Below are 72,089 nucleotides of genomic sequence, written 5' to 3' on the forward strand. Positions count from 1 at the left end.
GATAAGTCTGACGAGAATGAGGCGCGTTGCAAAGGAAAACGATTCTACTGTCGAAGCAGAAAGCCTTTGTCAGTCGACATCAAGCTGGTCGAAGATGGATTTCCTCAATATTCAGATGGAAGTGACGAATGTCCAGCTAAAAGCAAGCGAAGCGCGATTTTCTCAAATCAAAATAAAATGATGGCTAACCTATTTTCAAAGTTTTCTTCTGGGTAATGGGGTTGTTGGCGGTTATCGGCAATTGATCAGTTGTCGTCATTATGATAAAAGACAATATTAGAAAAAAGAGTTAGGACACCAAGTTGGCCCAGAGTACTTATATATTTCTGCTTAGTTTAGCTTTTGCAGATTTTCTCATGGGTATTTACCTTATTGCAATAAGCGTGAAAGCACTGCAGTTTTCCGGTGATTATTGTATGTATGACCTAGGTTGGAGAACCAGTGCTACTTGTTCCATTCTAGGGAGTTTGTGTGTGACGGCTACAATGGCTTCTTCGGGTACTATGGCTGTGATGACAGGATTTAGACTTATTACCGTAAAAAATCCTTTCTATACAAAAACATTTAAGCTACGAAACATTTACATATCTCGCGTGAGCGTTTTTTTTTTCTATTATTTTCGCTATTTTGCCCTTGATTAATTACAAATCGGGTTATTTTGTTTCCCATGTTTGGTTTCCATCTAGATTTTTTTAAACCAACCAAGTCCTTAAACAAGACTTGTTACATTTAGCCGAAAAATTAAAACCAAACATGAAGTCATCACTTTCTTGGTACGATGTCTCACAAATTTTAAAAGATGAGTTGCCGAACCTACCAATCAAAGGAGAATTCGGTTATTATGGAGAAACTTCTGTTTGCATGCCTAGGTTATTCGCGTCTACAAAGGACTCTTCCTGGCAATATTCGGTATTTCTGATTAGTATGAATTGTTTGCTCTTTGTGTTCATGGTTTATGCATACATTGTAATATACAAGAAAAGTAGCAAAATGTCGAAAGCAAAAAATAAGCAATCCGAGCCCAAGTTGCAAAAACGTATTTATCGATTGCTTTTAACTGTCTTTTTCTGCTGGGTTCCGATATGCATTCTAAGCTATTTCTCGCTGGCAGGTATTGAACTTTTCAAAGACGTTTACCTTGTGAGTAGCGGTATTTTGGTTCCCATTAACAGCGCTTTAAATTCACTTCTATATTCCACATTGCTAGAAAAATCTAAAAAACGAATTATAAAATTGAAAAACCTATTTCACAAGAAAATATAATTCTGTTAATTGGGATAAAACGCAGCTGTACACCCCACATCTAAAAATATTATCTTCTAACAACTATTTTAAAGTGTCTTTTACAGTTTATGTGGCGTAAGATTGTAAATATACAGTTGCATATATACTTACTCTCGCTAAACTCTGTAATAGCTTGGCACTGTAAAGAACAAAGTGGTTTTAGCCAAAAATGGTCTCGTTGGACGCAAAAAAGCAGGTAGTTTATATCAATTTATTTTACGTTTAATTTTTTTTTTACGTTTAATTTCATTATGAGCGGGTCCTATATTTTCGCTATAAAATAGTGTGACGTTAATTATTTGAAGCTCTCTACGCCTACCTAGCGAGAGTAATATCTAGCAATATATCTCCCTTTTGTAATGTTCGTCAATATGCTATTGATGTAAACCAAATCGAATGTAAACCATAAATATAATACTACGAATTATTTGTTTGTTTTTCAGGCGTGAGGAACCCAACAATAGTATTAATATGGCAAATTAAAACAACCAAAAGTCGTATTATAAGAAAACTGTTGGTTATACTTAATTAGAATTTAGATAAAAAAAAATGATCAAAAAGGTTGTAGATTTTTTTGTCAAGGGTTGGAGGTGCATTGTTTCAAAGAAATTTAAAAAAAAAATTGAAAATATTGAAAACCGTTAAACAAATAAACCAAAGTGTAGTATAGAATATTACAAAATTTAACTTGGTAAATAACCCTATTTATAATGACCCAATATTTGAACCACCCATACAAATAAGGCCCTGAAAAATACCCCCTGACAAAATATACGACAACCGCAACCCCTTAAAACGATGCAGGATTTATTTTGCAACAATTGGAACAGAAATTACTCGCAATACATTACCTACGATCTATTACACAAGAAAATAGATAAGCTTTACTCTATAAGTTGCACAAAAATATGTGAGCCACCCGTGGTGGGTCGCATCGCGCAGGCTACAATATAATTTGTGTTTAACGCGGTTTGACTCACCGGTGTATAAACGATTGAACTGTTTGAAAGAACTCCTCAAAGCGAAGAAAACATGTCGACGAAATTGCGCGGGGAAGCTCTGGCGGCAGCTAGCGGTAAAGAAAGTTAAAAGTAATCGCACCACAAAAAAACAACGAAAATTCGGGATTGCAGCGAACGTGTTTATTTTGGCTGTTGAATGGGCTGTACAGAATCGGCGGGAGAATACCGAGGCAAATTGTAATGAACAAACTAGGTGTTAGTCGTGACAGATTTGTTTTCTGAATGTTTTAAATTTGTGCTGTTGCTAACTGCAACATGCGTGAATGCTGCAATCGTGACAAATTTAGCTTATATTTTTGCCAAATAAAATTAGATTTAATAAATTATAAGCAAACAAAATCTACTGAATGTGAAATTTTAAGTTAGCAAACTCTACTGAATAGAAATGTTCGTTGTGCCAGGTTATCCATATTTGAAAAACGGGTTATATATGTAACGTATATTTAACGTGGTTTGACGTGCTTTGAAAGCTCTGTTAGCCTACAGGCCAAACCAGCCTAATCCAAAAAGTGACCACGTTATTCTTTTATTATTCTTTATATTCACCTGGCAAAATTATTCTTTATAATCACCTGGCGCTGGTAAGACAAACCACCTAGAAAAACCTTAGCCTACCTAGAAAAATCAGTATTGCGCAGAAAACGCCTGAACAAGGATGAAACGTAAACTTATAAAAACGCCCTTTTTGTTTCCGTCGTTGGTATACTACCGTAGTTGATTTTACAAAGTGACTTGTGAAATGGACAAAAGTTTAGCTGAGAAGAACAACGAACGCCATAACTTTGGAAAATCGAAATAAATTTTTAATAACGTTAATCAAAAAACTTAAAACTTTGCAAATTAACGTTAAATACGGATTTTATGATATTACTGTGACACCCGCTTTGGATAAGAATAACAAGTTATCACATTTCACACCACAACAAGTGTCCCAAGACTTGTCAGATTCCATGTAAGAGGACCCTAGCGTAATAAACATGATTCGTTTAACCAGCTGGAAAACAGAAAATTTTTGCCTTTGATAATGTACAACACACAGCAGTGGTTCCCAACCTTTTTTGTCCTGTGCACCCTTTTTTATTCTTTTTCTCAGCTCAAAAATGCATCACTAACACATATGACACAAATCCCCGCTACAAATTACAAAATTCATCCCCCAGTGGAAAATTTCCCCTGGTTGGTAACCATTGAGTCGTACATGATTTCCGTTCAGTATAACAAAAGCTTCGCAATTTGATAATTATAAAGGACTTAGCACTTTTACGTTTTGCACCTAAACAGTAACTGTGTAAGGTAGTTTATTACCCACATAATGATTTGTTTTTTTACAAACATTACAGAAAGAAACGTATTAAAATTTACTGTGTAAACAAATCTTAATGTAAATAACCACAGCCAAGCCGGGGACGCAAAAACAGCCTCAGAGCAGCCTTGAAACCTACTCATGCGCAAAAAAAAAACATTTAAAAAAAGTAACCAAAATATTTTTTTAATACATATATAACTATTTTTTTCAAATGCTAACGTATACTTTTTAACAGTTAAAAAGAAACATAAATACATCTTCTGTCATAATCACCCCAACTGGAAAAAATAACACTAATAAGCTTTTTATGGCAGTAAGAATGGCTGGTGGCCGTTGGCCCATTATCAAGCTAAAGCACTAAGGATTTAGCAAATCCACGCGCACTTTTATAAATTACAAAGCTGAGTTTTGTAAGTTGTTGTCTAGTGAAAATAAAAATTTCCCCCAGCTACATTAAAGTGTGATTGTTAAAAACTGTCAAAACAATCCCTGGCCCTTCCATTTTTCACCGATCGCTTGGTAGTGGGTTCCCCTGGTTGAAAACCCTGTTTGGCGTCTGTAACTATAATTACTCATTACGTCTTACCTTATGCATTGCCAGGGTTGTAATCAAGTTATTTTGAAATAACTAAAGTTCAAGCCAAGCCGTTTTAAAAAATAACAAGTCAAGTCCCAGTAAAGTCATTATTAGAGCCAATTACTAATATCAAAAACAAATAATAAACCCTTAAAATTGGTTGTCGTCCGTTTTGGAGCAATATGTAAACTAACAAAAGTCCCAGTCAAGTCCTTTGCCCCATTGCCAAGCTCGAAAATAGGGACGCATTTCAATGGAACTAAACAATTATATAGAGTCCGAATTTCGGCACGATATGTTTAAAGAACAAAAAATATTTCAACACAGCGCAAGTATTGGAGTGGAAAAAGTAGATTTGTAGTCTTGTTTGTAATGGATAAATGAGTTCGTTGCTTCCTGTCATGGAGCGTGTGCGTAGGCTTGCAACAGGAAGGAACTCAAATCAACTGGCAATTTGCATTTTACAGCGCTTTTCCTCACCTCTGAGTCACTATTGTAAGGTAAAGTGCCCCAGTATAACCTCATGTAGTTGCGACTTGGACTACATAAGAATAGATTACGGTAATTCCACCAATGGTTCAAAGTGCAAAGCTAATTAGGTGAATGTCTCCGTTTAATCATAATTTAATTACAATAAAATCCATGCTTGTAGACGCAGGCCTTTTCTGTAAGGCTTCTACTAAAGAATTCCGCAGTTTGGTTCCCGTTTTGAGTGGTTGGACCATGAGCGTGGTTTATATTTTTATCGAAGTTTATATTTTCCATGTTAACCAAACTAAATACATTATGTTAGGTGGTTTACATCTACAATAGTTGCAGATCGGTTTTGAGGGTTTTGGGGCAAATAGACAGGTGTCCCCAATCGTCCTACACCCTCTCCCTACTGTTATAAGCGTTATTTCTTTATTCTGGTGGTTTTAGTACTCATTCCGACCGGTTTGCGTATTTTTTAGTTATGTCGTGGACATAATCGCGTGTTTAGTTTAATTTGTCGTTGGTCCAAATACTATAGTATAATAGATAATTTTTCTTTAGATATTGTTGCTTTGTAAGTTTTATTTTGTGTTCTCATTTTTTACTATACCTTGAAACGATTATGTACAGCAAAGTTACAACTTAAATGCTACAACTTATTAGGGTGTCTGATAATAACGAATCCTATCTTATAACCTGTGTAAAAACGGACAATTTTTGGGTTTCCGCTTGTGATAATTACGAATTCCTAAAACGATATGAGATGCTTTGTTACAACTGAAAACAAAAAGAAATATGCAGCTTTCCAGTTAAATATACAGTGTAATCTTATTTAAAATCAAATTACACTATCATTATATATATATATCTTGATCAATTGTGGGAGTGAGGTCATAGTTTTATCCGTTTAAAAGGCGACAATTGAAATCCTCCATTTTTAGAGGATAAATATACATAAAAGTGTTTTAAACCACTGATCTAAACAACAGCATAATAAATACCTTTCAACGCGTAATTCGTTCAATCAATATGGCATAACAGGAAACAAGACACGCGCATCGACAATCCACATATGTTACGTGGATTTTCATTCCTGATGAGTTCTTGTTGCGTATTTTGCCATTCGAATTATTTTAAGTGATGTTACAGCATTGCGCAACTAAAGAACATGACAAATCCACCTATCACGCATATGTGTGTGACTGTAATTTATTTTAGGTGTCAAAAGATCTATATAAATGCTCAGAAAGACAAGGCTAAACTCAGTGTTTTTTACGTTGGTTGGGAATTTTTCCGTAAACTACCGAGATTTATTTTGTTTTAAAGAAGAAAAAATCCACGTAAGTCAAACAATGTCACCCAGAAATGACATTTCAACATTTGGACTGCAAAATAACCAGACTGACGCTAACATATGTGGACTTGTTTGAACCAATGATTCCGAACAAACAAGCTAAAAATAGTTCATACGCAGAAGGAACGTATAATGTGTGGGCGTTTTAACAACTATAACAAGCTAAACATCGCTACTGGGGCTCGTATTTATTTGCGGTTCAATACGAGGCAGGGTTTATTTGAAACAAAAACATAAGCAATAGACAAGAATTCAACAGACATTTACAACATGGCGGAAATGCGGTGAACTAAAAATGCGCCGGGTTCTACTTTTCTTGGTGGTCTGCCAGTTTGCATGTAGCGGTAAGACTTTCTTTATCTATTACCTCATTGTTTCTTTAAGGAGTCGAACTCTTTGACGATTCCTGTTTGAGTGCGGTTGGGGTTCAAGGATTTTTTTCGAAATCCTTTTCGATTCAAAGCAAGTCAAAAGTTCCGGTTAAAACCGATTTATAAGTTCCAGTTCAGATACAATGTTGCGTGGACAAATGTAGAGAAAAACTATAGAATTATCACTCGTATTTAATTTAATTTTTGTGATCTATTATTAAGACATGCCGGAATGAACCGCTTTTTTCAAGGTTCCGGTTCGGTTAAGGTTCATGTTCTTTCAAAATATTCTATTCAGCTCCTTAAAGTCGTAAGAAAAAACGTTACGGTTTGGAAAAAAATAACTCAAAACGGTTTATAAAGTTCCGGTTCGACTCCCTGGTTTATTTATACTCCTAAAACAGCAAATATTTTCGTTTTTCTACGTATATTCTTTTTTTCCTGAACAGCAGACGCCACAGTATGCAAGGGGAACTACTTTGTCCTCTCAAACAGCAAAGCAACAAACCAGGCATTTGCCAAGGCCGCTTGTAAGCAAAGTGGCGGAGTGTTGGCAAGGGTCCCCAATAATATAACGCAATACCAAATTGCCAGTCAAGTAGCAGCTAAGTTGGGTAACGGGTGGACGGCCGATTACCCAGTTTGTAAGTACATATAGTTAGACATACTTTTATATCTCTCGGCAACGAATGTGATTCATAAATATGGTCTTCGTGTTTGTTCAAGATGCCTATATCGGCGGCGAACGTGTCGGGGATTCATTTCAGTGGCAAGATGGATTAACATTTTCGACTTTGTCAGGTGAGGCAAAAAAAAAAAGAAAAATGAAAGAAAGTTTGGTCGTTGTTCTTATCGTTTTAAAAATACATTTACCATTTGATACTTTTTTTAAAATAGCTACATTTTTAGGGTTTTATTTCCAAACTTATATGGTTTTATGTTTTTATATTATTGATTTTATTAATTACACAATGTACGATTAACCAAAGCAAAGCTAAGAGAATCCATTAATTTGCCGAAAAATATAACTGGCTTCCTGGTTTAGGTTTGTTTAAAGTTTAGATTTTTTTGACCGACCATTAAAAAAATAAATAAACAATTGGACAGTACAACAAACTGCCTGATTTATTTTGGCATAAATTAAACTGTTTTTACTGGGTAAAAAAGAATTATGAGGATAGTAGCACACCTTCGAGGAGGTGAACTCTGAAACGTGGAAAAGGTAAAATTAATTAAATAGCGCCCTGATGAGGTGTTCAATGTAAAGGGTAAAAAAGCTTAGATTATAGGTGGAATAAATAGAACAGCAATTCGGACAAGGTGGTATGTGAAGGGTGAAAAACTGATTTTCAACCCTTTAGATTAGAATAAACACTTCTTTCTCCGCGGTGTTCTTAATCGTCGGGCCGCGATAAATTTTAGTTTTTTATATTAATGGAGTGGTGAATTTTTTTATCTTAAAATTTAGCAAATTTATTGATCAATTTGTCTTCCCACTTAAAAATACTGCTTTAATTGTGGTGTTTCGCATTAGGATTATGCTAACATAATTATTTATGCTAAAATGTCTGGATTCCAAATCAACGTTTCTAGATTACCTAATACCTATATAGTAACTCTGTATAACACTATACTCATTTTAGCAGTTGTTCATTAATGACTTGCCGTATACTCAACAAGTTGGCTTCTAGCAATTAGGTTTTGTACAATGTTGGCTAGTATAGAGGGTCTTTCATATAATTAATACCGCCCCATATTATTGATGAACGGCTAATGCTATGCTCATGCCAGGAGATTTTTTTAACTGTGACCGTGGGGCCCTTTGGGGCACGTAAACTACTTTTAGGGGGTCATAAGTTTACGGGCAATATTAGCTAAGCATTTTATTACGGCATTTCAGTTTAAATGCGAAACAAACTATTGTGTGACGCCCACGCTCATTTTTGAAACCACTAAAAAGCGCATTGCGGCGTATTTCACTACCGCGGAAAACCGTCTTAAAACAAATAATATTTTCCAGGTAGTAGTTGGTCGACCCCAGGCTACAATGGCTGGAAATCTGGAAGCGGACCGTCGGGGTCGGGGACATGTTTGGTGTTTAGTGGCACTCGCTCCGTATCCAAACCGTACACTTACACATGGAAGTGGCAAAACGCCCACTGTTCTGGAAACTTTCACTACGTCTGTCAACATCAAGGTACAACTGCTGTGTGTTTTAGATTTTCCTCGCGGTATATGGCTGTGTATTTTGTTCAGAGGCATTGCACGTTGAAAATATGATTCTTGAAACTCTCACCGTACGTCTATGACCATAAGGTCTACGAAGTAAACAGTTCTCGATTTTCGTAAAAACGGTTTAGATCTTTTGCTTTTTTTGAAAGTTGTTTTCGATGCAAGATATAGCAAAACTCTCATTGCAATGTGTTATTTTCAAAAATCGTATTTTTAAGTTTGTTTTAGGACAGGTTTCTCCAACAAGACCTTCGATACTTTTGATGGACCACGAGCATATATTATTTTAATTATTTCCCAATTATAGTAGAATTAGTGGTTTTAATACAACTTCATAGCTCTCACCTTTATTAGTGAATTGTTGTATATACAACATACCTAATGACTGATGGAGGAAATACAGGACTTGAAAGCGGGGCTCGCTGAAGTTCGCTGCTCGACTTTTTTCTAGGCCGGCGTCGGGGTGGAAGACGAGTTGTATTAAATTGACTTCGCAGCCCCAGTTACCTCCACTCACCAACTTAGCTCCGCAATTTGCGTTATGTTTCTTAATTTACCTCGACCCACAAACCTAGCTAGGTAATTTGTAGTTATGTTGGTTAATTTACGTACACCCACCAACCTTGCTCAGCAATTTACAATTATAATTTACCTAAAGCAATACGTTCCGAACTGTATCGATCAGTAAGTGGACCTTTTTAAAATAACGTTGCTTTTTTCTATGAATTCAAGTTTAATGACTAACGATAATAGCAACAAAAGTAAAAGGTACATCAGTAGTTCAGGCCTTTATTAAGCAATTTGGCACTTTGGAGGAGGTAGTTACGGGTATAGTCGTTAAATGGCAATATAATGCATTGATAGGCGTAGAAAGCAAGATAAACGCGATTGTTTAAAGCAGTGATTCTCAAATTGTGTGCCTGGAGAGACTCTTAAGTGTGCCGTGGAATTTTTTTGTAATTTCATAAAGTTACTTCCTTGTGTTATAAATTGGCATAAGGTAATCATGCGAAAATGAATGCGCTCTATCTGTTATAAAACGGAATGTAATCTGACATTTACCTATTGGCTTTTTCGTGTCTTGGGTGATCAAGATGTCATATCGTTGTTTTATAGGAACGATGCCGCCAAAAGTTTTTGGCTTAAAGCGAATTTAGCATCACTGATACAACCGACAACCAAAAAACAACAGTTTGCGCCCGGAAAACAAGTTGACCAACAGCCGCAGTAAAGCATCTTATCGTTAAAGTAACTAATTAGGCTACTTTTGCTTGCAGCTGATCGAGTTCTGACGTTCGTGAACCCTGTGAAAGCAGTGAGGGTTGAAAGCAGCGTGTCATTCACCGGGACAATCTCCCAGGTTTACCTGGAACCTCTTAACGTCGCCGTGATTGGCAACAACTTTGCCGAAACGCTATTGAGTGCCTTCACGGGATCGACTATTACGTACCGGATTGACGCAGCCAAAGCTTTCCATAACGGCACGTACAAGTTCAAGGCTACGAACGTTTCAGGAACTTGCTCAGTTGAAGCTAGCGTGCAACTTACCGTCGGTAAGCCGGTTTTGTTCTTTTCCGCAAAGTTTTCAACGAATAAGCTGTGGCTGCCAGGCATCGTATCAATTGCAAAAAACTTTCATCCGGGCAATATTTTTTATTACATGTACAACGTCTCGATATCATATACAGGAAATCTTCTTCTGGGTCATTTTTGTTTAATTTTCGCCTAGCAGTTTGCGTTGTGGCGAAAAAACGGTTAACGTTTCATTTTTATTTGTACTTTCTCGAGCACAATGGTTGGAGGATGAAGTAGGAAGTATAGCAAGAATTTCAAAGCCCATTGAGAAGTGGGTAGCATGTTTAACCTTTCGAATAACTCAACAAATTGAATAAAAAATTATTCGAAACGTTCAAAATGTTACCTACTTCTGCATGGGCTTTGAAATTCCTGAAGTTTTCGTTTTGAACTAAATCTAGCGTTATGTAAGTGAATAACATTTTATTCTATAGCTTTAAATTACCTCCAGAAGTTGATTCGAATTATTGAAACCGATGAAACGTTTTTACACTTTAGGCTATTTTCTATAGCATGCTGATGAACCAAATTAAGGATAATCAACCAATAAATATTTCTCTTAATAAATGTTACATATTTTATACTTATTATGCAGTCCAACCATGAATGGAATGTTCCTTTACAAATTTACTTTTTATCATCTTGCAGTTTATCTATACCGGTCAATAGAAACCTTCGGTTAAAATTTTCCAAATACGTTAATGTAGTTCTTAAATACTGTTGAACAAATCATAAAAATACTATTAAATAAGTTTCAAATATTTCGTGCCTTGTGTACAATCAAATCCATGTTAGAAAACCAAATTAATTCAGAAACCCATGAGATGGTTTGTTATAGGTTTTCTAATATTATATTTTGTAGTTTGTTTAAACCCGACAATTAGTAAAAAGTTACATTTTTTTATAATTATTTCCTACTTTTCAGTTCAACCAAATCTGATATTATCCAGCAGTGAAATCACCGCGAATTATCGGGCATCGACAAGCGTTACTTGCACCAGCCACACAATTCCAAAAAGTCAGAACGTTAATTGGAAAAGGTTCGTAAAACGATAAAGGTATCTTATGAAAATAAAAAAACTCAGTTGTTGACATGTAGCGCCGTTTTTGATACACATTTAGTGTTCACGTGACCGCGAGCTATAACTTCTGTGTTTTGTACTGAGGAACTAGAATGAAAACTATCTGCAGATTGCGTAACACAAGATTGTATAGCAAGGATGAGCAAACTTTAAATTATCACGCGTAGTGCTGTTATAATTGTTCACATGGCCGTTACATCGCTATTAGTCTTACAGTTAGAGTGTTCTACCTAACAGTTAGAACAGTTAGAGTTAAACTACGTACAATATTCTACTTAACCTGATACAACGCCAGGTGTTCCAGTAGACTAGTTTTAATCAATTACAAAAATGTAGGCGAAGCAAATATATTAAAACGTTATGTTGTTTACTTATAAATAAACAAACTAGAATGGTGTGGTACAATTCTTTGGTGAAGTATTTATAACAGTGATTTTATTTTGTGTCACAACAGATTCCCTTGTGTGCCGCGAAAGTTTTATTTAATGTTGGAAATAACCTTTTTCGTGTAACAAATGGGGCATGTATAGATTTGCATACGTGAGTTGAATGAATACCTTTATTAAATAACTGAATTAATATAATAATATTTACAAAACCACTTGCCGTGCATTAAGGACGATTGCCAAGTTACGATATTGTAGTTTGTTGAAAGCGTGCCACAAATACTTTTTGATTTTTGGTGTGTGCTAACAACAAGTCAAAAGGCTTTATAAACTACTAATTTAACACTATATTGCAAAACTGTATCCTTTGTTTTGTTCTAACACAAAACAAAATATTCGTTATGAATATCTAAAAACGTAAAGAAAAAAACCAAAGGCCTGCAAATGTTTGTATGCGAAGTTCTCATTTAAGAATATATTAAAAACTTATGTCATTGATGTGCAGAAATGGCGCTGTAATTACAAGCAACTCGGGACTCCGCTACTATCAAGTTCATCATTTTAATGCCACGAAAAAGCCCGAAGCAACGCTTTACTTCAAAAACACCGAAGTGATTTTGTCGGGAAAGTATTATTGTGAGGAAAATCACCTCGGAATTATAACGTCTAAGGAATTCACATTGCAAGGTACCTTTGATAGTTATTTTTGGGTTGCATGAAAAGCGACATGGTAAGTATTTGGAAAACCCAACAAATATAGTTTCGAAGTCAAAGTTACAAAATACAATACTAAAGTTTCAAATGTGTGTTTTTAAACAGTTAAACTCATTTGGTAAATATGGTTCCAAAATGTGTAGCACAACCCCAGAATTTTATATTTATTCAATAAATATATTAGTATATAGAAAACTTTAGTTTACCACCTAACGTTTGCAGTTATACTTATAATATAGTTTTGTGTAAAGTTTGCATCTAAATAATTATTATTATGTTTAATTATCAGTTGCCGCAAATATCTCCTTGTCACCAACTCAGTGGAAAGTGCCAACGTTTCCCGAAAAATTCTCTGTGGACTGTCTGTCGAACGGATGGCCTGCCCCTACAGCAAGTTGGACTAAGTACGTACTACACCTTTAGATTCGTTTTTTATATGTCGCCACTTGCGGAACAACGATTTAGTTGTTGAATACTTTCTGGAATAACCACATTAAGACTTAAAAGAAATATTGTATAAATTAAACGATACATAACGCACGTAAATATATCAATAACACACTGCAATTGCGCATTGACTTGCTTACAAGGAACACCTAAAATTTTTACCTAAGCGCCAAAATTTCCTTTGTATTCAGAAGTATAATATGTCAAATGATTTTCGAATACCTTTTTGAGGGCTATTACCCACAGGTTAGAAACCTGGGCTTTTCTCTAATTTTAACTAAACCATTGTCGTATATTACCGATATCAGCTTATCGAAAGGGTAGCGATACTGTCACTTGGCATCCCGTTTGCAGACTTAAACAACTAGATAATTCTAGTTTTCTAATTCAATGAATTAGAGCAAAATACGACTAATTCTAATTCTAATCCTAATTCTAATCTAATTTGTGAATTGCTTGTTTGCTCGAATTCTAGTTTAAATCTAATTCGGAATGTCAATTAAAACTGTTGGGTTTGAACGGCTTGTATGTAATTTCTAATGTCTTAAAAGCATAAAACGGCATAATATTAACACAGTCCTATTTACCATACACGCTCTTACAAGAATAAATTGAGATTAAATACAAAATAATGAAATGTGATTCTAGTTGAAATTTGATTTTTTAGACATTCCGCAATTCTTACTCAAATCTAATTGGAAAAAATTAAAAACGATCTAATTCTAATTGTAATCTAATTTGAAAAAAAAACTGAAATGCTCTAATTTCAATAAAAATCTAGTTGTCCAAGTCTGCCGGTATGTGTTTCGAATCATATTTAGTGTTTGACCAGGATAACTTCCATAAAGGCGTACCCTTTAGGCAATAATATGCAAGTGCGTTTTAGTGTAAAGCGTTTTAGTGTAAAAATTATTTCAAAGCACCTTGCCTATTTTATCCAGAAACTCAATTTCCGTTGGAACGTCGACGACTGAAGCCGTTTACCAAGTGAGTTCATTGGACGGGAACTTTCGTAGAAGGGCCACTCTACACATTGACGCGAAAGGCCTCGGCCAGCTAGGAGATTACAAATGCACAGCAAGCAACATCAAGCCTATTTACACCGTTCACGCCACATTCAGAGTGCAAGGTTGTACATAACAAACATAAGTTAGGTGGCTGTCTTTTTTAAATGGAATCGCTTAGCGATAGATTTCGGTTTCAGTTTAGGTTTAGGTTATTGTAGTTGTACTTACTTATAAGGATGTTTTCTTTGAAAGCTTTTATGATCTTTGTTTAGGCAAAGGTAAACTTTTCGAGTTTGGCTGAGTTTAATTGTTGGTTGTGCTATGGTTAAGGAAAAAGATGGGCTTCTTGATGCTATACATTAGGGTACATTGAGTAGCCTTATATTAGGAGATGCGATTTTGTTATTACTAACCCCACCACATCAAACACGTTCGACATAATTTTTCTTTGTTCGTCTGAACTCCGTATGATTTAAGCAAATTTTTAACAGCCTGGCTTACCTGGTCGGCACGATGTCCAAAATGTTATGTTCTACACCTTTAAAGTACTTCATCGTGCGGCATTTCGTTTGAACTACTCTATTGTGGCCAATTTAAAGGGAATTTTGTTACAGCGGAAGCCAACATATCGCTATCGAAACAAGCCGTTGCAGTCAAGGAGCTACAAATGTTCAATGTCACCTGTGCGTCTTCCGGGCATCCTCTTCCCAGCCTATACTGGACAAGGTAAAGTTGGTGAACTACGTTATTCTTATCAAAGGACAACAAAAATATTATAGAGAGGAACAAATAGAATCACTTGCCTATTAAAGGTTCAGCAGTCGGACAATTTTTTCCAATTTTGAGAAACACAAGTTTTTACCGCCGAAATATCGCAGACTCAAAAACATAGCAAATTGATACAAAAGGGTCAAGTCCCCAAAACTTTTCTCGTTTTATCCGTTTCCTAACAGTTAAGAAGCGAGTCTACAACAAGCAGCAAAGTACACTGATATGTCGATGTTCTTTTAAACTTTTTTCTCTTGTAAAAAAACTAGCGATTTTATTTGCCCAAACGGCCAAATTTAGTCTATAGTATAACAAAAAGTATAAGAAAACAGTGCTAGTATAATTTAAATGCCATTACCTCACCTCACACAGCACTGTATGTTGTCACACATTTATGAAAATGAAAAAGTAAACAATATGTCAATGTAAAATGAATTTTCTAATTTCACTTAAGTCATTGTTTGCAATTGACTTAACTGGACTTAGGTTTTCGTTGATTATAAAGTTGACATGTAATTTTTTTTGCGTAAACCGGTTTGATTTTGGTTTTTTAAAGTGGTAGTTATATAACGAGTCCATATTTTTTTTTTTGTTTACCACATTTAATTTAAATTTTAATGATTTATCTTGTAAGTGACTTGCTTGGGTAAAACTGAGTCAGTTACTTAACGTAGGTAAGTAACGACTATGACTTGAACTGACTTAATTTGTTGAAAATCATGACTAACTGGATTTTTATTTTGAAATGTATTTCTTACAACCCTGCTAAACATAAAACGATAAGTTACAAACATTTTTCCTTCGATTAAAAAACGAGCTCAAATTTCGGTGTTCTATTTTCGTTTGCGACCCCATGTTAGATACAACTGACCTGAATTTTGTTGCAGAAACTCCAAGAGCGTAAGCGGTAGCGTTTATGAGAAGAAGCGCAATGCGTCGCAATTTCATGTGTTGGCGATCCTGTGTTTTTCTCAAGTCAAATCGGACCAGGCCGGTATCTACGTTTGCCACGCCAGTAACACAGTCAGTAACCAAGTTCAGACCTCCCTGCAAAAAACGCTAACCATCACAGGTACAGAATATACCAATTAGGAACTATCTGCAAGATTACCTTGGAGTTTGACTTGACTAAAATAAAATATGGACGAATTTGTCAATGTTGCATGCTGACTTTTCCGAAAAATTTCTAAAATACTTGCCGCGGAACCATGAACCGAGTAAGGTAAATTGTTTGGTTTAGCTTATCGATGTCTATCCCAAATTGCAGTGTTGTAATGACTTAAGTCATTGACTTGACTTCAGTGCACTTAAGTCACTGTTTTCAAATGAATTGACTTGACTTAAGTCCTTTGACCGAAAGAACTTGACTTGACTTAAGCTCTTTGACCAAAATGACTTGACTTGACATAAATCTTTTGGACAAATGACTTGACTTGTACTTAAATCATTTTATCATATAACTTGGAATTAAATTAAGTGTTTTTCATTAAAATTTATAGCAAGCTTTGCACGTCAAACACTTTTATTGCTGAATATTGCGTTTGTGTTATTTTTTTAATTAATCTGTTGCTTTAATTTGACGAGTACCTATTTTAATACTTCAAAAGTTTCCTTGTATGTCAATGATATGACTTGCTCTCATAATAACTTGGCTGGAACTTGACTTGTTATTTTTTTTAAAACTTAACTTGGACTTAAATTCATTTTAAAATGACTTGTTTACATCATTCTCAAATTGCAGTATTGCAGGGTTTTCTCACTGTGTGGTGTAGATTTTGAAGTGTGGCACAGAACATTTAATTTTAATAATTTGGGTAAAATAACTAATCTTAATACAAAATAGGCAAACAAGCAAGCCATTTATAGTACATGGCTTTGGGGTGCCAACTGACATTTTCGGTTTTCGTCCGATACTAGGGTGGTATCGCTAAATATCCGATACAAAATTTATATAAGAATAACAGTCATGGTTTTCCGATCAAACGCAGTATCAAAAAATAGTAGGTTGACGGCTGGACGTAACTAAACTCATTACCGCTAAAAAATAAAATTTGGACCAACAACGTGGAATAAACTATACCTTTATAGGTATCAATTGCATCCATATTATTAATTAGTAATTTGAGTATAGTAATGACGTTTTTTGGTATCGAAGCGTATTGCGATACATTTTATCAAAAATATCGGTTATCAGTATCGTAACAAAATTTCAAGTTTCGGGCATCCCTAAATGGAGTAAGGGTGAACTGTTTGGTGTATTTCTGCGAATCCAAATTGCTGTATAAAGCATTGATTTCTCACACTATGTGCTGCGGTTATTTTTTTTTATAAATTTAACTACAATAACCTATAGTCGTAATACAAATAGGCATGCAAGCAAGCTTGGACGTTAGAATGCACATTTTTCATCAGATGACAGACAATATTATGATATGGGCTTCATTTGCAGTTCTGGTATTTGAGAAGGGTCAATTTTTATATAGTGTATCGACACATCATAACATTACAAAAAATAATTCAAATGTGAACTTCCAGCACGCACTTAAACGCTAAACATACAGGTATAGACAAACATGCTTTTAAAAAGAAAAAACACGTACCAACCGAACTGTTCTCAAACTATGTAAAGCAGGCAGAGTCGTCCTAACTTAAACTTCACCTCCTACTATTAAAATGCCGCACAACGGAAAGGTATGAAAAGAGTTTGTGCAAATAAATATGCGTTCTTCAGTTCAGCCGAGGTTTATCAACGCGACATCGAAACAAGGAAGTATTTTCAGCCAAACCCAAATGTTTAACTGCACTTTCGCGGCCGACCGATCCACTGCCTTGTACTGGAGCATCAACGACCGACCCGTGCCCGACAACAACGCCACGTCACCGACCTACGTCATCAATCACAGGCGTGACAGCGTAGTGACGTCACAGCTGTCGTTGGCCGGAGCCCAAATCTTCGGCGGAAACGCAACCGTGAAGTGCTGGGCGAAAAACCAGGCCGGTACCACCAGAACTAACACGCTGTATATCAATGAAGGTTGGTTTATGTTGAAGCAAAGCGAACAAACGTTAAAGCGGACTTAAATAATAATCCGATAGGAGATGTGATGTTTTGTAATGTAGAATTGAATGCACCTGATAACTACAACTATTGTGTTATATTCGTCGGTAAATAATCAAAGCCAATGATTGAAAAAAGGTCTGCCTATAGTTATAAACGAATTGATTACTTTTTTTAGAGATGACGTAATTTTGTGACATGGCATCACGATTTCTGCAATCTTTAAAAGTCCCTTTTCCTAGTCTACATATTCAACGAATTAGACGCAATCCGTTTGCGTAAAGCCCAAAAACATGATGTACACTTATGTAATTCTTTTTTCAATTTGAAGGAGTGTTAGATAACATGTATTAGAAATATTGCAAAGTCCTTGTAGATTTGCGCAAAGCGCAAACAAGTTGCATTAAATAGATCAACTTGGCACGAACTGCAATTTTAAGATGGAGTCTGAAAAACTTGCTAAATCTGCTTAAAATTTAACCGGCTAAGGTTGGCAAAAAATGTAATTTAAATAGGGCTGTAATACTCCGGATCTTTAGCTTCATATTTCAAAAACAGTTATTGTCAAAAAAATGCAGTTGTATTGAACAAAATCATGTCCGCTCATGGTAAAAAAATGGGTGACTGTTTTGGAATGCTGCAAACAAGTGATTTGCAATACAACCTGTCTATATAAAAATTATGTGTAACAATTTAGGGCGTGTTTGTTTAAGGAAATGATGAGTTTTAAGGAAGTAAGGGTTTATAAGAACAGTATACCAAGGTGAAGCCGGAGTATGCTTTACTTTGCTAATTTTATCTGCAAGCTATTAACACATATCTATACATGTGCAAGTTGTCCGACGTACAAGTGTTTTGTATGCACTTTGGAATGGAAACCGGTGCGTATAGAAATAATCGGCCTTAAACTGTTTAAACCCCCCTAAAGACCTTTACGAATATTGGTTTAAAGCGGGGTTTGGTTAACAACAATCAGATTCCAACTATATCGAGGCCAACTGCGACAATTTTTTTTTTATTTTACCTGCGCAAATGTAATACGTTTGGTGCTTCGCCAGTTCTTAAAGAATGGCCATTATTTTATAATATTGTTTACCCAAAGGGGCCTTGCGTTTTATCACAACCCCTCGAAAATAGTTTTTGCACCTTAAACGATAGAATGGAGTTTTTGTTTGTTTTTGTAAATTGGAAACTGTAATGTAGCTTTTGTATCGAAATTAGCATCTCTAAAAACTAAAAGTTTAACAATATAAACGAACCGCGTGGTCCTTTTAAGGGTATGACGCCACGTTTAGATGTAAATTTGCGAAATCATGTTAAGTTTGCATTGAGGCTTTACGTAATGAGGGAAAGTTTGACGACATCTCTGACAAAAAGTTGTTCATGGCCTCGAATAAAAATTCTTAACAGCCCCTGGCACGGGCCACTTCAATTAGCACGGTCCGAAAAGGTGCCGATTAAAACATTTTGTATGCGTCTTACAGCTTTGGCGCTCCACAACAAGCAATACTACGTAGACTACAAAACACAGAGGAACTTCACATCGGCAAAGGCGTTTTGCGAGACTTTAGGCGGAGGTTTGCCGTTGGCTGCATTTGCAAATGGCAGGTCGAACATTACCACGCCTTCCACACAGTTTTGGATACAGCCTACTTACTCCGGTAAGGCCATAAGGCATAGAGTTTGGCGAAACGGTTTACACTAGATCAGACCATATAAGGCCCTTTTTGTGGCGCTGTCTGCCTCTTTTAATGAAAGAACCTTGCCTGAAGAAAAATGTAAGCTATCATTTCTCAGCATGATAACAAATAAAACGACACGCGGCCGCTTTCCTAACTTTACTGTATTTTTCCTTTTTTAACACACATAATAGCAACTTTTTTGCGCTTCGCGTAAATCTGTTTGTAGGAATCTCTTAGTATCCAAATAGTCCTATTCTTTCAACGGAACCCCGTAATCAAAGTTGCGCAAACTAAGCTAATTCATTTTTGGTGCATAGAATGTTCTGTCCTTTAAATTAGAACAAAATAAACGGCCCTGCTCAACTTACTATTGCCTATAACTAGATGTCAGGTAAATATTACAGGGCTCTCATGTAAATTCAACCACGAACATTTGGCTTGTATGGCTCCCTTAGCTAAAAAGGTTCCCGACCCCTGCACTAGATTTAAGTAAATATATAAGCTTTACCATGTACAATGCGTAGCAACCTTGTATTTATTGTTAGGTCTCGGCAATGATACTGTTGGAAATGCGTCTTGTCTGTCTTATGACAACTCCAGTTTGACTTCAACCGAGTGCAATGATTCTCGCCCGGTTCTGTGCACATTTTCAAGTAAGTCGCTGTAGAAAGTACACGGTTTTGCTTATTTGTCTTTACCAACCCTTGTAAAATACTCTGTCATGATTAACTAACAGTTTCATCCCATCGCTTTTGCAACTGTAAATGTGCAAAAATTTACTAAATCTACTCTAAAATACTTCAGTTAAGTCATTACAACAGTGCCAATAATATCTTGAATAAAATAAATGCAAAGTATATCATGGATAAATATAATGTCAATATTGCAAATATGACCCTTTACACTGGCGAAAATAATTCCGTTTTTACCAGCCTAACGCTTGACGTGTTGAAAGTACACGATAAAAGTACTTGATTTTGTTTAATTTATCTTGACCAACCCTTATAATATTCACTACCATGATCGACTAACGGCTTCAACCCAACACCTATGCAAATGTAAAGGGGCAGAACTTTACTAAACCCACTCTAAAAATACTTCAGTGGTTCGCTTTACGATGGCAAGCGACTGCCATCGAGACAAAATCGTCGTGAAGTGGTTCGATCAGTTAAAATACACAAGGGACTTTGACTTCCAACTGACGGCACAGAACGCAGACGGTTCAGTGACCATCGTTCGAAGGTTCAGCCAAAAAGCCCTGCCCGGTCATCAGTATTCGGCCACTCTTGACAAGCTGCCAGTCAAAGAACGGTACCGTATTATGGTAAGTATTAAAAGGGCGTATCTTTCTGGAATTAAAAACCATGGGCAGCAGGTTTTTTCTTGTCGATCAGTGTTGCGCTGACGCGTATATAAACAACTAAAACTCAAAGTTAAAAATGCTGAGAAAAACCAGCATCAGATATTTTGTTGAAGGAATATATATTTCGCCTATAATGGCATCGTCAATATAGCTATCTAAACTGCTTTTAAAAATTTTTGACTTTCATTTTTTACTTTACTTATAGGAACCAACGATGCCAGTATAGCCGAAATAGATATTCTTTTAACAAAATGTCTGATTCGGGTTTTACTCAGGTTTTTAAACTTTGACATTTATTTGTTTGTGTTATGGTAAGTTTTTGCAAGTTCGGCGATAACATTTACGAGTATAGGCGTTGTATTTCAGCCAAAAGTGAAAAAAAATATATTTTTTGCGTTTTTGTCATGGATTTGCGAACAATGGTGGCGTTCGATACTTGATCGAAAAAGTTTAAAACTATATAGATGAAGCGAAGTAAACCATAGTCCGATGCTCAGGCATTTTGTTTGTGGCTAAATAACCTAAAAGGTACCAACAAAATTTAAAATTACATAAATACAGTAGTCTAACACTTATTCCTTTTACTTGTTTTTACAGATTCACTATAAAACACTTAGTTTAAGCCTAAAATACTTCGAAAGTCCACATTTGTATTTCGATTCACAGTAACTATTCTGCATAAGGTGTTGCTGCGGCTTTCGAATTGATCTATTGTCAGTGTATGTTTTAGCGCTGTGTCACCAAAACAAATCATCAAACCATATGGAAATACATTTTAACATTTGAGCTGTCATTTATGTTTTTAAAAAAAGGTTGGTTTTCGATGCTTAAACCCGCTTTCTGACAATTTCCCAATAAGACTGTGTCTATTATTTAAATCCCAACACCCACCAGTAGAGTCCAGGCGTCTGAGCTTCAAGCAACATTATTACGTCATCTCATTGTGCAGATCCAATTGTTTCCTGCACTCGGTGCTTTACCCGAAGCTGCCTCGATAACTGGATCTACGTCGAGCCTTTTCGGCAAGGTTGTAGCGCGACTGTCCATGAACAGCAAAGTGTGCAAGATTGAGATTACGACGCCAAACTCGACATTGGCTCTCATTTTGAGTGCCAAGGTTTGTTATGTGCTACAAAATCTGCCACTTCGCACAATCACAGTGGCTTGACCGCGGTTCATTTTGCACCACGTTGTAACTGTATTGTAGGGTCACGAAGCCGTCGTAAACGCGGCTACTGGTAAACTATAGTGCCATTTTTTTGCATTTCTATACGTAACACAACGATTATATCTATAAACCAAATGATTCTTCTAGTGTGCTTCGAGAGATTCTCAATATTTTGCGTGAAATCAAAACCTACTGATATAATAAATATACATTCGGTAAGCATACAACCTAACCGAAATATTCACTTGTTATCGGGTATTAAAACATTCACCTATTGTCTTGCAATGTAAAGGCGATTTTTAAATTATTACTAGTTATTCTGTTGAACATACCAGGGAGTCTGTTTTCATTTTTGACTGTGCCGCAAGCTAAAACAGCATTAATCAAAAACTTAACGTCTTACATAAGTGTGTTTTATTTAGTAACCCACTTTAGAGAAAGTTTGATTTAAAATTCTCTTTTTATTTAGGATTTGTGTTTGTTAAGTATTCAAGTTATAAAAAAAGTTTTTTTTAATAGTCCTAAATTATCTGCAATAATTATGGTACTTTGAAGTCAATTGTTCATACGGCTGCCTTTCAAGGCCACCAATATGTTCTAATTGCTTATTGTTAAGTATACATGCTTTCATTTTAAATTCCCAATTAAAGTTTCCGTTTAAACCTCTTTTTATTTCTAAATTCGGTGTACTTTGCATTTAAGCTGACCATAAACCAGACAAAAGATGGTCGCCACAATTTTTCCGAGATTCCGCTGAATGTTTCCGGCCTAATCACTCACGAGGTGGCGCTAGAAGAAGGGCAAAACATCCGAGTTTGGTTTCACCCTTCTACTGCACGTTGCCATGATATCGCAATACCTTTGATTGGAAATTGCTCGCGGCCAAGTAAATTGGCTAGATCAGGCTTGGATAACTAGATTTATTTTAGCTGTTCAAAACTTAAATTCAAATTATAAAATCAGTTTATATAAGTTATTTGAATTACATTGGAATAAGAATAAGACCACATTAGTATTTTTTTAATTTGGTTTAAAACTAGAACATATTAGTTTTGTCAAATTAGATTAGAATTAGAATTTGAACATAGAGCATTCGTTTCTCAAATTATATTAGAAATAGCGAATTCTAATTAGATTAAATTACAAACGGTCTTAGCTTTAAACGTTAATCTTTTTGTTAGTTTCTACAAACAACTTTTGGAATCTAAATCAACTGACATTGTATATCTACATCGGATCGGGTGCTGGTGGATTACTCATACTAATTTTGATAGTTGTCTGTATTGTCAAAAGGTATAGTTTGGTATTTTTAACGTTTATCGAGTTGTCGCAATTTGAGTGAAGCACATAATTTAAAATTTGTTAAACAGAAACGCCATCTGCTCGTGTTGCCACAAGAAGGCGGTTCCACAAAGTGCTTCCGAACCTGAATCAAATAATGGCGGGTTACTCAAAAGAACAAAACTAACTGGTAAAGAAAAACATGTCTCGTAGATAAAAATCGCAGAAAATATAAACAACAATTGGCGGTAGGCACAACGGTATAATGTTTCTACTTTAGTTTTAAACAATAAACAAGTAGCATCTAAACAAATGATTAAAAGCATACTGTACAATAAACAGTTTTTTTTCTAATAGGGTTAATATTGTCAGCAAACTATCCCGTAGAAAAAAATTGGATTTAGAGTTCATTAGTTAAAAAAAGCGACAAAGTAAAAGGAAAATACCAGGGAAGTAATGAATTAAGTCAATGAATCGACTTTTGCACCAAAGTCTCTGTTGTCACATGAATTGACTTGCCTTCTTTACTGTAAAACGACTTGACTTAAAATAAGTCTTAGGAACAAGTAAATTGATTACGATTTACCGCATGAATGTAAATGACTTGGCATTAGCCTATGTGTTCTCATGGAAAATATTTTGTTATCATTGGGTTATTTACCTAAATTTTTCACGTAAGCGGTTAGTCGCTAAATCTTCCTCATTTGTTGTTTACAATCCCAAGTAATGTTCTGCATCAGGCGAGTTTACTTATTTTAAATGTTTAACATTATATTTTAATGTTAAAATGACTTGACTTACTATGACCATGACTTAGACTAGGTATTTTACAAATTTTACATAACTTGGACATAAAGTCTTTTTTTTAAATGAAAATAATACCGACAAATACATTCGCAGGCACCGACGTTTACCTGGCCCCGAAAAAGGACCCCAACCTAAACCCAGACTCCCTGGGTCATTCTGGGGAGCAATACACCAACATGAGCTTCTCCGGCCAGATGCAGGCCGACCAGGCCGGGAAACTACCCAGAGGGGGAAATCTCGTCAGTGACACGGCACCGCGTAACAGTGACAGGTACGCGCGTACGGTGAGGAGCAGGGCCCAGCCGGAAAAGCAGGAAGATGTCTACGTCTTAAAACAATTGGCGGTAGACACAACGGGTAAATGTTTCTACTTTAGTTTCGATCTATAAACAAGTAGCATCTAAAGAAATGATTAAAAGCACTGTACAATAAACATTCTTTTTTCTAATAGGGTTAATATTGTCAGCAATCTATCTCATAGAAAAATTGATTTCTAACTAGGACTTTTATTTGTGTGTTTTTCGTAGTCCGTTGGTCAGATTCACACTCAGATTTGGATTTAGAGTTCATTAGTTAAAAAAAAAGCGACAAAGTAAAAGAAAAATACCAAGGAGGTAATGAATTAATTCAATGAATCGACTTTTGCACCAAAGTCTCTGTTGTCACATGAATTGACTTGCCTTCTTTACTGTAAAACGACTTGACTTAAAATAAGTCTTAGGAACAAGTAAATTGATTACGATTTACCGCATGAATGTAAATGACTTGGCATTAGCCTATGTGTTCTCATTAAAAATATTTTGTTATTATTGGGTTATTTACCTAAATTTTTGCACGTAAGCGGTTAGTCGCTAAATCTTTCTCATTTGTTGTTTACAATCCCAAGTAATGTTCTGCATCGGGCGAGTTTACTTATTTTAAATGTTTAACATTATATTTTAATGTTAAAATGACTTGACTTACTATGACCATGACTTAGATTAGGACTTTTACAAATTTTACATGACTTGGACATCAAGTCTTTTTTTTTTTAAATAATACCGACAAATAAATTCGCAGGCACCGACGTGTACCTGGCCCCGAAAAAGGACCCCAACCCAAACCCAGACTCCCCGGGTCATTCTGGGGAGCAATACACCAACATGAGCTTCTCCGGCCAGATGCAGGCCGACCAGGCCGGGAAACTACCCGGAGGGGGAAATCTCGTCAGTGACACGGCACCGCGTAACAGGGACAGGTACGCGCGTACAGTGAGGAGCAGGGCCCAACCGGGAAAGCAGGAACACGCTGTCTACGCCTTACCCGGCCCCATCTACGACGATCCATGTTCGATTTCTATCTTGGCGAGGCTCTAGGGAAGTGGTCGGCAAATTTTTTTTTGTCGCGACCCAAAGTACTCTTTTATGAGCTATTAAATGCCCCTTACGTATATTCCTATAACCACTACGAAAACAGTGGCGGGATCGGGATATTTGTTTTTAGGGTGATATATTACATGATCAAAACACTGCCATGACATAATGTAAAGCATACCATAAAACGAAAAATATACGCGCGAAGCGCTAAAAACATATAGTTAAAGGGGCAAAAAATATAGTTCGACAAGCTCTCAGATTCACATTTGGCACGAGGTTTTAAAACACGCTGAGACAATAGTAAAATTCTAAGCCACACGAACTTTTAAAATAAAGTGCAACAAAGCTATCACGCAGCCCACAACTACACGATTACACTTAGCTATTCAAAAGTAACTCGCGGCCCAATAAAAATGGCTCTGCGGCCCACAGTTTGCCGACTATTGCTCTAGGGGTTACTAAATCCAGTGTTTGCCATTCCGTGCCTATTGCAAGATTTGTTCTTATTTTTATAATGTTTCAGAAAAAAGTACGAATCTGCATACTTAGGAAACTTTCTTAATTTTAAGTTGTGTTCTTATCTTGTCTTGATTTTATTTCTAATAATTTAATGTCTACTAAACTTATCTTGATGCACAAATAAGGCCAACTTTGGCAGTTCGAAATGTTTAAACCAAGAATTTCGCCAAAAGTCTCTCTAAAGGATATTTTTTTGATTTAATTTTGGTGAAATTAAAGATTTTTGCGTGAAGCACTTTTGTAAACAAGTCAAGTCCCAGTCGCGTCACTCGTAAGTTACCTGAATTTCACGTCAAGTTTTGTCGAATAAATAACAAGTCAAGTCCCATTCCAAGTCGTCGGTTGCCCAAGGAAAGTCCCAGTTAAGTCATAATTGTAGCAAGTCAACTCCAAGTCAAATCACCGATTTAAAAAAAAAAACGTGTTAAACTTTTACCATTGTAAAACACGTCTGATAATGAGCAATAACTCAACTAGAAAGTTATTGCTCATTATCAGATTGGTTATACACGTAAAAACAGCTAATAGTTTTACGGGAACAAATTGCGATAAATAGCTCCAATTGAAGGCATTGGTTCAAAAGGCTTAAGACAGATAAGGTCATTTAAAAACAATGACTTAAGTGCACTTAATGCAAGTCGTTCACTTTATCATTACCATACAGGGTTTACCAGTCGGAGAAAACACTTTTGTTGCTTAGAATGTTTTTTTTTTCTGATTTTTAGTATAGGCATTTTGGTTTTGCTTTTAACTCAGCTCCAAGTTTCTGGTGTAAACATTTTTGTATTTTTCTATAATAACAGCAATCGATTAATAAAAGCATTTTTTTCACGTTTGTTTGCTTTCTTGTTGTATTTACATTTCTTAATTGTATTGTTTGTGCCTTATAGCCTATTACGTAATTTTATTAGCATGTTTCTACTGATTTATCAAGTTGATTAAAATTCCTGCGAAATGCTTAGCGCTTTTACGGTTGCATTTCGTCCTATATGGTCACCTGCTTGTTTGTAGCGCAATTCTTTCTTCCTTCGCTTAAAGGATGTAGCCCATTTTAATCCTGAAGAAAAAAATGTTGGTTGAAAAGAAATGAAAATTGGGTATTGGGTATTTAAAACATTGGATTTATTTTGGCTTAAAAACTGTTATTCCGCTGCGCTCGCGTTTACAAAAACTCCGACTAACTCTTGTGTAACTCAAGCAAACTGTGTTTTTTTTTCAATTTAAAGTTCATTGATTAGTATAGTAGGGCCTATGAAGATGTATGGTCTTTCTTTATTATGATATTTTTCTGCAATATTACTGTTTGTATAAACGATATTTTCCTGCAACGTCATAAGTTTTTCTTACGGTTTGTGACTTCCTTAACTGCGACCACTCCGCATTTAATATATCATCAGTGACAAAGTTAACTTTTTTATTTATAACTAAATTGAAGAACCATGACATGGACAAGAGAAGTATATAAATTCGTTTTGGGACGAATAGGTAACTCACTTTGATAGCACCGTCTCATACAAAAACAGAAAATAGAAACTGCGTTTATCCGTTTCTCGAAGGGGATTTACCTGTTTTGTTACGTGACCAGTCTAGACTCCAGACGCCTGAAAACCTTGTGACCGAAGGGAGCGAAAAAGGGATAAAAGTGGGAAATTCGATCTGCGGTCTGCAAAACCATTGGCAACTAGCGAAGGCAGCGGCACTGTTAAGTGCTACTATAGCCTACTGTGTAACGCGAAACTAATTTAAAGGTGAAGGTACGGCAAGATGACTGTGTGTGTATGTTGAGCGCATGAAAGCTTTTGACGAACTGTAATAAACTTTCTAGATATTGTTTCGGGAAGTTTGCTAATGACTAGCCAACATATAATTTTTCTATTTTTCAAGAACAATTACGAAAATTTAATAGCTGATTTGATGACAAGTTTTGTCAAAACTTTGTAACGCAAAACTAATTGTTACGCAAAGTTGTTTCAACATAAGTGAAAAGCATAGTGTGTCAAAAGAAAATGCAGTCGGTAATGCACAGTTTTGAACGCTTTATTAGAACATTTGCCCAAAAAATTTCACTTGTGGCTCTAGCTAGTGCGCCTTCAATTTCTCTTCCATTATTCAAGCAATCAAACCCCACTGTTTAAGTGCAAGAGTGTAATTATTGTTGCCAGGGTTTGTCAAAATGCAATTCATATGCTAAACTTTGCATCGTGAAACTGATTTCAGGACATAGGTGATTATGTAATAATAATAATTGGAGTATTAAGTGCAAAAAAGCCTATAAAATATAAAATAAAACAGTTTAGAAATCATTTTTTTAATAAAACATGCCGAAAACAAAAAAGTTAATTCTTAAAATTTCAACGATCCACTATATTTAAGTGCGGAAGTTTGACTGCGTTGCTGAAATTGCAATACATCGGCCAAACTTGGTAACGCGGAACTAATTCGAAGGCGAACTGTTACAAGATAAATTGGGGTGTCAAGCACATAAAGCAGTATCAAGCAGTTTAGCAAGCTTTCCAAAAATGTTAACCAGGAGTTTGTTTTAAAGGCTAGCAAAGATCGGCTACAGTTGTTTACTAGCATTTCAAATTCAAATACGCATATGCAAGTATGCGACTGTAATTATTGATGGACAGGCTTATGAAACTGCCATATATCCTTCAATGGCTGTAACGCGACTATTGAATAGCAAAGCAGGACAATTGTATCAAGCTCATGAAACTAAATCACTTATGAACGCAGCAGTTTCGGGTGTTTTATGAAAAGTACGCCTGAAGATTTCACTTCTGGCCAGCCAACGTAAAAATGCTCTTATATTATTCAAACAGTCAAATAGACATATATAAGTATGGTATAGTTAAAGAGTTTGTGAAACTTCATCCATTCTATATCCGGAAAACATAAACGAAAGTTTCACTTTAGGTTACTTTTTTTCTACTGTTCAATTAGCCTTATACGCATACTTACTTGTGGCAGAGGTATTATATCTAGGTTTTGAAACAGACATTTAATGGAAGCAAAGTAAAAGTCAGATGAATTATAGTCTGTAAAGCCCATTGAAAGGACATTAAACAACAATGAAAATAGTTCATGAAGCTTTTTTGAAAAATATGCCTGGAAATTTTACTCAGTTTAGAGTTTCTCTTCTATATTCCAGCAGTCAATTACGATTACTTAAGTAAATGCTTTGAAAAAAAGTCTTACCGCCATATTTAGTTTACTTCTGTCCGTCGAACCCAAACTTTATACTGCAAACTTTCGTTGAACCTCCCTTATAAGCCATTAAAAACACCAGTAGTTCTCTTGCGAACCCATGTGCAAATGTAGGGTGGATCCGTGTTGAAATGCACGAACGCGACAAAATATTTGATTAAAATAATTTTTATTTGAGTAAATTGTCAAACCTTTTGATTTAAAAGGATACGTGGCGCCTTAGGGAAGACTAGGGCAAATACGTCACGCGGACCGACTCAATCAAATATAAACCTTAGCATTTTCTTCTTTATTATTTTAGAATAATTTTTACTGGACAAACTACACTGGTAAGGCATTTACTCATTTCTACGTTTATCAGCTTGTCATAAAAGGATTTTTTACAGTTGTTCTTTTAAAAAGGAACAGCACTATATCATATGTAATATGTGCATTTCATATTTTGTTGACCCGGCCCTCCAAGTCATTTTTTAATCTCATGCGACCCCTGTTAAAAATATCTACCTACTCCTGCCTTAGGCAAATCACGAGATTGACATATGACTTAGAACAACGGCATTTTTTTTTGTTTTGTTTTTGCGTCTAACGGCCCAACATTGCGTATAGTATCCATTGCGAGGTTTGATCAAAACCTATAGTTGTTAAGTATCACTGTCCTAACTAAACGCAGTATTACACGTTTTTGGTTACTAATGGACTTGTTACTGATTGAAGAAAATTATGGATGTTAGACAAGCTTAAATATCCAGTTGTACCTTTGTTTTTATAACGGAAAGAGGCCACAATTCTAAAAGCGGCCACCAAACGTGTTATATCGAAATATCCCTAAATAGATGTTTCATTAATTTTTTTTCCGCTGCATTGGTAACTCATACAATGCAGCTAAGATATGAGTCATAATTTTACTAAAAGCTGGCATCGCTTTTGCTGGTCGTGAGTCATCAAAGTTATCGTGTGATTTCACATAACGCCAGGTTTTAGCTAAGGTATTGTGTGTGCGCCGTATGGCAATGTTGTTTTGCAAAATGCTCAGCTGCACCGCCACAAGCTTTTCACTTTAGTCTTGCCAGTTTCAATTAAAACGTCACTAACGGTATAATGTTGAAATTTGAGTCGTTTGGATGAAATGTTTATGAAATCTGTCACGCTAGACAAGATATATTTTCAGAGTATGTTACGAAAGTTCAACAAACCTGTCTTAAATTCCTATTACGACAATATGTTTAACAAGAATGTATTTTAACACCACGCAGTGACAAAACCTCTAAATTGTCCTACTGCCAGAAGTGAAAAAAACGTTTGTTTTAAAACTAAATAATGATATGTTGCGCTTTAACAGAAAACATCGATACCTAAAGGGTAAAAAACTTACAGTGGAAAAGAACTTGAATAGATTGTTTTATCTTTTTTAACATATAGGGATTTGGTGTAACAGGTGATAGGCCTTATAAATACAGGCTTTTGGAGTAGGAAGCCATCATAATGGGTGCAAATCAAACAAGACCATTGGATATCGCTACAGGAGGTGGCAGCAGCGTTGACCCCCCTGTACAGGTAGGCCTATATTTGTTGATTTACGTTCACGCTTTTGGAGAGTTCAACCATGTTTGGTGACCCAAAACGTAAGCTACTGATTTTCAATCATTGTACCGCGGCCCACTATGTTGGCAAGTTAGGCTATTGTTGTTTTGTTGAAGGTGCTCTGGGTTTTGGTGGGCCGTAACATGAAAAAGTTTAGGTGTACTATAATACTGTACGGCATCACCTGCTTTGGGTTTCTATTAAAATTACAAGTACTTCCTATGGCGGTTTACTTGGGCAACTCTTTCTGTGAGGGGTAAGTTGGGGACGAATTCTCGTCAGTCAAAAAATTAAAATCTTCATTAAACTTACTTTTAACATTATTTGAGGCTGTACTGTAAAACTTAAAATTAAAAAATCAGAAATAAATTAGCAAAACTTGTTTTCACATCTTGTAAAATATTAAGGCCCATAAAATTGAAATAACAACCCAGTAAAAACCTTACCAACCCTTGCTGAATATTTAATTCTTTTGTTCCAATGTTATTATGCCTTTCCAGCTTGAGGGACAAGTTGAAGAAGTTACTACTGTAAACATTAAGGCCACGAATGTCTTCACTAATCCGACCATTCACATGAACGAGCCACCACACAATGACGTAGATATGGATCAAATCGGTAGGTTTGCCTCCTTGAAAAACTACTAGAATCATGAAAAGATTTTTTTGCAGACATTATATGAAATCAAGACCGCAAATTGAATAACATTAAGTTTGGAATAAAAAACAGTTCGAAATATGATCTAAACAGGACAAATAACTGTAATAATAGTAGGAATAAGGACTAATTCAAAATCGGACGTTCAGAATCCGATCTGAAGAATCTTTTTTTTTACCCAAACCGAACCCCTAACTGCACAACTAATAATTTCAAACCAAACCCAACCCATTACCCCTGGCCTACAGGGGCAATATTATATTCTCTTTGTTTACATTAGGCAGATATTCTCTTTGTTTACATTAGGCAGAAGGTGTAAGAAAAAAAAGACAGTTCTTCAAGTTTTTTTTTTAACTTTTCGAATTACAAATGTTGCACTTTCAACAATATTTTGTATCTATTGTCATTTTTCCTTTAAAATATTTTACCTATTTGATACCTTCCTCTATGGTTCATTGCTTACTTTGTTCTATAACTCAAATTCCTAATTCATCATTTGAGTTTCACTCATTTAAAAATTCACTTTAATTTTTATCTCATTGAAGATCTAAATATTTTTAATTTCCTATTAAAATTTTGAACTTAATTTCTACAGTTTTGTAGCTTGTTTTGGCTAAAGTTTATCAAATCCCTTTTCTCAGATATTTCTTTTAAGTGTTTACCTCCAATAAACTTTCTTCCATGCATTTGCTAACAGAAGAAAGATGGAGGCAAACGCTAAGCGATCGCGTCAAAGCTCTCGACGGACAAGGAAGATCTCAGTTTGTTCCTCTCGAAATCGTCCAAGAGGAAGAGCCGCGTCAGGAAGCTTTCGGCGAGGTCCTGCCTCTCCTCCGGGAATTGGACATGCGATACCTGCATCCGGAAGAACTGTTCGATGCCGCTAAAGCTCATGCACAAGAGCGCTCGCTTACAGAGTGCTCCGGTGTGGAAGCCCGGGAAGATTTTGTGAGTATACATGGCAGGATCGTCGGAGTGGTGGGAACGGCCGGAATCGGGAAGACGCGACTCGGAGTCCGTTTGCTCCTCATCGCCATCCGAGCTAGAGCGGCCGCCTACGTTTTCCACATAACCCTTAGCGATTTTGACTACACGCGCGAGTACAGCATTATTGAATTTCTCTCCAAGGCCTGCGGACTAGGATGGGAACCACCAGCCAATGACAAACTGCTGGACAACATAGCGGCCTCCCGCCATGTCTACATTGCGCTAGACGGACTGGACGAGGCTGGGTTTCCTCGCCTATCCTCCCGCTCTGAAGCTATCAGCCTTCGCGGCCGTGCCAAGCCGGATGTAATCCTTAAAAGCCTCCTCTCAGGTCGTCTCCTGCCCTACGCCTTTAAAATCCTCATCTCGCGATCTGGCGCCTACCACGAGCTGCATCCCTTCTGCAAGCCGTTATTCACAGTGATGGTGCTCGGGATCAATGACGTCTCTCAGGGTCTGCTTTTCCGCGCTCTCTGTCCTGTTCAAGCTGATTTCGACAAGGTTTCGCGGGCTTTGGAATTAAATGCGGCAGCCAAGGCGCTCTGCCACATTCCGATCTTCGCCGAAACCCTGGTCCCGTACGTTTTGAATCAGCGCAATGGCGACGAGCATAAGGTGATCTCCATCTGCGACGTCTTCACCTGTTTCGTGGGCGATTGCCTGCGCAATCCCAGCCGCGATTATGAGCCAAAGGTGGTCGAGCAACTTGCGGCTATCGCCTTGGACGGAATGCATCGGAATGTGCGGTTGTTTGATGTGGAGGACCTGCGCGGGATGCAGTTGGATAGCTTCTCCCCCTTCCTTCGGCTTAAGATGATGCGGGAAGGCCGCAGTCTTCGTATCCTGGCCGGCGACAAGCGCGTCTTTTTTGCCCACCGGCTTTGGCAAGAGTACTTTGCCTCCGTAAATCTCATGTTCTTCACCGAACTGGACGATTTTGAGGCTGCGCTGACTAACCTGGCTGATGAAAAGTGGGAAATGGTGATGCGCTTTCTCTACGGATTTCTCAACTCGTCCGTACAGGCGAACGCGCGCCCGTTGGTGCCTGCGGGGATTCGAGGCGACTTTTCCCGCCGAAGCGAGCTGCTGCGCCAAATGTGTCTCACGAGGGCCGAGGAATGCCAGCAAACCGCGGTAAGAGACTTCCCGGTGTCGCTGGCCACGCTGCGCCGCATGGACTCGCAAGAGCAGTGGGGACGCTTTCAGATGCGCCCCGACGACGCCCGACTGCTGCGTCTCTGCGTCTGGGCGCACGAAGCACGAGATGAGCAGCTTTCTGCGGCGTTGGGCGACAGCATTCCCGGCGAAATCCTCGTCTCGCGACTAGTGCTATCGTCGCAGGCCGCCGCCCTTTGTTATGTGCTGGCGACGCGGCAACGACGACAGGTCGTAATCAACGTGGGCGCCTACAGTGAACCGGCCACTTTTGATGGTGATGGCGCCCAAGTCTTTCTACGAGGCATCGCCGGCACAAACCACAAGGTATGGTTTAAGCGGGATTACGAAGCACTTTGTGTTTGCATCTGTGCGTCAGCCCATACTTTTTTCGTTTGATAACGTTTGTGACTACTGGCCCAGCCACACATCCAATGCGGTTTTGTTTAAGGTAGAAAAAGTATAGATAACATTATGACATAATAGTTTTTCGGGGACTTTTTAGCAGTTTGGGCCACCTTTTCGTAATGAATTAACAACCAAATTTTACCTTGTTTTTTTTCCATCGTGTTCACTGGCCAAAGCATTCAGATTTGCTGTTAAAGTAATACATATATGCCCTAAAATAGAAAGGAGTTTAATTATTAAATCAATTCAGTTACAACGGGAATCCTCGGGCGTCAAGTTTAGTGAGTGTTACTTCAACCAGGCGAAAAACTAGTTTTAATTTTAATCAACCTTGTATAACGGGCACCGAGTTGCTGCAATGTAGCTTTGGCATCGAAAACCGAAAGCAATTCTAAAAAACACTTGAGCTTTCAGTGTTGTGAGGGTATTGAATGTGTTACATTATATACTTTAAATTAATATTCAGCATAATAAACTCAATAAGCTGAGTTAGAACAACGACTTAGGATGAATATTTATTTGCTGCATTTTAACTAATACCCAAGATGGTTCGTAGGTTAAAAGTTGATATTTAATTAGTGAGATTTCAAATTCTGTTGGCAGTATTGTAATAACTACACTTGACTTTAGTGCACTTAGGCTAAGTCACTCTATTCACCTGACTTCGACTCAAGTCTTTACTTATTCCATGTCAACGCGACTTGTTCACCACACTGCTGTTAGAAAAGTTTTGGTGACCCGATTTGTAACCCAAGAATCCGTTTCCACAGATTCGTAAGTTCCACGTACGTAACGCAAACTTCCACTTCGAAACACTTCTGCTCCACTTGGACAACTTGTGCCAACTAGAATTGCAATCGTGCAATTTGTCGCCTGCCAACGTCCGTGATCTAACTCAAAACCTAAAGGAAAGACAGCAATCCGTAAGGTTTTAGTTTTTTTGTATTAATCATTGTTTTCAAATTTCCACCTAAATGTAATACGCTCTTCAGTTTACGTTTTTTATGCGTAACGTTTGCTTTGCAATACTTTTGTATAGCACATCTAGTTTGACCTTCGTGCCTGTACGGTTTTGGTAACTTTTTAATAATTGTCGAGAAACTGGTGTATAATAACGATACATTGCAGGCCACAAAAATGTTCTGCTTAACAAAATATAATTGACCAGAATTTATATCATTTGGGCAAATTGGTTGAGTTTGAACCATTGTTTTGACATAATACCCAAATGTTGCGCCTTTTTCTCGCTATTTTAACGTTTAAGGAGCAAACTATTGCTGTCAATCGAACGTGGCATTTTTTCAATGAATGTATCATTTATTTTGATGCCAATGACTTGGATTGAACTTGAGTTGCTATCGAAAGTAATTAACTTAAAACTAAAAAGTTCACACCTCCGGGCCAATCAGGACAACGTTGGATTGGATACGACGTGAAAACTTTGTTTAAACTACTGGTTTGATCACATTTGCGTTATCACCGATCATTTGAAGAAAACTTCATCATTTAAAATTCGCGTGTGGAAAAAAAGCTAACAAACTACTCCCTGTATGCTTCAAGAATATTAGACATATTTCCTAAACTTTGCACTGATGCACTCAATCGAAAAAAATCGTTTCTCCACTTGTTTGACTTTTGTTTTCCTTTTTTTAAACTATAGGCAAAGCGACGGGACATTTTATGTCATGTCCAGCGAAAAAATGCTGTAGAAATCATGCTCTGTATTACTCGGACCTGGTGAACCGGTTTCTTTTCGTGCCCGCGCTTAAGTTTTGATAGCAACGACATACAATTATCGCGCAGCACAGTGCAGTTTTTCTGTAAGACAAAATTATCGTGTTTTAGCCAATTATGCGTTATACATAAATTAACGTGTCGACGATAAGACACACCAAAGCTTAATATCTGCTATCCCAAGCGTACTGAAGTGTTTTTCAAAGAAATCCCTTGTTGTCCATCAACTTTACCTATGGTTAACAGATGAAAAGAAAACGTACAATGGCGTTCTCAATTATTCGACAGATCGACGTGTTGGACTTGAGCGGAAACAACTTGGACGAAAGTTGCGTGAAATACTTGGCTCAGGCAGTTGATAAGATCGATCGCCTTCGTTTGATGAACTGTCGAATCCCTCGCGCTACAAATTGCCTTCTTGCTGCAGCCATCGGGGAACGAACTGGAAAGGTAACTAGGCTGAAGATTATACTTCTAATAATATACAAAAAATATTTCTTGGCATTCAAGATTGGAACTAGAATTAGGGTGCATCGGTTCTATCTGGCAGTAAAGTTCTATACATTAAACTAAAATGTGTGCTAAAAGTATAATTAATCAATTCGCATTCATTTTGGTTAATTAGCATATTATTTTTAAAATAATTCAAAGCTAGTACACCACAATTTTCAAATCAAATCAAAAGTTTTTTTGAAATACTATATTGCGAGTGACAACTGTATTAAAAAATGCTTGGTTGTTTTCGTACGTTCTTCGATCCTTTATATTCTTACAATACCTAGTAGAACCCGACTTTACAAGTTATTAACAAAGCCATTAAAAGCTACAATAGAAGGCATTTTCGTTTAATTTGTGTAACTCAAAATTTCCCAAATGTACTTGGCAGTCCATTTTTCCTGAAGTATGTGCTATATTCATAATCCCGATAGCGTTTAGTTCGAATCTCGTCAAACCACATGTGTTTTGTAATACTGTTTTCGTAAAGAGTTAATTTAATGTAAAATATATTCCTACGAATTTGAGAAGAGTGATTTTTTATCGTGAGACTTTTCTGCCAAAAACGGATATATGTACAGATGGAAGTTGTGAATCTGAGTCAAAATGAAGTGGACATACAAGCCTTGTCGCGCTGCGTTCATAACATCAAGTTGCTGGGTCTACAAAAGTGTGATCTTGCTGGCAACGAAATGGAACGCTTTGCAGATCAAATTGCTGCGATAGATGACCAAGTAAGGGCATGATACAATATAATAGCTCATTGCGTGAAGTTTAGCTTAATTATAGGATTTAATTCCAACGTTGCTACAGTAATTGAGTATTAAATGCTGTTTTAAAATATAGATACTTGCCTTTGAAAGATATAAGATGCCATCTTTGGCAGCTAGAAGGCAAATATGTAATACTTGTCCTTATTTTTTTTAAGTTAGTTCGTCGTTTTATATAACACGAATTACTATTTGATGCCTATTTCTAATATTAGTGAACATTTTTAAACGCATTGTCGTATGGTGTAAAACACTAATATGTTCTCAGTTCTAAGTAAGATGCTTATTTTGTACGTTGATTTAAAATATTTTTATACAGGTTACCCAAACTGTAAACACATTTTTTTATAGAAATACAGGCAAAATATCAATAGCATCGAATATGGCTGAGCGGTGCTGTTTTGTTGCAGATGGATCTGCTCGACTTGTGCAGAAATAACACGATCGGTGCTTCTGGGTTGAGGAACCTATCACATTGCGTTCACAAGATTCAATCACTTCTCCTCTTAGATTGCGATATCCACGGCGGGGACCTTGAGGAACTGTCGAACGCAATCGCTGTTATGCCACAACCGGTGAGTTACTCCTACCATTAACATAAATGAGGACCGTATCACTTTCTTGAATAACTTAGGGCAGGGTTTCCCAAAATTTTCGGACCACGGACCACTATTTGTGAATCTGTTTTTACGCGGACCGCAATACAAAGCTTTTTTTATATATTTTTTTTATTTTATTTTATGTTTTTACAAAACTGACAACATCAATGGGACGGAAATTTTTGCGTAGGCAAACGGTTGAAATGATCTCAACAAAACCGAAAATTCCGAATGGCGATAAGAATATATTATTACGTCATAGACGAGAAATACGAGAATTTTTCGTAAACAACTTTTTGACTACAACAAAGCCACAACAAGCAATATTTACGATATTGGATAGCAAAAGCTTTCGAAATCTCTAAGTTGTGAATAACTGCGGCAATTACCTTTGAAAGGGTATCGTACTGTACAACATATATGTGCGACTTTTTAATTTCTTGTCATATCGTCACGGACCACCTGTGCAGTTGTCACGGACCACCAATGGTCCGCGGACCACAGTTTGGGAAACCCTGACTTAGGGAGCTGTTTTTCAGTGTTGCAACGACTAAGCCCATCACTTGACTTAAGTGCACTTAAGTCAGTGTGTTCAAATGACTTGACTTGACTTAAGTATTTTAGGCAAAATTACTTGACTTGACTTAGGGTTTTGGGCAAATGACTAGGAGTGTAAAACTGAAACGAGTAAGGCCGGGATACATTTAATGAAAATGATTGCTTATTATGTTAAAAAAAATATCCTGATGCACTCTTTTGTCACGAAACAGTAAACGACACATTACAAATTAAAAATACTCCTGTATAAATGTTGCTTGCTATAGGTTTCATTTATGTTATTTTTTACTTGAAGTATTGCTCACAATCGGACTAGATGGCTGATTTTAATAGTTTCATGTTTTATTATTAAGACAAGGACTTGATTTGAAGTTGATTTGTTCTTATGATGACTTGGACTTGGACTGGGACTTTTAGTCATTCGGAAAGTCATAACTCGACTTACACTGTTAGCAAAATTGGGTATTCAATACCCAAAATCATTGGGTACTTTTTTGTCAAACAGGGTACGCTCGTGGGGATTCCCAATAAATATTTTTGGGTAATTAATACCCAAAATACCTTGGGTACCACTGATATCTACCTAATCTAAATTATTGGGTATCACATTATTTTACCTAAATTACATGGGTAACATAAGCCTGTACCTAATTTAATTTCCTGGGTACGCTCGTGGGGATTCCCAATAAATATTTTTGGGTATCGCATTGTTCCACCCAAATGGTATTCTTAGGTAATATTAGGTTGTACCCACTTCACTTTTCTGGGTACGCTCGTGGGGATTCCCAATAAATATTTTTTGGTATCGCTTTGTTCCACCCAAATGCTATATTGGGTAATTTTAGTTCGTGCCATACAAAATATTCAAGGTACATTTGTCGAGAAATTCAACATTGTTGGGTAGAAAAATAATTCACCCAAATAATTTTGCATTCACCACAATTTCTAAGAAGCAAATAAGAAAGAGTATTTGAAAGAACACTGTTGTAACAAATGGAACTTGACAAATAAAAATACAAAAGAAAAAACAACATAAGGAAAAAAAATACCAAAATTACAATGAAAATAGCATCATTTTGCAAACAATAATTATAATCAACGTATCACTAACATTTAAGAACGTTTCACCAAAAAGACTATAAAAAATGAAGGGCTAAACGTACATGTGGGGACATCACTCATATTAAACACACAATGGTATATACATAAGTGGGGTTAGATTTTTACAACAGTAGTTTTTTTCTGCACTGACAAACACTGCTATAAATGGTTATTTGGGAGTCCTGGACAGCCCTCGTAACATGATATGTGGTTGTCTTTTTCTACAAAAACAAAATATGTCCTTCACTTAATGCAAACTAAGTTTTGTGATCCTTCTCAAAAGCCATTAGACAAATATATTCTACTAATCTAAACATATATGAATTGTAAAATAAGTAATGTTAACAGTATCAATTTTAGGCAACATTAGTCTTTATTGTTTGGAGTTATTTTATTGTATATTATCACTTAACAGGAGCTATAAACATATTTCTTACCAGGAGAATAGTTCTTTGTTTTTCAATGGCGTTTGGTTAATTTGCTTCACCTGACCAGATACGGTCCGTTGTTAAGCATAGTGGACACTGCTGATAATAATCCTTGCTTGTCTGTAAAAAAACACATGAAGTTAAAACGAAATTATAGTGCCGTAGTCTGTATGTGCCTATACTTTAAAATAATATCACTTACTACATGCATATTTGTGTTTTTATACTTAAAATTAGGGATGTCTAATACAAGAAAATTTAGGCAAAACGTACCGGGATCTGATCCAATACCAAATTACGTCATTACTATATTAAAATGAGCAAAACAAATTTATAAGTGCATTTACAGGAAAGACTCTTTAGTGATTTTTAATGTAAAATTTTCTCAGAAATTTAACTTCAAATTAGAAAACACTACAGTGGATCGAAAAACATGGCAAAGTGCATAAATTAATATGATGAGAAGTATCGATACTAATGGAATTTGGTTTATCAGTAACCTATAGTTCCAATAAGTGCAATAGTTAATGTTACAAAACTATTTAGGTAAACAAAATTGCCTCATGTAAAGCATTTTACTATATAAATCACACTTGTACAAATAAAGGTAATATCTAAAAACAACATTGACAATTATTACCATATAAAATAGCAAAATATTGCAAATATTAATTTTGTACCTCTAATGGCTTTTTGTAACTCTTATCCACTGAGACAACTTCATTTTTTGCAGTTTGGGATTGCTGAAAGATGAAAATAAAAACTAAAATAAATGATTTAACAAAAGAGAAATTGTCTTTTTATTTGGATAAGGGTGGGTCAAATAGTATTATATTAATTATTTATTAACATTGCTTAACCTACAAGTTTTTGGTGTGAACTTGACTGGGTCCAACAATAAGATCACCAAAAAAGGTAAAGTAGTAAATATCAGTGGGGTATATTTTCTTGTTTCTTTTTCAAAAAAAGTGTTGACATATAAATTAAATCAAAAAACAGTAATGTTTTAACTTACCATAAAAGGCTTGACCTAGACATGTCCACCTTCCTTTTCTTTTTTATCCTAATCTTTTTAAAGTTGAGAACACGATAACTGCAACTGGCTGATGTTTATCACACTTCTTACATACACATAACTTATGTGGTTCGCAAACTAACTTTTAGACGCGCGCTTGGCGAGACAAAGGCGTTTTTAGACGCGCGCTTGGCGAAAGAATGCCTCTCGCTTAACGGAGTGTGACGTCTCGCGCCGAATTTCAAAATTTAAAATCGACGCACCAATTTGCCGTTATTTAAATATTTGTACACCTAATAAGCGTTATAACAAACTGGAGTATTTAATGTATGTTAGGCTCTAAGCTACTGAACTAACTCATAACGGTATGCCTAATAGATTAATAAGTGAAATAGGACGTTATGGTCCGCCGATTTTTCATCTTAAAACAGTCGCATTAATCACTGTCATAACTAGTTATATTTCTAACATAACCACTATCGAACAAGTTTTGTGTTGATCATTACGATGAACAATAAAATGTATGATCCATTAATTTGTTTTTTATACCCGGTGCTAAACTTTACCCAAGTTTGTTTTGGGTTAAATCTATGAATGCCCAAAGTTCCCAAACCCAATTATGTGAACATTCCTTACCCAACATTCTACCGATATTATTTGGGTACATGTTGACTATACCCAATTTATTTATTTTGGGTACAAATCTCGGCTCTGAATTTGGGTATAAAATCCTACTACCCAATAATATATTTTTCTTTAATTGGGTAGCATGTTTTTTTACACAAGAAAAAATCAAAATTATATTGAGTAAATCTACTTGGGTTGTTTTTTAGGGTACCCAAATTATTTTGCCGTTTTTCGGGGTAAACTCATGCACTACCCAAACTGAATGAAGTAACCATTATTTTTTTCCTCGCCCTGTATGTATAGTATCCCCATTTGGTTCATTTGAAGAATTTGTTTGTCCAAAATTTAGGTTAGAATCCTTGAAACAGTCTGCTTGTGTGTATTTAATTTTTAGGAAGTCATAAGTACCCAATTTGTTAATTAGGTATTTGTTAACTTTACCCAATTCACCGATTTTTGTGTATTTAAGTTGACTTGATTTTGTAAATAAACCAAACTGTACGTTTTAAAATTTGCTTTGGAGTCTTGTTTCATGCTAAGCTGAAACCACTGTTTTTATGAAGTTAAGAGTACCCATTTTGTTAATTAGGTATTTGTTAACCTTACCCAATTCACCGATTTTGGGTACATGCGTTTTGGGTACAAAAGCTCATACCTAATTCTTTTAGGGTGTTATGATTACCCAATTCGAGAAATTGGAATTGGGTACTTGTGATTAATACCCAATTTTCCTGTTTTGGGTAGAAACGTTCCATGAATAATTGGGTATGAAATCTTACTACCCAAAAAAACATTTTCTTCCAATTGGGTAGCATGTTTTTTTACCCAACAAAAAAGGGAAATTTCTTATGAAAAACACGCTACCCAATTCTACTTGGGTAGGTTTTAAGGGTACCCAAATATTTTGGCCCTGTTTCGGGGTAAACTGTTGCACTACCCAAAACTTTTTCAATGAAGTACCCAATATTTTTAACAGTGTAGGCTAAGTTAATTTACGAATGACTTGATTGAGAATCAAATCATTTTAAAATGACTTGTTTGCGACACTGGTTAGAAAAAAAGAATTATATGACTAATTTTACTCAAATATTGTAAACGTCGTTTGTCGAAATAACTAGCAAACAAAGCAAAGGTCAAACGACTAAAGCCTAAATTATAGTGTTCAATTACCGTGCTTTAAGTCCACTGAGACTAAGTCAAATGGTTATTAAAGTAGGATTAACCAATTAATACTTTCTCAGATCCAGTGGCTAAGCTTAGGACGGAGCGAAAGACTGGGGTCAGTTGGCCTGGGTCACTTATCCGGATGCGTCCATAACATCAAGTCTCTTTGGCTGGACGGATGCAACGTAACACCCGATCAGCTTCCGGATTTGGTCAACGCCATAGCTGAACTGCCACGACCGGTAAGTTAAACAGTTGAAAAAATATTAAATTAAAAATGTTCCAGCTTCGAAATGCAGTCTTACATGATGATCTTTACAAAATTAGTTGCTAACTCTTGTGTTACATTATTGATTTAAGACGCGAAACTTAATCATAAAAGTAATTAGATAATGCAGATGGAAAAAACAGTGTTGTTTAAGGACGTCAGACTGTAACATTGAGGTACAAGGTTGTTCCATTTGATAAAAAGTGACCCCAAAGAGACAGGTTTTTATGCAATGTATGTTTGCCCACCTCCTCAATTTTAAGAAATGTTTTACTTGAAATTTTTCTGCCGCTGTCGTATTACGCCATCGAGCGCAAATGTCAACCTTTTGGATCCACAAAAGTCTATGTGCTTTGTAGGAGGTGCCTTTTGTGGGAACTAGCTCCTGTATTATTCACGCAGGTTATGCTTTTAGCGCAAGCGAAGCGTAATAAGCCGCAAAAGACGTGTATTTGATTTTGGTTTTATTTGCCTTACAATATCCAAGCCACTTATGGCATTGCTTTGCCATGGTATTTCGATGCGCTAAAACCCGAAAAACCCTGTTATATTCTAGCTTTTTGATGAGCATTGTAATTAATATTGCGAAACTATATTTTGTTCTTCTTGTTTCATAAGGATGTGATCATGTGACCAATCCAGCCCGATAGTGTATATTATTTTACGACTTGTTCAGTCGCGGAAATTTTATAAGTTACACCCTTCTATTAAACGTACTTACTGGATAGGTAGTTTTACGTCTGAAGTGTGCTGAAAAGTACAAAGTATGTTGATACAGACAAAAAAGTATGCCAAATAATTTTCGATAAAATACTAACACTTTTTATAATAATCTTTGAGTACTGGTAGTTAATTAAAATATTTTTGGGCACAATTGTTCTTAGTGAAAATAAAGTTATTTATAAGGATGTGGAGTTGCCTTTTGTCAATTTTTGGTTTCAAAACAAAACGTTTTGGTCAACAAGCATTTTTCATCATTGACTGGTTTACGCCAGAATATGAGGACGAAAGTTAAAAAGTAAACGAAAATATTTTGATATTTTGTTTGAAATAGTTTTTTTGTGAAAAATTTACTGTGGGTTTCGGCAAACGTTCAGTACAACAACAAACTCTCTAACGCCAAAATTTTGTTCAATGTATAAGGGCTCAATTTTTTGTTTAAAATTTAAAGCTCTAGCAAGGCTAAAGCTATAGTCCTTTCCCTGTTTCCCCTAAATTGTCCATAGAATCCACCTTTGTTTTTAATGAATTTAATTTGATTTTGTTGGAAATTCCGCTTTAAACAAGGCAGCAACCGTGTTAGCGACATTTTTTCTTCCTCATATTATTAATGCATTTTAGATGAAGGCCTTAAACCTGGACTCGAATCCACTGGGTGACAATGAAGTCGAATTGCTGACGAAATGCATTCACAAAATCTCTGTTCTGAGTATCACAGGTTGCAGGTTTACACAGGCAGGAATGTATCTACTCCGTAATGCTGCTGTAAGTTTATCAGATCTTGATATAACATAAGTAGGCTAACGCTTGGTGCACACCAGGTCTTGTTTGTTTTTTCTAATTTTTACATAAATTAATGCTCACAATTGATCAACAAATTTGATGAAATTAGGAATTTATCTTAACAAATTACATTTTGAATTCATGTCGACTTGCTAGCAAAACCGTGATTTGGCCTGAAGTCGGATATATAGTCGAGAAACCTGTTGTAATGGCTTTTTTAATACAAGTGCTATTTTCAATAAACTTTCGTATTAATTTTTATCCAGGGATCACGGACGATTATTAACAAAGGGGAGTTCAGGATTGTAACCAAATACACTGATGATGACGATATGGTCAACTGATATCACCCAAGATATTTATAGATTTTATACTTCATTTTATTTTTCAAGACCGGTCAGCGAGAAGAAATAATATATAAGTGAAAAAATGCGGTTCCAAATAAACAGTTTTTATTCCACTTTAGTAATATATTTCTCGATACCACTCATGTTAGCAAGCGAAGTTTACAGCAAGAAATATAGCAGTAAAAGTAAATGCAATTGTTCGTTTTTGTATGTATTTCTGCACTTTTAATCCAAGTATTACTAAAATATAAAACTAATGTCAAGATCTGCAATTAATATGTTTGGCGTAAGATTTACACCACCTAACCCTGTTTGGTTCTTTCCATAATGCTGACATTACATTTGCACTCTTTTTTGTCGCACTAGTTTTCTAATCGTTTATAAAAATTTTTTGTGATTTTACAGTTGTATATTGGGTGTTTTTGTAGATTTATCATAGTAATTTTATTACAGAATACGTTTTGTTTCCTTGGTTTCAAAGCCTTGTTCGATAGATGGTATTTACCACAGATCTTCGTAGTACATCATCTTTGAGCCACTTTAAACGGATTTTAACCGAGAAAAAAATATTATTTAAATAGAAGCATACTGTAATAGTGTAGTAACATAAGGTTCTTTATTTTCGTCATGAACATAATTAACCATCAAGGTGTTTTCAACAAACCCATGAAAATAATATAAAACGATTGATAACATACATAATACACACAGCTAAGCCCGTTGTTTGGCTAATAGAACTCTTCATTTATTTTTTTGTTATCTAATAACGACTCTATATGTCAATCTATATCTGTCGCTCGGTTAGACTCTCTGTCCAAAATCATATTTAAGCTATGTTCAAAATATAAAGTGCCCACCGTTAACTGTAATTTCTGTGATTAGCTTGACAGGACCAGAAGGTTGTTTTGTTAAGTGTTACAAAGCACTTCACTTTTTAATGTTATTATAACTGTGGAAGTGACATTTTTTACCGTTGCATTAGATCACACTTCATGACTGAAATATACAAGTAAAACTGGAAACGGATTAACGCAGAAACCACCTCAATATTAATGAAGCAGAGTGTAGTTATTTTGAAATGAAGAAGTCCAAATCAAGCCATTTAAAACATACCTTAAATCCAAGTAGTCTTTTACAAAAATACGTCAAGTCCCAGTCATCAGTTGCCCAAATCAAGACTGTATGAATGAAAGTCAATTTCAGTCATGTTTTTGACGAAAAAATAAAGCGTTAAACTAATAAGTTGGTAAACTCGGACGACTATGACCAAAACTCTACTAAAAATAACAAAAACACAATCTACAGTATGAAAATTGTTTTAGAAACAAAAATAACTTTAACTAGTTCTAAATATTTAAGGAAAACACTCAATTTTACCGTAGGTATTTGACAAAATGACTTAAGTTCAAATCAAGTCATTTGAAAGCAGTGACTAAATTCAAGTCATTCCAATACTGCAAACAAGTGTTGAAACTAACGTAACCTCTTATAATCGGATGGGGGGCATGGAAGCGCAAGTTTCGGAAATCCCCAAACTGACTAAATATCTTCCGTTTCACATACTTTTTGACTATTTTAACTACGTAAGTGCGAAAATTTCTCCCGCTCCGCGCGACATCATTCTACATCCGGTTTTGTTTTGTACGTTTTGATGGTGTCTTTTCACCTAGATCAGCGCTTCTTTACCGTTGCGCCGTGGAAGGCCGCTAAGTGCGTCACGGTTAACGTATGCAAAATGTTGGACAAATATTTTTTCATTTTCGGCAATGTAATAAAAACTTGCAAGAAATTTAAAAGAAATGCCGGTATAACAAAAAAATCGCGCTCGCTTCGCTCGCCAGGTGTGCCAACTAAGCTAGATTAACTTTAAATGTTAGCGCGTTCCTTCAAAGTAGTTTTATTACTTTTCGTTAGTAGTATGGATGACGACGTGTGAACTCGAATTTTAAACCAAACAAACGCTTTTTTTTCGCTCTTTGCGCCAACACTTAACAGCTTTCTTAAATGTTATTACGATCCGAGATCCGGCTGATTCACAGTTGTTTTAACATGAAAATAACACAATTCTCAGTTATCATTTTGTGCGGCCCGCGGAGATCTTTCTGAGTTTGGTTTTGGCCCGCAACTAGAAAAAGGTTGCCGATCCCTGGCCTAGACAAACAATATCTAGAACTAGAAGAGCAAAGTTTCGTTTTTATTACATAGGTAACAATTACACGATGAAAAGAAAGCTAACCCTTGGCTTGTTAGACTGAAGAAGCTACGAAAAGCCAATCGAAAGGTTTGGCATCGTAGCGAGAAAGAACACTTCCAGCGACTCTGCACACGAAATATTCTAACGAAATTAGCAACACGTAGCCCCTTTGGGTTCCCGAAGGCACGCAAACGGCCTTGTAGGGTTTTATACACAGCCAAGTGTCGCACGAAGTCAAAAAAAGAAATACGGGGGAAGTAAAACGGCAAAAACGCGGCGATTGAATCTTGCTTGAATTTTTTTTCATTTTTTTGTTCTGAAAAAAACGTAAGAAAATGCAAAAGTCAACTCAAGAAGGTTTACAAAAGTTTGAAGCGCATTTCGATACAACCAGCTAGAATAAAAACATTTCGCGTCAAAGCAAATCGTGATTGAATTGCATTCAACAAGAAAAATACGGAGAAATAACAATTTCATATCAGAAAAGGCAAAGTAGGGAAATTCCATGTTATGGTTGGTGCGAAATAGATGTGTCTTATACCTATGTCATTGCTATAGCAAAGTAAGCAAGATTTGCAAATTGAAAAGCCTGAATAACAGGTTTATACTAATTTCGTGTTAGAAAGCTTATTGCCTTTGATTTTTTATTACGATTTTTGGACAAAGTTTTTAAGACTGCATTTACAAACCATGGTAATACTCAAACTAATAAGGTCTGAACCGATATCATATCGAACAGGCACTGATATTATTTACCACTTGTCATAATCCGATACTATCGAACACGTGTGTGTTCACCCACCTTGGTTACCGAACGCGCGCACTTTATCATTCCAATAATGATAGACGCATGTCGAACATACGACTGCAAAAGCCAAAAAGATAGACAACAATATACAAAAAAATAACAAAAAACTAAACAACAAAAAAGCATGGTGCACCGTACTGGGGCAGTGTGTGCAACGACGAAAGAAAAAAACAAAGTGTGAACGTGGTAAAAAAGCAGTGTTGTTGTTGTTTTTTTTTTCGGTAAGTTTTTCGTCATTGTTGCTTGCTTTGAAGAATGGCGCCGATCAGCTTTTGGTTTTCTTCGGTGATTGAGCGCAGCAGCTTCCGGTTTTCTTCCACGATGAACGCTCGCGTCTTTTTGCTTTCCTCCATCACTATGTGCAGCATCTTGTCCCACCGGTCGATCTCGCGAAAACCTGCGATGACGTAACAATGTCGTCACGGTGATATCACTGACGGGATCATTTGTGGAAATACGTCGGGTAACGCACCTGGTCGAGGTCATGAGTTCGAATCTCACATCAAGCCTTTATTTAAGCTCAATAGTTTTAACAGAGATATATATAGGGTATGGTGATTAATTGTACAATAGCTCTAACCCTGGTATCACAATTGCTAGAACTTCACCAATATGCTGAACGCCGTCAATTAAAATCTAACCGTGATGTTTTTTTTGTTTTTTTTGGGGGGGGTAAATTTCAAAAATATAGTCGGAGGACTGATTTAATGTAAGGTGGTGTAGCGAAGGGCGTGTGTAGAGCTCAACTTACAGTAGTTCGAATCTAGTTATTAAAGAAACTTATTTTAGCGTGAAGTTTCATTTCAACCAAACAGTGCCAGCTAGTCTAATTGTCTTTGGTGGCATTGAATCATTGAATGAGCGGTATTAGTAAGACTCGGCCAAATACGTGGGCGACAAAACCAATAGGAAACTGGACGCGACGTTATTGACAGAACTGCCAACGCCTATAGAGGTTATAACTAAACTAAACGCTGTCTTAGCTCTAAGCCAAACGGCATTACCGGCCGTATACGACTATAGCAGCCGTCAAATGCTTGCTGCCCCGCGGGCAGGCCACGAAATTTGGCCAACTGCAGGGCCTACAAACTGGCCGCTGCTTGACGCAAGATAGATAAATATACTCACTTTCATGGAAAAAAATACGTATTAAATAACTTTTTTTAATGACCTAAAATTTGATAGCTTGGCGTGTCTTGAACCTAATTGGAAAGCGAAACAGAATAATTGGCATGCAAAAGACAACAAAATTATAGTTATAAGCTTGATTTAGTTTGGAACATTTTAAACACAACTTACGGTGTTTACATATAAAACTGTTTTATAAAGGAATTTCAATAGGCAAATTAATTTTAAGACATGTTATTACAACAACACAAGGTTATACAAAGTAGGGTTTGGGTCTGAAAGTAAATTTATTGTTTTGGGGTTCTTCTCATACACCTTGTTCTTAACAACACCCCCAAAAAGAAATCCATTGGTGTCAGGTGGCGTGGTGACCATTTAATGCTACCTCTTCTTTTAAGGCCTAAGCCATTGCTGTGGAATAACTGTAAGTCTACTTTTGGCCCATCATGTATAACGACATCACACAACACTGGTAGTTTTTCGATTTAGTTTAGTAATTCTTGTTGTAGCTTGCTAACTCTTCCAGCTATTAGTTTTAAATAAAATTGTTTTTGATCGACAGGTGAACTGCAATTGTAAAATTTCAATATATATATTTTTTTTAAAAGAAATAATTTTTGCAACCCTGTTGTATTTACCTCTAGGTGCGTATCTCCTGTGGATTTTTTGCACTGCGAGGCGAGGGGGTTGAGAGGGGCCCGGTTCCGGGGTTGTTTCGGTCGAGCCTTCGGGAAGGGGGTCATTTTGAACCGTCGCTGTCCGTGACTGCAAAAGAAAGTGGCTGGGTAAATACTTTGGGTTGAGATATTAAATTGAATTTACACAAAATTTAGATGAATGTTTAACTCGAGGCCTCACATCCTTTGTAGATTTGGATGCATGAGATTGTAAGTTAACATGGTAGCTGCAAAATCCCTATACAATGAGCTTTGCATGATATTAAAGCAGGCTCATAACAATGGTTTGCTGGATATGATGGTTTGCAAAAATCTACTTAAATTTTGCATGGGTTGGCTGAAAGTTTTTGGTTGCTTAAACCAGAAGATAACTGGGTTTTTATATTTTTTGTGAGACCAACTGGTTTACTGACTGGGCCAGATATAGGCGCAGAATGCTGGATTCGAATACATTTTGGTTTTTGATATTGCTGTAGTCAGGGCTGCGGAGTGGGGAGTCGGACTCGGGACTCAAGGAGTCGGTTTGTTTTGCCGGAGTTTTTAGCACATATTTTTGAACTTTAAATAAGTTATTGATATAATTGTGTGAAGACTAAATGCACTATTTTATTAATTTGATGTCATGTTTGCTGCATCTACTTTATTTTAAAATTTTAAGCCATTTTTCGTACAAAACAGCTTAACAAATATCAAAGCCCATACAGAAGTAGGTATCATTTTGAACGTTTCGAATAACTCTTTATTCATTTTCAACATTTTCAGATGTTGAAAATGAATAAAGAGTTATTCGAAACGTTCAAAATGATACCTACTTCTGTATGGGCTTTGATATTCTTATTACGTCTTACTACAACCTCCAACGATTATGCTCCAAAGCTTAACAAATGTTGTTGAAATGTGACATTTGTACCATGACCACTCACTTTTTTTACTGCAAAACAGATTTATTTACAGCTATTCAATTACAAAGCAATGCAAAAAAAAAAAAAAAATTTTAGGGGGAGGACAATTTGTTTTTTTCAAAATTTCAGCCCAAATCTGAATTTTCAAATTGACGTAGCACGGTCAATACTGAACCAAACATGCTCAGATTTGGTTTGTGGGGTTTTTAGACGCAACCTAACAATTCCAGGGGGTCCTCACTGAAATTTGACAAAAAAGTGTTTTTTTGAACAACCCTAGTGTACATGTTTAAAGGTTTTGTGCATTTCGTATTTGTTTGTGAATGTAAACCCATGATATACTAGTAGACTGAGACAAAACTATGGGCTGCTAGTAAAACACAAGTTTATACAATGGCATCACACTTGTGGTGTTGCAATTTTGACAGTTCTTGTTGCACTTTGCTAGCTCTCACACAAGTTTCAAACAAAACTGTTAATTGTTAAACAGATGAACTGCTATGGGAAAATGTTAACCATGGCTGTCAAATTAAAATAGTAGGCAAAAAATTATTTCTAAGTAAAATATAAGTGCCAAAGTAAAAATAAATACACAAACATTTGACTAAATTTACATTTTTTGTTAAAATATTAAAAAAAAATTAAAATAACTGAGGTAATAAAGAGAGTAAAAAAAACTTGCAAAAGATTAGTGAACTTGTTATATTTTATAGCCTTACCCCATCTTTTGAGTTAGGATACAAGATTGCATGCATTTGATCGTAAAATGGCCAAGAGGTTCTCTTCTTTAGCGAAACACAAGGATCGTTAAGATTGGCATAGGAGGCTTTCAATTTTTTCCATTTATTCGCCAATTGTTTTCTAAGAAAAACAAAAATGTCATGAAAAACAGTTTAAATGCTATTTCTACTAAAACATATATATAGACTTAAGGCCCGTTTACACTACAGCTGCACTGAGCAAAGCGTAATTTGCATTTAAATTCTATTGTGGCGAGCGTTTCAAGCTTTGCTAAACTCAAGCCCTGTGCAGCAGCTGCAGCTAGCTTAAAAATACGCTTTGGAGCGATTTTCACGCTTTGCAAAACTCGAGCCCTGTGCAGCTATAGAAACACGTTACGTTTGGAGTGATTTTTACGCCCAGCGCAGCTCAGTGCAGCTGTAGTGAAAACAATTTCACGCCCAGTGCAGCTCAGTGCAGCTGTAGTGTAAACGGGCCTTAAAGATTTGAAAAAAATTTGATTGATTAATCTTCTTAATATATACGTTTACGATGGTTGATCAATTTTGTGAAACCCTATAGAACCCAAATTGGGTAAATTAACTTATATTTGTCATCATTTTACAAAAAAAAAATTCCTTGGTTGTCATCAAAATCAAACCAACAGTTAAAACTAATTCAACAAAAAAAAAATTGTGAGAATGATCCACTAAAAAAAAAAAAAAAAAAAATTTTTAGTTGATCACTGAAGTAAATTATACAATTGAGCTTGCTTATTGTTACAACTTTTCTCAAGAAAACTGGTTGCATATTGCTTAGTTGGTATTTTTAACTTATAGTTCTTTAAAAATAAACAAGAAAACCTTATAAAAAACACTTCAAGGTAAAGCATCTACAAAAATTGCTCTGTCAGAATCTAACTAAACTAAACGATGCTGTGACCAGACTTGGACAACTAGATTTATTTTAGCTTTTTAAAATTAGATTAAAATTAAAATTAGAGCATTTCAGTTTTTCCAAATTAGATTAGAATTAGAATTAGGTCATTTTGAGTTTTCTGAAATTAGACTAGAATTAGAATTACCGAATTCGTAACAACATTAATTTGAACTAGAATTTAAACTAGAATTACATTTGATTATTCCCAATCAATTACGTTCAAATCAGGAAGTATTTTAATAAAAATGTGAATGATAATTATGTGTGTGCTAATTTTTAAGCCTTTTAACATCGCATATGCTTTTCAGACTGTGAAAATTCTGTTCCAACCGAAGAGTTTGAATTCAAATTCTTTGTTTTGACTAAGAGACTAAAAATGCCGTTGGACAAAGTAGAAACAGAATTAGAGCACACAGACAATTCACGAATTAGATTAGAATTAGAATTAGTCGCATTTTGCTCTAATTCATTAAATTAGAAAACTAGAATTAACTAGTTGTCCAAGTCTGGCTGTGACTCAAATACAATAAAAAAGCTGTTTAAAGAAAACCTTGTCATTAAAAACTGCCTTAACAAAATAAATATTAAAACCAAAGCATAACACCAAAGTAACACCTATCAGCATCCCATTCGATTTTGTTTTAAAAAGGGTGTAGCAAGAGTCTTAAAAAGTATAAATAAAAATACTTTGAAAATGTGTATCCCTTTCTTTTCATTTGTATATGGATGGAGGCGAGGGACATGTTTTTTCTGGCAGTCTTCGATGTGTCGTCTCGTCCCGGAAAGGTCTGCAAGCAGTTGAGTAAGTCCCTTGTGGCTTTTTCGCTCCAATTGGCGCGATCTAGGTCCTTCATGCTCATATACGAATGGTAGCTTCCAGGCTCAATATCTGGAATTCCATAAATAAACAACGATTATTATGTACTAAGAATAACTTTAGATGATAGTTGAATCAGGTACCAATGGAATGTGCTCCCTAAACAAACTTTGTACTGGGAATCAACAGCGTTTCAGTTTAAGTCAAACATAAAGATATGCTTAATTTCCTTGCTGCATTCAAATTACTACACTTTTTAAAGAAGGCAAGATCATATGTAAAAATAGATGAGTACTGATACAGAAAAAGAATTGTAGTGAGTTTTATGTTGTCATTTTATTTTCAAGTTACATTTTTCATGAAAATTTATAAGTGTAGTTTATTTTCATTTGGAAAATATGACTTTGAAATGAAGGTTATATTGCATTGATGTTAATGGTAATTATGGGCCTTTATAGATCATTTGTTTTTCAAAATATAAGTTTGCCAATATTCAAAGCTAAACATGGTTTCCATTTTATTTTCAACTGTAATTAAACTTTTTGTGTGGTCAATATTCATTAAATTAATAAACTACTAATGGCCTTTGGTTAGGGATGTTCAAAGTAGAATCCCAAGGTATTCTAGAATAATAGGATTCGAATCTAGAATAACGAATTCAGAATAGCGAATCCTAGTATATTTTTATTAAATTATTTATCCTCGATTTTGTTTGGGGAAGGGATTAATCTTAATCTACCCTACAGGGCCTACAATCACAGCAAAACATCGCCCAAACAATTTTCCAACATGTGAACATTATAATAAAAAAACTCTCTCATATGTTTAACATTCATAACAAAGTTCTGTCATCTGAAGCCGTTCTGTAAACTGTAATATGTCAACTGCCCAGGTTGTGTCCAAAACTTATATTTTTGCCAAAAGTGAGCAAATGCAACACTGCACATAAAAGTCTTAAGCTATTCGGTCCTGATTTTGAAAGCATTATTGAGTATTATTGCTTCTTTTTTGACTAACATGATCTGCTATGCAGTCATATGATGTACTGCAAAGAATACAAAGTTATTATTGACATAACGAATTCTTGACAATTACGTTTTGCATAACTCCATAACTTCCCTGAATATGGCCTAAAGTTGACCTTAAGTAACCCCATAGCGCATTTTATGGAAGGCCAGCACGTTTTAGAAGGCCAGCATGCAACGCTATGTTACTTTTGCAACTTACGCATTTAGGGAAATTGCAAACTCCACGCCAGACATTACACGTTAGCCGCTCGCCCAATAACGCTGGATTGACACTTAATTATTAGACGAACGTTATCGCGAGACACGGTAATTGGTCGCCCGAAAAAACGCTGACTGTGCACTACAAGGTTACATTTAAAGCAAGCATTGTAAATTGGTCGCCGCGTCGACAGGCCAACTTACTACACGCGTTTGTACAATTAGGCGCAACAATCCGCGGTAAAACATTAAATTATATCGGTTCCAATTACCCGAAATAAATGGCAGAATTGGATTCGAATCCCATCTGGATTCGAATCCAAGGATTCGATATTCTACTTTGAGCATCCCTACCTTTGGTGTGACAATTTATGCACCTTTTTTATTGACTGTAGTATATAAAATAAAGTACAGTTCAAAATTCCAACTTTAATATTTTCGAAACTTTAAAAAACAAACACTGCATTGACAGTTTCAGTATGTTAAGATTGACAATAACAAAATCAGGAGATTTGGGCAAAAAACAAAAAACAAATATAACCAAAAAACTTTCTAAGGTAAAATAGAAAAATAAGTTTAAAATAATAGATCTCACCAATCAAATCCAGAATGCTATCTATTTCCTCATGTTCACGCTGCTGTGGATTATCCATTTCGCCACTTCTCTGCGATGGATTTTGGTGTTCGGCAGCTGGATTACCTGCAGCTCCTCCAATTGCTGGCACCTTCCAATGGCTGTATTGGTGCACAGCTTCATGTTCCTAAATAAAAGAAAGCTCAGAATCAAAACCAAATATATTAAAACAGTTGATTGATTTGAATTGTTCCGACTAGTAAACGTTTGCGATGCAAAGAAAATCTAAGAAACTATACCATACAAATTAGGGATGTCTGATAATATCAGATCGGAGCCGATTCCATACTAACTAATAGTACCGACGTATAAGACTGTTACTAGGGTGGGATATCAATGATCCGATTCCAAATATACATATAAAGCAATTTCACCCAGGGTTTAAAATTTGACATAGCTGTTTCCAACTTTAAAGGTAAACTTGTCAAAAAACTAGTAGGTTAACAACTAGAGGTAACTAAACTTAACTTTAAAGAAAATTTTGGCGTAATATATATATATGCCGGAAAAGAATTTCGATGTCATCTATTTTGCGCGTTTGATAGTAATGATGTCATTTGGGAATCACTTTGGATCGCAATATTTTTGTCCAAAATATTATGTATTGGTATCACAACAAAATGTCAAGCAAGTATCGGGCGTACAATAAATGTTTAATTAAAAATTTAAACACCATTTGCCAAAAAAAGGATGGATGTAAACATTATCTTAAACACATTGGTATACATAGTGTAAAAATAATGTTAGTACAAGTATACATAAAAATTATAAATTTTTAAAAACAGAATAACATATGAAATTTTTGACAAGTTTATTTATAATCAGTGGCGTATCCAGGGGGGGTTGGGACACCCTCCCCCCTTTTCGTAAGTGACATTATCGTTTTTTTGTTCGTTTTTGTCAGGGTTTAACTCACCGTCTGAAGCTGCGTGTTTTTTTCAGTGTAATGGGGTCATGACTCTTGCTTAATGCGAAACCAAAATCAAACGAAAACTCCTTTTCTGTTTCTTGTTTGGTCGACCGTAAACACAGGATATATTTTCTCTTTCGCCTTTCGTTATTCGTTCGGGTTGGCTGATCAGCAAGTGCGTTTTCGACAATTAATAACGATCAATCAGCAGCCTCTGTAATTCATCGGGCCCGCTGCCTCTTCGACAAACTATACATGAGTCCATTTTAAAAACTTTTTGAGTATTTTAACTACGTAAGTGCGAAACATTTTCCCACTTGGTGCAATGTTCTTTCAACGTCCGTTTTTTTACGTTTTGGGCTGTATTTTTAACTAGTTATTCCCACCAAAAAAATCGTGCTTTCTTCGCTTGCCAGCTGTGCATTCAGTTCAACAGGTTAAAAACACTCAAATAGATTAACTATGGAAGTGGCTTTTTTGCAGATGTTGCGGTAATCAAATAACACCCAGGAAAAACGATCTACCAAAATCAATCACAAATATTGCACAGTCTTGTTTTCGTTTTTCTCCTGAAGTTAACGATTGCACCATAAGCGGTTTCGCAGCTGGCGCCTGGCATGAGTGTGGATGACGCACATGTTCGCTTTGCGTCTAAAAGTTTGCTTTTGCTGGACGTTAATGGCTGTTTGTGATATTACTTATGACATCATTAGAATCGCTATTTTATCACGTCATATCTGTTACTATTTTATGACGTCATTAACGTCAAACAAAAAACGGGGAATTCCCTAAGTTGAAAATTTGCGACCCCCACCCTTTTTGGATTTCTGGATACACCCCTGTTTATAACATATAGAAAAACTAATTAATGTAGTAAATTTAGATTATCTACTGTTTAAAGCTGAAAACTTAAATTGCAAATATTTTCTGAACTTACAGCTGCAGAATGTCTTGGAAAAGCGGCATATATTTTCTGCACTTGATCAAAATACGGCCAAAACCGAATTCTGTGTGGTGACAGCGAACGACTTTTTCCTTCGGCCACTGCGATGTACCTTTCCTTTAACTTCTTCCATTTGTTTTTTAGTTGGGCTCTGCATGCGTTATAATGACTTTTTTAACAACCAGACAAATAAGGTTTAAAGAAAAAATTGTAACACTTGATTGATACTTATTAAGCAAATTATCAGAAAAGTAAAGTTATCAGAAAGTAATTCATCACCCGGAAAACGCTGACACCGCACTGCATGGCCATATTTAAAGTAAACACTGTGTGTTTAACCAAAGCAACAAGTAATTTCAATTAAACAAATAAATTATATAGGTTCCAAATTTACTTGAAAACACCATAATTGGATACTAATCAAATTTGGATTTGAATCTAATGATTCAATATTCTACTTTAAACATCCCTAATTACAAGTTCTTTAATATAGAAAGGCTACTGTGTAAAGTATATAACGTTCTTTAGAATATTCTTTATAATAGACCAAACGCATATATCCCCAACATTGGCTATCCAACTAAATATTCAATGTATTAGTGGGAAACTTTTAGCACACCGAGTCACAAAAGATGAATAAGTTTAGTAACACATTTCTAAGGCACTTTCAACCTCAGCATTTGTTGTGGTTAGTATTTTTACAAAAAGATTATATAAATCACTATGAAAAATTCACCCGGCCATGTTTTATCACTTACTTTGTGCAGGTGTAACCCTTCTCCCTCATTTCCATGTAGATGTGCTCGAAGATGACGCTCTTGTTTCTCGACTTATCAATTGTTGTGTATTTTTGCATTACATTCAACAGGTCGGTGATGGACTGCGACTTCCATTTCATACGGTTCATCATTGAATGTGGATTTGAAGGGGGCGCCATGCTACTTGGTGGGGGTGGTGGCTGAGGGGGTGGGGCCATGCTACTAGGGGGCGGCGGCATGCTGGTCGGGGGTGGACCCATTCCGTTCAAGGGTGGAACCATGTTATTCATAGGCGGGGCCATGCCGTTCTGAGACGGAACCATGCCGTTCATGCTTGAAATTTAGTTTTTTCCCAGAATCCCTTAAGTTGAAGTAACTTGAATTTAAATATAAAAAAACAATGTTGTGAACTTGCCAAATACTTACAAATTCAAATGAGTCACAAACGTTGAACATACAAAGTTATTGGTTTTCAATAAATTGTACAAAAATTATATTCCTATTTTTAATAATTACACATTAACTACTACACATTTACAGGTACGATTTTATAGACTGGGGCGTTGGATTAACAGATGTAAAAAACACAATTAAAACAACACCGAATAAACCTTGAAAAAGTTGCGAACTTAATATTCGAGGATCTGACTGAAATCAAACATAAGCTATTTATTTATTCAACCAGTTTCAGCTTAAACAAAACTGTCAAACCTTAAAAAGTGCCAATTCAAACACAACAATACACAGGAGCAGTTATCGTTTTAACTTGCAGAGCAAAGATGGCGATTGTGGTAAACATCTTTTTAAAAGGTACTGTAACAAATTTTGTTTTATTTCTGACCAAAACAAATAAATATTTATACAAAGTAATCTTTTACTATTAAGAAAAACATGCACGCTACACATTACTACATCGTAATCTAAAAACAATTGTATATTTATGGCATAAATATTATATCAACATTTGCTAATGTACCTTAATAGAACACCCTTTTTAGCAAAATAAAATTCAACGTAAAAAAATCTTTTGAAAAAAAACATATTTATTTTTGGCGAATTATTTTTGGAATTATTTACAATGTTTTAATGCTGTTTATCATTACGCTAACAATAAGTTTTGAAATGTAAAATAAAATTTAAACATGTTTCTCCACGATTGCTCGCTGAAAAATCGCTATACAGGTACGTCAAAATTAATGTTTATTGCCGTTGCGAAAAGGGTTTAACATCGATCGTTCGCAGTATCGATTTTAACATTGTTTTCGCCATAAAATACTTGGGAAATGTTATTTAGATAAAAAACGAATAATAGGCCGAAAATTTGACTATCATTATTTTGTTCAGTAATGTTAACCTACGTACCTAAAGGGCTTAAAAATCCAGTGCGGAATGACTTTTTTAATCCATATGATTTTTTCGCACCAGTTAATCGAGTCTGATTGGATTTCAGCCCTAATCTAGCGTCTTAACAAGATATTTAGATAAAAAAAAGCAAATTTGGGAAATTTTTTGACTGTCATGATGTTGTTCAGTGCTGTTAAAAATAAGACATTTAATATAAATGCCATTGTAAAATTTTGTCGATATTAAATGTCAGCTACCGGCAGAGCGATCTAATTACCGGTAGGCCTACTCTAAATAATCCCCCGCAAGAACGAATAGGGTATAGTCTTAACTTTTATTATTTTGTTCAAAGGTTTAAATATGTAACGGTAAATTAAAAAAATCCTGGGCTCAAATTGTAGCTAACTCTTTATTTTCATTTTATTAGATTTGCCCATATGCAATATCTAAAGAACTTTTTTACTAGTTAGATAGTTATAGTTTTGTGTATATAACACTTTTATAATGTTAAGGAATGTTATTATATGTGATAATAAGATTTTCAGGTAAAACATCGTTAAGAAACATGTTTAAATGTTGTTTTACTTTCAACAACTTTATTCAGACTATAATGGTAAACGGCAATAAATAAATAAAAAAAATCAAATATTTTTTTTAATCTTGAATTCCAAAGGTGCTTTATTTTCCAAAGATTTTGATTTTAGTTTAATTATACCAAATAACAGGTTATTTATCTTAATATTTATGTACATTAAAAATGTTATTGCTAATGTTCTGTTTATGTAGGCCTACCATATGTCCTCTTTTCTCAAGAAAACCGAATGGTTCTCCGAGGACGTTCAAAAATGTCCAAATGTCCTCTTTTTCGCATTTCAAGTTAGTTGCTTATACTTCTAAGGCGAGCCATTGTATTTATTTTCAAAAAAATACTGTAGCCATGAAACATGCTAAATTGCTGGCTTGAGACATGTTTTTCAACAAATTACCCTACCAGCCCTACCTTCTTATTGTTATTGTAAACATTGTGCCAGAAAAATGGCAACATAACCCTCACATGTAAAAAAGCCCATAAAGCAAAGGTGTAAGTTTTGTACGCCTGGCTGACTATCAGTGTTACTGTGCTATGTTCTTATTTCTTACAGAAGTTTGTCGTAAGTCTATATAACAAACAGGTACAGTTGGTACTCAGCAGATGCTTTCATGTTTCTTTATTATTCTTTAGATTTAGACAACCATAAAGCATACTAAACTATAAATTATAATGCCGAAGAGGAAAACTCTGTTTACTGATGAACTACGCCAAAAGTATCCTTGTTTCAGAAATAGACGTAGTAATTTCGAAGCTGAATGCATTACTTGTGGATATGTCACGTTTTTCTCCAACGTAACAATTCCACTTTCGTTTTACTAGCAGGCAAGAAATACCAGTGTTGTAATGACTTAAGTCAATGACTTGACTTAAGTGCACTTAAGTCACTGTTTTTAAATGACTTGACTTGACTTAAGTATTTTGGGCTAAAACACTTGACTTGACTTAAGTCTTTTGGGCAAATGACTTGACTTGACTTAAGTCATTTGGACAAATGACTTGGGTTAAAATAAATTGTTTTAATTAAACAATTGATTATAAAAAAGCATTATTTAGCCCAATCTTAGCACATAAAAGAATTTGCTTGTTATATGGTGCGGAGTTTGCCGGTTTTCATAATTTAAAGTTTTATTTTTTTGACAAGGGCAGGACTTGAAGTTGACTTGCTTTAATTATGACTTGACTTGGGCAACCGATGACTTGGACTGGGACTTGACTTGTTATTTATTCAAAAAGACTTGACTTGCACTTAAGTTATTTTACGAATGACTTGACTGGGACTTCAGTCATTTCAAAATGACTTGTTTACAACACTGAGAAATACCCTCTTTTTGGGTGCTGAAAATATGGTAGCTCTAGTTTATGTTATTTTTACTTGAGTTATTGCTCATAATTGAACGAGTTCACTAGTTTTAATAGTTTAAATTTATTTGAACGACAAGGAGTTGACTTGTTTTAATTATGACTTGAGTTGGGCAGCCGATGACTTGGGCTGGGACTCGACTTAATAATTATCCAAAAATGCTTGACTTAGACTTAAGTTATTTCACAAATGACCTGACTTAAACTTAAGTTATTTTACAAACGACTTGACTGGGACTTAGGTCATTTCAGAATGACTTTTTTATAACACTGTATAGGAACGCTTTTGTGCAAAACAGAAAGCATCAGGATGTACAAAATTTATTTTTTAACATACATAAAAAACAAGGAGTCGACAATTAAGTTCTAAGTTGACTACAACATTTTTTTTTTAGTCTGTTCAATATGAGAAATATGAAATTAACACATAGTTCCCTCTCTATGCCGTATAGAAACAAAACTCATCGTTGGCTATCGCTGGTTTAAAGCAGTTTCATCTCGGTAAAGATGGACAGATTTAAAATGTTGCGTCTGCAATACAACACAATATATTCTATAGAAATAAACATGATAAAACTCTTCTTTGGGAATACACAAATAAGATTTGTACATTGATAGATCAGATTTCCATCAGTGCGCTATACAGCAGCCTAATCAGCAGGCGAATTTAATATTTGAAAAAAGAATTAGATCGTTATTTGGAACAAACGGTTGCTATTTTATTGAAAGTGAAACATATAGCTGCCGTTATGATAAATGTGTTACATGAATTTTAAATTTGTGTGGCAATCCGGTTTGAATGCCCTACCTTGCTTAGTTAGATTATAATCATAAAAATGGGATAAAGGTTAACCATATGCTATATTACTAGCTGTTATTACAACAACAAGGTAATAACATACTTAACAAGAAGTGATATAACATATACCGCCAAACAGTTATTAGGCCTATACTTTCCATAGTAGACATGCTGTTAAAAGCCAACCTTTTGTTTGTTACATTCCGAAGTAAGCCAAATACCTTTAGTAATCGCAATAACACTGAGCGCCAAAAAAGATACACTTGCTTACCATAGCAAAAGTTACACGTTCGCGCGCAATGTGCCCTCATAAATGTTTGGTCGCTGACACATAAACCCTCCTTCTTCCACAGCACGCAGTCACTGTATAATAATAATTAAATAACGTATGAACCTAAAATATACCTAACCCAAATAGCAAATAATACAGGGAACTGACTGCTGTGACTACATGGGTTTCAATCATTTAGAGCAGTCATAAAAATTTAAAAATCAATTGTTGGATGAATGAATTGTGAAGTTTGGATCCTGCTAAACGAGATTATTGAAATATGCAGTGGTGTTAAATTGTGTTAATACACCATTTTTCTAATAATTTGCAATATCGTCAGTATAACTTCGGTACGTTAAAGGATTAACATAACTAGACGTAGGTAGCCTACTTATTTCAAGTATGCAGGTATTTTCGCCTCATAAACATTTTGTGATCTTTAAAAAGGCAGAAATCTGATAAATGTATTTCGTATGCCAATCTTTCACGCTTTTAACCAATTTTACTCGAAAGACATCTGTTTTATTTATACACCATGCCAGAGATATCCGATAATTTCGGAACGCAGTCTATCCCCGATGCAAAGAAGTAGCATTGATACTTGTCCGCTACTTATAGGAATATCGGTTCCGCTATACTACCATTATACTAAGTAAATAAATTAATTTCATCCATGATTTTGCGAGCCAACTCAGTGATACCTTAAAAAATAAAACTTATCCAAGTATAGTAGATTTGCCACTATAGAGATAGACTTCTTAGAATTTAAGCAAAATTAGTGTTACAACCTGGAAAATGCCTTTAAACATTTAAATCTATTTTGCTTGTCTGGCATATAAATTAACGTTGTTTGGTATCGGATCAGAACGGGGTCTTTTTCTTTTAAAATATCGGGTAACGGCGTCGGAATAGAAAGTTAAGTATCGGGTGTGCCTTCCCCAAGTACATCTATATGTGCGGTTTAATACACGGAATTATATACGCGCTACAACGTAAAAATGTGTCACACTTTACCGGAATCCAGTATTATCACGAGAAAGACAATCGTCCTTGCACGACTTCGTAATGCTCCCCTCTGCAAAACAATAAAAACTGCACTGTTTAGCGTTGATAACTTGTAAGTGTGTTTATAAGCGTAAATATATGGTAAGGTTGATCAACCAGGTAGAATATCGATAAAGTAGTTGTTTTTTTCATTTAGACCTGATGTGTTACTGCAGAAAGCCTCACCATAGTACATACACATGAGTCGACACGTACCATAAAAGAAAATAATATTTCACAATGTAAAATTTATTAAAAGTTTAAGCAATCACGCTGGTTCAACGTCTGCAGACTCAAGTAAACGACTGATTAAAAAGCAATCCGATCTAATCGAATATCTGCAAGAATCCGTGACCTAAGTCCTAAGCAAACCAGAATGGATATCAAGAAAAAAACTCTAATATAACATGAATTTAGGTGACATATAAATTTGAGATAAGAGCCGCATAGAGTTCGCAATTAGCTGGATGGCCGCAAAAGATTTGCTGCAACCAAGTGATTTGATTTACAAAAATAAATGCTAACTGATCAAACAATTAAAATCAAATATCCCGATATGACTATAGCATAAAGTTAGGAATGTTTAAATACAGGATTACAGAAAGCCTATCATATCACAAAGAAAATAAAAGGTGTCTTACCTGGACAAAGTCGGCATGTTACTGGACAGAACGCCCTCATAAAATTCGTGTCATTTGCACACAGACCGAAGTGCTTCCAAACCATGCAAGAGCTGTAAAATGCGACAAACGTTGACCCTTTAATTCTTAACAACGTCCAACCCGTTTGACATCACTGGTTTATATAAATACTTTTGTTGTACTATTTCCTTTTGTAAATGTAAACTGTTGTCGACTGGTCTTAGAAGACACTCTAAAAATTGGTTGTGTGAAAAAATAAAGTAGTTTAAAGAAAATCAATCATGGCACATATTACAAAAAGCACATAGTGCTCAAATTGAAAGATGTAATTTAATTTTTTTATTAGTTTGAGTTTTATTTTTCAGGGTGCGATGGTACGCACGACGCTTTTGGGTTGAAACGATTTTATCTCAATGGACTGAGACATATTAGAAACCTAATTCAGAATCGCGCGGAGGACAAAAAATGGTGCATTTCCGTAGTTAACTCGGCAAATGAATATATTTTAGTTGGGGCCTTTGTCAACCATGTAATGACACTATACAGCGATTTTATTTGAAATCTAAACACCTTACCTTGCTTGAAATATTGTGTTATACGCATCGATATCTTGACAATGTGGCGAGTGGTTCTTCACTGAAAAATAAAGTTTATAAAAAATTAAAATTTAATTAAATAGAAAAATGTATAAGGAAATACTTGAAGATTGGAATCTGGCAGAATGCTTGGACATAGTAAAGAACGCATGCTGCATTAAACACGCCGTACATAGTGTTAATTTTGTTACTATTTACTTTATAATAAACCTTAAAAGAAGATTACATTTTAAGTTAGCTATTGTACCTTTACAGGCTTCACAGGTAAACCGACAGAAGGATCTCATAAAAAACGAGTCAGACTGGCAATATCCCGCTCGTTTCAAGATGAGGCAATAACTGGAATGTCAAATTTTATGTCGAATTAATCGGTTTGAGTCGTGTGGGTGTATAAATTATTGTTACACAAAAAGTTCGACAGTATGCTATATATAGGACAAAATTGACCTCTCCGTAGAGATGCAAGCTGTAACAACATAACGCAAAGTAGCATTCCACCTACTGTTTGATTAAACACCAGTGCTATGTTCAGGTTTGTAAACAGACGTAAAACTATAGTTTAAAGTGAATAAAGAAAAGGTTGTTATACTGCACATTGGAAAAAAACAGGCACCATACCAAATGTTTTATAAAATAAATTAAGCAGTGTAGTAAACAAGTCCGACTTAAGTCAAAGTGAAGTTATTTGTGGAATCACAAAAGTCTAAGTCAAGTCTTTTGAAAAAATATCAAGCCCAGTCTAAGTCATCGCCCAAGTCAAGTCATTATCAGAGCGAGATATTTCGAAGTCAAACCACTAATATAAAAATAAATAGAATATCTAATAAATTTGGTACACTCGTCCGATTATGAGCAATGATTCAACTGAAATATCCAAAAAAACAATGTAGCAATCTAATCATTTTTACGTGCAAACCTTTAATTGCTCAATTTTATAATAATAAAATGCTAAATGAAAACACTTAAGACCAAGTCAAGTCATCTGTCTAAAAGACTTAAGTCAAGTTAAGCCATTTTTTTAAAACGACTTAAGTCAAGTCAAGTCAAGTGATTTAAAAATAATGGCTTAAGTCATTGACTTATGTCATTATAACAATGGAAATAAGTTCAATTAAGTCAATTGCAAAATAACTTAGTCTCAAAGTGCAGTAAAAGTATTTAGATCAGGGGTTGTTAAACTTTGTTTTACCGCGGACCCGTAACATTTTTTTGGATTCGCATCGACCACGGAAGTTTTAAAAATGACGTCACAATACAAAGAGACTTTATAAATCTGCTGATTTCGGTTCCAAAAACGTGAAAGTGAGTTGGAGTCTAACTATACATTCAGTTCAAAACCATTTTTTTTAATTAAACTCTTTTTCTTAAAAAATTGATTACTTCTTAGAAATACACTAATATTTCAAATTCCTTCAATATTGTAATCACAAATATTTTACAAAACACAAATAACTGATACTTACTCTCGGCTTTCTTTTAGATCCTCTTGTGCATAATCTCGGCAAAATATAGGAGCTAAAAAATGGTAAAAAAAGTTGTATCGTTTAATTCAAAATATTCGATGGTCTAGAATCCTACCACATTTTCGCCCGAGGTTTACATTGCTAACCTTATTTGGATTAAGGCGCGAGTTAACGTTAGGGTTTGGGTGGTTCAAGTAATGTAGGCCTAATTTTATTTATTCCCATTGAACTATCTCTATAATAGTCATTTCGTTTTTGTGAAAAATCGGAGTCTACGTAGGCCAGCCCCAATTATAATTCTACGTAGGCCAGCGTCAAATTCATCGCCAAAGTATGTAAAACTAAAAAAAAATTGGGTTCGCAAAAAAATTCAATCTTTGAGTTTCTGTGTTAAAACCAGTTAAATTGTACATTTGTGAATTGCTTGTTTGTCCGAATTCCGATTGTAATCTAATTTCCGTTTTTGCCAGATAACCAAGTTGGACAGTTACCCAGTAAGAACAAATGTTCAATTATGCACGTGCAGTCATGCATTCGTAAGCATAAATAGTAGAAATCGTAATTGGTATAATTTTGTTTATTTGGTGAAAAATTATTGTAAAACGATTAAAGGCACTTGTAGTTCTGCTTTAGTTTAAATTTTAGTATTTTCGATCATAAGGTAAACTCAAAAAATTCAATTCAATTCTAATCTAATTTAAAAGGCTACAAAAAGTTTGGTCAGTCTACATTAGGGTTAGGTAACCTAAGGCCGGCAAACGCAAATCATGCGGCCCGCGACCTATATCTCAAACAGGTCACGAGGCCATTCCTCATATAGTTTAGTTATTTCAAATACCATCACGCAATTTTTTTTTTCTTTGCGCATATCTTGTTCCTGTATCGAATGTAACATGTAGGCCATGGTTAAACCCCTTTTCAATTACAAAATACCTTGGGTGTATCCCTGGTTAACATAAAATGCGTAAAGTCTACAGGGTTAAAATCGAACTGGCCCGCAGATAACTTTCCGAGTTTGGTTTTGGCCGGCGACTAGAAAAAGGTTGTCTACATCGAGATGGCTACCTCAGATTACTACCTAAAAGAAATACTTACGTCTGCAGACCCGACACGTGAATGTACATTGGCTTCTCATAAAAGGCGAGTTAACGAAACAGTTTCGGCGTTTGCATTCACTGAAAATAATCGCAGATTTGGTAAAACATGGAAAAACGGCATTTATGTCAAGCATATCGCAGCTGAAGAAAATGTTATTGAAATATACGCTAAAGACACAAAATATTTTTAAAAGTTAGAATTCAATGTTTTTATTAGATTATTTCATCATATTGACTAAACAGTATAGATACCATTATTTTCAAAAGTACGATGTACTTGAATGTTATTTATGTTTAGTGTTAAATATGTATTCATTTATATTATTTTTGCTAGTTAGTTCGCCAACTTTTTAACTTGAGAACATTCGGTGCGCTAATACAAATAAATAAACAAGGTGGTGAGGTAAAATATGGTAAAAAAACAGGTTGTATTTCACGAGTTCATCATTTTCATTTTATTTTAACTAAGTTGGTGAAACGGCAAAATTCCAAAACATAAGCGCAAAACGAACCTTCTTGCTCCCCAAATATCCGAACCTCCAAAACGATCCTTGCATCTTCTTTGCGATGAATTGGGTGTATTCTTTCGAGGAGTAAGTGAATCTAAACAAATTCGCCGTGTAAGCATAAACCAACCATAAACCAACCTTAAACCCTAAGAAAGTAAAAGTGTGATGCATCAAATCAAAATCAGTAAGAGCTGACGAGTATATATGTCTTGGTATCATTTTAGGATTAGAACAAAAAAATTCCACTAATTATTTTGCTAAATACGAATCCGTCGTTCGTCAAAATTAATCTTCCTGTCTGTAACTGAGCACAAAAACGTGTTTCCTAGGTATTTTGCAGTAAGGTTGTTATAACAGAGCCAAATAAGCTTGGAATAAATTCACGGTAAATCAGTACACAAATACGATTTATAATGCAGTTAATTGTAAGGTTTCTTTTCAAGCCTGCAAGTAGCGTCTTGTTGCTCTGTCATCACTTAATGCGATACCAAACATTCCATCTGAGTTTTTCGAGTTTCGGACATTTAAGTCATGTTTAATTATTATATTATACAAGTCAACAAAGTTATACTCGATTTAATATACACGGGGATCTTTAGGGTAGCAAACGAAATCAATGTTTTTTGTCAGTACTATTTAGAAAGAGGGACACAATTTGTACACAAATTTGTTTTGTATGGGTGTTTCTCAATTCAGTCTCAATTTTGTTTAGCCTAACTCAAGAAATACCTGGGCAGTACTTCGATTGAATCTGTCGTACATCCTCTTCAGATAAATCCTGCTCATGAATTGGAATTACAAATCCGTGCCTTTGTGAAAAAATCACGATTAAAGAAACGATTTGTATAACAGTTTTAATATTTTGTACAAAGTGAAGGTTTATACAAAAGGGAAAAAAATATAACCCGGAAAAATTAGTAACGATTGTGTTTAGTTGCGACGACCGGTTGCAATATGAAATCCGGTAACTTCAAATTTTTTTTTAATTTTGTTTAGTAAATCAGCTGTTATTCTAAGTCAAAAATGTGCACTAATTTCGCTGTTGCTGACCATCACTTACAGACTATTCGGTTGTTTTTCTGATTCTAAAAGTGAAGTGTTAAATGGCATATTTACCCAAATAAAGCTGCACAATATCGTGCTTATAATTATTTTGTTTGGTTGCCAAACAGTTGCCTTGCACGGCAGCCGTAATGATCAATATTTTCAAATACATGTGCACGGCATTATAACGTATTATTTACGTCGGTGGTTTTCACTACTGCACGAACCATCTCTCGAACATAGTTGGAATGTTTGTGTCGATTTGGAACGCCCAGCTGCTGTATTGCATCACAGAATGCAGATCATACCGCGAACCGCTTTGCCACAGTGACCGATCAATCATTTTAAACTGATCCCACATGTCTACAATAAGAAATATTCGCACTCATAAAAATATAATATAGGTTTGTGACTCAAGTTAGTGCAGCCCAATAATGATTTTGCTGCCGAAAAGGCGACTTAAAACTGTACAAAATATCAAAAGAATAGGCAAACAAAGTAAATCTGTCAAAAATAAGACATTTTTTAAAATATGTTTTTAGTCATAAAACTGTTGTTTATATTATTCCGCACATACAAAGAAAACTATTCATGCAATAAAGAGATTTGATTTATTTTGACACCTGTTTTTTTGCGCTTAGCATTGCCATCAGCTAAGTTCTATTTGTAGGTAAAGACTATGAAAAAAACACGTTGTAAAACATTGCTTGCGTTAAGAATACGTGATTCGAGTTATATCAGTTTTCAGTCATTGCCCAAACATATTCCGGCCAAGGGATTTACCAAAGTTTGATGGCACTTTGTTAAATGTACTACTGTTAAACTACCGGTACGGCACAAAATCTGACTTTTTTATCGACATATCCTAATTAATCTGCTGTATTACCTTGTGGAATGTTCTTCCAGTTAATTCGCACAAAACGATCGCGGTCTGGTCGCTGCTGCTCGTGGTAAAATCCCAGAATGTGCATGAGCTCGTGCAAAACGATCCCAACGTCTTCGCCACACTTCTGGCCGAGAAACATCTGAGAAAGGTACAAAATGTTGTCATCTGAATGTGATATAAAATATCGAAGAAAAACATAAAACGCTTGACGATGTTAAACAACCTTGGGAGGTGGGAAATAAGGGGAAGGCAGTTTGTTTTGAGTCATATGTTAGAAGTGCCAAGTTGTTAGAAGGTTCTGTGTAGGTCTTAGGTTCATATTATGTTTGGGTTTTGAGAAGGTGCATAGTCAGTATTAGCCGCCAAATTGCTAAACCTTATGAGTTCGATTCGGAGCCTTTAACTTACGGTTAAACTCAGACATCATATTTTAGAATTATATCATTTTTACGTTGACTTCGTTTTGCAAACTGCCCAATGGTGAATAGCAATTCATGGATATAAAGCCTTTGGAAGCACGGTCTTGGTGGTCAGCACTTTATGTTAGAATAAATAAAAGACCCTTTTGGTCTCTGACTGGTTCTGCACCTTTTGCTAATCTATAAATAAAAGGTGCCTGTTGGTTCGTACAGTATAGCGAGTTAATACATAAATGATTCTTCTTGTGAGTGTTCAAAACCTGTTATTAATATGTTCATTTCCACCTCAGGCATTTTGAGTTTGGGAGAACTGCTTTCACAACTTACACACCAAGCAGTTTGAATTAACTCCCATCTGTTAGATTTCGGCCAATAGACTTATGAAGCCGTATTGATATGGTTTGCTGCATGTTGTCGGCAAAAGTGCCCATAAGCTTAGCATAAGTCATACCTAATCATACTAAATTTAGTGATATCTGATTTTAAAAATTAACACACCAATGATTTTTAAACTTCATATGTGGAACAATTTTACAGAGCATAAACTTGGTTATGTCCTGTTGCCAGCCTAACTCGTTTCAGAGAGTTTTGACGAAAAGTTTATTATTTTGATTACCTGCTGTCCTGCCTCAACATATCCGACGCCTGCCGAGCAATTGAATAGACTGTTAGCGCTCAGTTTTATGCTCAAGTATTCAGATTGATTATCCGTCATTGGAGTGAATCTTACGCATGTCTTGTTTTTGTAGATTTCAATCGCTAGCGCCAAAGCCTGTTGCACAGTTGAACCTGATTGCATACAATTAATTCTGTAGGTTACAATTAATTCCGTAGGAAAGAAAAGTTGAGTCAATTCTCGTTACGTTATTTATATGGGATTGTTTTGTAGTCCCAAAGGTTATGTGCTTTATGGAACAATGTTTAGCCTACTTCAGTTATGTAGTTTTCTTAGGTAAATTAATAAGTTTAAAAATCGTTCATATAAAACTAACTTGATTTGAAATTAAAAATAGCACAGTAGGTAAATTAAAAAAAAATAACACAAAGGAGTATACGCCTTCTTATTTTATACATTGAGCATGTTGGATCCGGGTTTACCCATTACATTGTTTCTTTAAAGCATGTTTTTTTTAATATTAAATATAAGGAGCACAATCCTTGAGACCGTACGGTTTTACAAGCTATTGTTTTATTTTCTGCAATGAATGTTATTTCCTGCAAGATTGCATCAAGCTGTATTGTGACACTTACCGCCAGTTTGACACAAAACTGTACACAGCAAAGCAACAATTTAACAAAACATGAACCAATGCTAGGATCACTGACTGTTTGAGGCATGTTGAAAAAACTCACTTTGGGATGAAAACTCACTTAGTTCGGGATCTAGGTGGTAAGGAATGTTGACGTGGCTTCTGTTGTTTGGCCATTCACCCCATGGATTTCGCAGAGCAGCGCGAACCTTCCGACTTTTTTCGACTGGTTGTTCTGCTTCGGCGAATATCTTCTCTTGAATTTGGTACGTGGCCTCTATAAATTTGTACAGTTTTGTAAAAAGTCACGTTCCCTCGGCTTATCACGTTCCCTCGGCTTATCGGCCCAATAATTTTTAGGCTTGTTATTAGTGCGGATCTCACAAATTTTCCAGCTTTTAGTACTTGGCTTGTAGTCAAAAAAAGCACCCAACATCCGACTTCGAACTTCCCAAACATATTACAGAGCCTCTGTTTGTCTTATTTACGTTGGAAAACCCAAACGAACTCGAAACGCAAAACATTTCGAAAAGTGTTACTTTTTAAAACAATTTGGACTGTATTTACGGTTATGGAAGTACTCATGTTCTCACAAGCTTTACTTACCATTGACAATGATGTCGCCGAAAATGACGCGAGAGGTTGCGCATTCGCACAAACAGTTGCCGTCAGCATCTTTCTCGAAGTTGAGAAGGCAAGTTTTGGTGCAACTTTGCGGCAGTGTGCACTTCGGAATCAAGTTGTCAAGTGAAGTGATGTATTCATTCGGTGCAGACATGCCTGACAACAATTAAAAGTGAAAAACTATATACTGTTTGCTGTAAATATGTAGGCCTACTCGTATTAATTAAACTTCATTTGCCCTTTATACATTTTTGCAAGGTAAAACACAATTAAGTATATCGGTTAATTTAATCTTGGCTTTAGGCAAAAGGCCAATGCGCTTGTGAGGCGAGGACTACTATACTCGTTTGTCAAAGGACTTCGTTGCTGCAATAAGCTAAAGTGTTTAATTTGCAAAGAGTTTAGCTTATAAAAAGTACGAAAGTATTTACTGTGTCTATGACGAAATTAATTTAAACAACAAGTTTTAGAACCATACAGGCGGTAGGTCTAAAATAGCTCGTTATTACAAGTAGCAACAATGAGAGTTCTTTATAGCATCAATGGGAGTTATTTATATGATATGAAGACAGTGGCTTGGAGAAGATTGATTGACGAAACTAAAACAGGAGTACTTGTTTCATACTTCCTAGAAAAGCCGTTAAGTTAACTAGAACTTGGTATTTTCCAGCCTGATAACCATGTTATAAACAAGTGAATTGAAATCTAACTAAAACCCTAGTCTAGTCATTTTGCAAAAATATCAATGTCAAGTACCGATCTAATCATTATAAGAGCAAGTCAATTTCTCATGTCATTGACATAAAATAAATTGTTAAACTATTCAATTCGTTTAACCTGTCTGTTTATGCGAATTAACAATCCCGAATCCCGGGAAATTTTTTTTATAATCCCGGTTATTCGACAACATAGCAAAACTTTAAAAATATTGTCGTTTTTGACTAATATAAAGAAAAAAATGGTGTTAACGTCGTTGCCTGGGTTGTTTTATTTGCGTTCACCAGCGGAAACAATTTAATCTAACAATAAAAATGCGTCATAAATGCGTTTTTTTTA

At 35.5% G+C, this 72,089-nt stretch overlaps 4 protein-coding genes and 1 long non-coding RNA gene across 6 annotated transcripts; 2 read left to right on the plus strand and 3 right to left on the minus strand.

The window, feature by feature from the left end:
* The first annotated feature begins 7,092 nt into the window (after positions 1-7,092).
* On the plus strand, positions 7,093-25,313 carry LOC146158931 (uncharacterized). Its single transcript, XM_083384793.1, has 19 exons — positions 7,093-7,189; positions 8,409-8,585; positions 9,898-10,173; positions 11,121-11,235; positions 12,169-12,350; positions 12,667-12,781; positions 13,766-13,953; positions 14,446-14,557; positions 15,487-15,671; positions 17,331-17,633; positions 19,142-19,318; positions 19,885-19,992; positions 20,443-20,663; positions 21,652-21,819; positions 22,573-22,756; positions 23,052-23,163; positions 23,241-23,341; positions 24,052-24,315; positions 25,018-25,313. Exons 1-19 carry the CDS (start codon positions 7,093-7,095, stop codon positions 25,311-25,313), a joined length of 3,381 nt encoding a protein of 1,126 aa, XP_083240919.1.
* A 5,147-nt stretch (positions 25,314-30,460) lies between these two features.
* Positions 30,461-44,498, plus strand: LOC146158932 (NACHT, LRR and PYD domains-containing protein 12-like). The gene is made up of 10 exons (XM_083384746.1): positions 30,461-30,596; positions 31,124-31,241; positions 31,978-33,749; positions 34,601-34,753; positions 35,853-36,014; positions 36,641-36,793; positions 37,240-37,404; positions 42,399-42,563; positions 43,931-44,074; positions 44,359-44,498. Exons 1-10 carry the CDS (start codon positions 30,525-30,527, stop codon positions 44,434-44,436), a joined length of 2,982 nt encoding a protein of 993 aa, XP_083240872.1. The 5' UTR covers positions 30,461-30,524; the 3' UTR covers positions 44,437-44,498.
* Positions 38,990-41,093, minus strand: LOC146158933 (uncharacterized). Of its 2 annotated transcripts, none has more exons than XR_014494677.1 (4): positions 40,531-41,093; positions 40,196-40,278; positions 39,525-39,635; positions 38,990-39,308 (listed from the first exon to the last, which is right to left on the minus strand). It is a non-coding gene; the product is annotated as an uncharacterized LOC146158933 (long non-coding RNA). The 2 variants fall into 2 exon arrangements; XR_014494676.1 differs by having other exon boundaries at positions 40,196-40,258; positions 40,531-41,088.
* A 2,127-nt stretch (positions 44,499-46,625) lies between the features above and the next one.
* Positions 46,626-57,821, minus strand: LOC146158934 (uncharacterized). The gene is made up of 7 exons (XM_083385571.1): positions 57,096-57,821; positions 56,332-56,488; positions 54,446-54,611; positions 52,495-52,696; positions 50,868-51,009; positions 49,208-49,334; positions 46,626-47,838 (listed from the first exon to the last, which is right to left on the minus strand). Exons 1-7 carry the CDS (start codon positions 57,425-57,427, stop codon positions 47,675-47,677), a joined length of 1,290 nt encoding a protein of 429 aa, XP_083241697.1. The 5' UTR covers positions 57,428-57,821; the 3' UTR covers positions 46,626-47,674.
* Positions 57,822-67,528: 9,707 nt separating this feature from the next.
* On the minus strand, positions 67,529-71,187 carry LOC146158935 (hatching enzyme 1.2-like). The gene is made up of 6 exons (XM_083384794.1): positions 71,016-71,187; positions 70,513-70,686; positions 69,776-69,948; positions 68,741-68,879; positions 68,082-68,217; positions 67,529-67,619 (listed from the first exon to the last, which is right to left on the minus strand). Exons 1-6 carry the CDS (start codon positions 71,185-71,187, stop codon positions 67,529-67,531), a joined length of 885 nt encoding a protein of 294 aa, XP_083240920.1.
* Between the last annotated feature and the right edge of the window lie 902 nt (positions 71,188-72,089).

This window comes from Ascidiella aspersa, chromosome 3 (genome assembly GCF_963924565.1).
Source record: "Ascidiella aspersa chromosome 3, kaAscAspe10.2, whole genome shotgun sequence".
Lineage (NCBI taxonomy): Eukaryota > Metazoa > Chordata > Ascidiacea > Phlebobranchia > Ascidiidae > Ascidiella > Ascidiella aspersa.

Coding starts and splice junctions, on each gene's coding strand:
- LOC146158931 (XM_083384793.1), top strand. CDS start 7,093: ATGGTCTTCGTGTTTGTTCAAGATGCCTATATCGGCGGCGAACGTGTC. Junction 19,319..19,884: donor GATACAGCCTACTTACTCCG/GTAAGGCCATAA, acceptor ATTTATTGTTAG/GTCTCGGCAATGATACTGTT. Junction 24,316..25,017: donor ATTGGCGGTAGACACAACGG/GTAAATGTTTCT, acceptor ATAAATTCGCAG/GCACCGACGTGTACCTGGCC.
- LOC146158932 (XM_083384746.1), top strand. CDS start 30,525: ATGGGTGCAAATCAAACAAGACCATTGGATATCGCTACAGGAGGTGGC. Junction 31,242..31,977: donor CGTAGATATGGATCAAATCG/GTAGGTTTGCCT, acceptor ATTTGCTAACAG/AAGAAAGATGGAGGCAAACG. Junction 34,754..35,852: donor TAAAGGAAAGACAGCAATCC/GTAAGGTTTTAG, acceptor ATTATTCGACAG/ATCGACGTGTTGGACTTGAG.
- LOC146158934 (XM_083385571.1), bottom strand. CDS start 57,427: ATGAACGGCATGGTTCCGTCTCAGAACGGCATGGCCCCGCCTATGAAT. Junction 51,010..52,494: donor AAGGGATACACATTTTCAAA/GTATTTTTATTT, acceptor TGTTTTTCTTAG/AAAACAATTGGCGAATAAAT. Junction 47,839..49,207: donor CAGGAGATACGCACCTAGAG/GTAAATACAACA, acceptor ACGTCATCGCAG/GTTTTCGCGAGATCGACCGG.
- LOC146158935 (XM_083384794.1), bottom strand. CDS start 71,187: ATGTCTGCACCGAATGAATACATCACTTCACTTGACAACTTGATTCCG. Junction 70,687..71,015: donor CGGCGACATCATTGTCAATG/GTAAGTAAAGCT, acceptor ACAAATTTATAG/AGGCCACGTACCAAATTCAA. Junction 69,949..70,512: donor AAGTGAGTTTTCATCCCAAA/GTGAGTTTTTTC, acceptor GTATGCAATCAG/GTTCAACTGTGCAACAGGCT.